At 36.8% G+C, this 71,406-nt stretch overlaps 5 protein-coding genes and 2 long non-coding RNA genes across 16 annotated transcripts in view; all 7 read left to right on the top strand.

Moving 5' to 3' along the window:
* The first annotated feature begins 2,422 nt into the window (after positions 1-2,422).
* LOC143458231 (uncharacterized) lies at positions 2,423-3,578 on the top strand. Its single transcript, XR_013117670.1, has 3 exons — positions 2,423-2,768; positions 2,906-3,048; positions 3,245-3,578. It is a non-coding gene; the product is annotated as an uncharacterized LOC143458231 (long non-coding RNA).
* A 10,970-nt stretch (positions 3,579-14,548) lies between these two features.
* Positions 14,549-19,296, top strand: LOC143444203 (ribosomal protein S6 kinase alpha-3-like). 4 transcript variants are annotated; one of them, XR_013113690.1, is made up of 6 exons: positions 14,549-16,273; positions 16,650-16,789; positions 17,888-18,086; positions 18,242-18,312; positions 19,005-19,088; positions 19,160-19,296. XR_013113690.1 is itself a non-coding variant. In XM_076943359.1 (6 exons), the coding sequence occupies exons 3-6, from the start codon at positions 18,084-18,086 to the stop codon at positions 19,194-19,196; spliced, it is 186 nt and encodes a 61-aa protein (XP_076799474.1). In that variant the 5' UTR covers positions 14,549-16,273; positions 16,545-16,789; positions 17,888-18,083; the 3' UTR covers positions 19,197-19,296. The 4 variants fall into 4 exon arrangements, 2 of the variants coding, with proteins under 2 accessions (XP_076799474.1, XP_076799473.1); XR_013113689.1 differs by having other exon boundaries at positions 16,590-16,789; XM_076943359.1 differs by having other exon boundaries at positions 16,545-16,789; positions 19,169-19,296.
* A 3,133-nt stretch (positions 19,297-22,429) lies between these two features.
* Positions 22,430-24,230, top strand: LOC143444202 (uncharacterized). Its single transcript, XM_076943357.1, has 6 exons — positions 22,430-22,439; positions 22,803-22,897; positions 23,251-23,293; positions 23,561-23,706; positions 23,856-23,961; positions 24,050-24,230. Coding segments are annotated over exons 1-5 (345 nt in total). The 5' UTR covers positions 22,430-22,437; the 3' UTR covers positions 23,915-23,961; positions 24,050-24,230.
* An 8,000-nt stretch (positions 24,231-32,230) lies between these two features.
* On the top strand, positions 32,231-35,745 carry LOC143466095 (uncharacterized). 4 transcript variants are annotated; one of them, XR_013118702.1, is made up of 7 exons: positions 32,231-32,253; positions 33,890-33,948; positions 34,312-34,406; positions 34,760-34,802; positions 35,070-35,215; positions 35,365-35,479; positions 35,559-35,739. XR_013118702.1 is itself a non-coding variant. In XM_076964720.1 (7 exons), coding segments are annotated over exons 2-6 (345 nt in total). In that variant the 5' UTR covers positions 32,231-32,253; positions 33,890-33,946; the 3' UTR covers positions 35,424-35,470; positions 35,613-35,745. The 4 variants fall into 4 exon arrangements, 2 of the variants coding, with proteins under 2 accessions (XP_076820835.1, XP_076820824.1); XR_013118704.1 differs by having other exon boundaries at positions 35,613-35,682; XM_076964720.1 differs by having other exon boundaries at positions 35,365-35,470; positions 35,613-35,745.
* A 7,994-nt stretch (positions 35,746-43,739) lies between these two features.
* On the top strand, positions 43,740-47,254 carry LOC143465881 (uncharacterized). 4 transcript variants are annotated; one of them, XR_013118670.1, is made up of 7 exons: positions 43,740-43,762; positions 45,399-45,457; positions 45,821-45,915; positions 46,269-46,311; positions 46,579-46,724; positions 46,874-46,988; positions 47,068-47,248. XR_013118670.1 is itself a non-coding variant. In XM_076964413.1 (7 exons), coding segments are annotated over exons 2-6 (345 nt in total). In that variant the 5' UTR covers positions 43,740-43,762; positions 45,399-45,455; the 3' UTR covers positions 46,933-46,979; positions 47,122-47,254. The 4 variants fall into 4 exon arrangements, 2 of the variants coding, with proteins under 2 accessions (XP_076820528.1, XP_076820516.1); XR_013118671.1 differs by having other exon boundaries at positions 47,122-47,191; XM_076964413.1 differs by having other exon boundaries at positions 46,874-46,979; positions 47,122-47,254.
* A 7,994-nt stretch (positions 47,255-55,248) lies between these two features.
* On the top strand, positions 55,249-57,839 carry LOC143471141 (uncharacterized). The gene is made up of 4 exons (XR_013119494.1): positions 55,249-55,271; positions 56,920-56,978; positions 57,342-57,436; positions 57,677-57,839. It is a non-coding gene; the product is annotated as an uncharacterized LOC143471141 (long non-coding RNA).
* A 10,955-nt stretch (positions 57,840-68,794) lies between these two features.
* Positions 68,795-71,406, top strand: part of LOC143464622 (ribosomal protein S6 kinase alpha-3-like) — a 3,395-nt gene continuing 783 nt past the window's right edge. Inside the window, exons 1-4 of the mRNA XM_076962511.1 lie at positions 68,795-68,950; positions 70,049-70,247; positions 70,403-70,473; positions 71,166-71,249. Coding sequence (XP_076818626.1) covers positions 70,245-70,247; positions 70,403-70,473; positions 71,166-71,249 — 158 coding nt within the window. The 5' untranslated portion in view covers positions 68,795-68,950; positions 70,049-70,244. The remainder of the gene's footprint in view (positions 68,951-70,048; positions 70,248-70,402; positions 70,474-71,165; positions 71,250-71,406) is intronic.

Below are 71,406 nucleotides of genomic sequence, written 5' to 3'. Positions count from 1 at the left end.
AACGTCTGGTTAAGATACTTACCATCAGAATAGCATTTGTTTTTTTTTCAAATCATGAATGTAATTTTTTTTTGTTCCTTACAATTCTGTGCAACGTCATAAAAGATGGAATTGCTGTAGCTATGTTAGTTTTTGTTTCAACTGAACAAGCAAAACATATCCTAATTTAATTACGAAAGTATTTAGTTTTGAGTTTTTCACTGAATTTAGTCAATTAAAGACTAAATTCAGATGTTTTTGTTTTAAGTTCTTGTCCAGTGCAGTTGTCTGTTGATGGTTTCTCCAATTTTCTTCTATATTTCTTTACAATTTAAATTTGTTAATTGATGTTGATTTGTTGTGTTAGTTGGATAAATGATAAATTCATGTGATTCACAAAAAAAAACTGGAAATCTAAAATTACATTTGAAAAAAAGAGAAAAAAATGATTGAAAAAAAAGTGAAAAAAAGAGAAGAAACAAATTAAAAACTAAAAAAATTTTTTGCCTTATTGCATATGTTATGTTTTTTGTATCTTTGTGTCGAAAACTATTAATTGTCTGTGCTTGCGTGTTTCACCATATATCAGTTTAGATTTTTAATCGGTGATAAACCAATCCAAAGTATATAATAATTAATAGTAGTGATATTATGCCAAGCAATCATGCAATAATAAAAGACGTAACGAAAAATTAAAATTGGTTTCGAAGCAGCGCAAAAGTTAAGTTTCATTCTTAGCCAATTTCAACCTGGTTTATATGAAAGTTTAACAAACTGCAACATTTAAGCAAAAGTTTATTGAACTCAATGTAGGATGAAGTACAATACATTTGTGAACTTCATTTTGTCAAAGTTTTACTCAGATGAAGTAAAACACTTTTAAAATTCAACAATTTAGTTTCGTTACAACTCTGATATATTCCGGCATTAGAACCACTAGGCCGTAAATTTGCATAATACCATTAATGGACCCCCCTATTCTAACCCTTTTTTTCCATTGGCTTCAGAGTCTTGCATGATATTTTTCCTAATCTCTGATCATACTCAGAGTATTCAACCATTAATATAGCTTTAGCAATTCATGATTGAAACTTAATGGTTAAAACATGTAAAGTTTGAAAAAATATAAAATGCAAATGTTTTTGAGCAGGTTTGGTCAATTTTTTTTCTAAACTTCCCGTGAAATTCTCTGAAAATATTTAGAGCAGAGGTAACTAACCTCTTAAAATTGCGAACTGCAGAGTTAAAAGATTAATTAGTAGGAGGTCGTCTCCAACAAAAGTCTTTTAATAAAACGCATCACGAGTAAATGTGTTCAATACAATTTTTTGCCACTTGACAAATGTGAACTAACTGTTACTGATAAGGCACATTACGCATAAATCTATTAAATTAAGACAAAACTTTTGTCTTTGTTACAGAGTCGTGAGAATACATGCTGGTTGTAGATAAACTCATAATTTGGTTAATAATCAATGGATACCATAGAAATTGTTGCGTAACATGTTGCATTGTGATGCAAATGATAGGCCACAGGTTGGGGATTTCTGTTTTGATAAAAATATGTCAAGTTCGTCCAAAATAACTAAAACCCACTATCATCAATCATGACCATCATCGTCAATCCAGTAAAAACTCACTCAGTATTTGAATGTGAACGAGGGGGAGGAATATAATTAATTGGTTATATAATGACTATTCTTTCATAATGTTGCAGAGGGGATTTCTTTCATAATGTTGCAGGGATTTTAAATTATGTGATTAAAGACTTTAACCAAGTTGTTTTCATCATCACTCAAGCTTAATGTGTTAAATTGTGCATATTTTACTATAACTGTGAGCAGCGTAACACCTAATCTCGATTTTATTTCTTCCTATTGTAGCGTTCGTGATAGCCTAATAATTGCAATAATTTATACAAATTGGCATTTGCATGAGTGTTTGTATTTTTCTCCAGTTTAGATAATGTAAAGTTTACAAAAGCTTCGTATTCCGTGCTAAGCTCTTATTCAAACAAGGAATTCTAAAACCGACATATGTGACGCAGATTGAAGTTTTCAAGTACAGTACCTTGTATTCACGGCGTAAAGTTTGAAGTGTACTTGATGAAATGTTTGGATGACGTAGATTCGTAGAATAATAGATATTACGCATATATACGTAGCAATGATAAAAATAACATGGCGTTAGCTGATTGGCTGACGTGTATGATATAAAATGTTAAGCTTGGTTCAAATCGCCCTGGATGCTCTCGCCGGGAGGCTCTGCAAGGGCTTGTCCCTTCAGGACTTGCTAGTACTTCTCTCGGCTCTTGGAAATTCTCTCTTCTCTTAGTTATTTCCCTTGTTATGCTAAATTGAAGTTATTACTGAATTATTATGAAAGTAGGATCATGGTGTAAATATTGCTAATTCGATACAACTTATTCGGACAACATTGGTTTCTTGACCATTGTGTTTTCAGTGGAAAATTTCAAATTTCTGGCAGCTTTTTCTGATGTATAAAATCCTCTGCCTCTCCGCTTTCTCTTTTTAAACTGTGACAATTCCACTGGAGTCTCTTTCTGAGATGAGGAGTTTGAAGGTTTTGAAAGGTGATATTGAGAGTAGTTCAATTTTCTTTTTTGTTTTTTTTCAGACTTGGTGTGTATTATACTGTCTGCATACAGTTTTTCTGTGATGATGATCTCCTTGTGGTACCTTTCAACAAAGTCGTCGAGGCGTCCAACACGGCAGTTTTTCAAGTAAACTCTTTTTAGATCTGAAAAATGCTGCTCAATAATTCCCTGGGTAAGATTGTCGCGACACACAGTTTTCAATTTTTTGTCTTTGAGCTTTTCAAATATTTTTTATAATCACAATACACTTTTGATTCAACGCTACCATGACGGGACAGATCACCTAACATTAATTGTGATGTTGTGCAGATGAGACTGATAATTATGCTAATCAGCTGATCACAAAATTCTTCACCATAGTACGGATTTTTTTCAACCGCTGTTTGACGTACATTGTGTTTGGCGTATGCATCTAAGGAGCGGAAATCTGCAACTCGACCCAAATAACGCAGGTAAAATTTTGAATTAAGTTCCTGTTTGCGATCGTCTGATCTATTGCAAAAGTAGTTAGATTCTTTATGTTCTTCATTGTTATCTACTTCTAGTGGCTGGCAATGTCTAGCTAAAGTTTCATCTTTGTCATGATACTTAAGATGTTCAAAATGCTCTTTAACATTACTTGATGACATTTTGCAATTTGTTATGTAGATTATTCCATCCATGATGCTGTCCAACTGATCCAGCGTAGTACATGAAAATAGCAAGCTTATCCAATACATTGCTACGAAGTTGTGCTTTTTGCCATAGTACTTACGAACTGTAGTTTTAGCAGCTCGCATTGCGTGGCTTAGACAGTTGTGAACGAATGTTTTGCTTAAATCGTTACAACGAGCATCACCTGACACTATTCTCCAACAACGGTCATAGTATTCTAGTCTTGATTCGTTGCAGGTAGATCTTAACACGGCATTCCACATTGCCATGGACCCGTCAATCATAACCAAGACTGGCTTTTTGTGATTTCCACATATTTTTACATTATGTTTGTGGCGATATCTTTACAAGAACAATTTGTAGGCTTGGTTGTAGGTCTTCCACAATAACTGGATTAAAACGAAAAGAAGTTGAGGACCACGAGGTCATGGATTCTGGTTTTTATTCCATTTTGGTAGCTGACCAGAAAGAAAAAACGAGGCATGCTTGTCTCGTACTATCACCAGAGGAGTTTGAAGATGTCAAGAAAACATCTGATCATGTATGGTCATTTTTACAAGCACTACCAACTCTTAATGATCATGTGTTTCCCAGTTTATCTGGCAGCAATTTGAAAGGAAGAATGTCTTCAGCCGCCTTTAATACAATATACAAGAAAATTAGCAGAAAATGCTTTAAAACTCCGGTCAATGTAACTGAAACAAGAAAATTAATAACCAGAGAAATCAGCCACGACAAATAAAGGAAGCAATTGCAAGGGCTGAAGGACACACTCTTGGCGTTGCAGATACATTTTATGATGTTACACACCCTTCCGAAATTGTGCAAACCGCTCGAATATATCCGGAGGAGATCGCAAGTAAGAAAAATACTAACAATATTGTTTAGTGTCATATCTCTTGTATCAGTTTTGTGTTTTATTGATACATTGATAATGAAAATTGTTAATCCGTGATTACATTTTTTGAAGCATAGGTAGAGATCTCACAGAAGATGGTGAAATGAATAATAGGTGTAATATTTCTAAATATTAAATGGTTTAAATACTCACTTTTTAAACAGGTGCAGTCACTGGCAGTCAGTCACAAGAAGCAGCAGGTTTGTCACAAATTTATTAGCATGCGCCTTAAGGTAAAATGTTAATTTTTATTCAATCAGTTTTATAGTAGCCTATATGCCTGTTATAGTTTATCACGTTTAGCAAAGTTTTTCTTTTTGTTTTGCAGAGCCAGTTCCCAGCGTGACTGACAAAAGCGATTGTCAAATAGGTAGAGATCTCACAGAAGATGGTGAAATGAATAATATAGGTGTAATATTTCTAAATATTAAATGGTTTAAATACTCACTTTTTAAACAGGCGCAGTCACTGGCAGTCAGTCACAAGAAGCAGCAGGTTTGTCACAAATTTATTAGCATGCGCCTTAAGGTAAAATGTTAATTTTTATTCAATCAGTTTTATAGTAGCCTAATATGCATGTTATGGTTTATCACCTTAAATTAATTAATTAATTAAACGCGCCTAAAATTTTTTTTGTTATATCTAAATAGCTAACGTCATAAGAGTGAAATTCACCTATGATCGAATTATCCTGGACATCTTCAAGCCTGTTGACATCAGATTTCCTTCGGGAGGTGACGTTCAGTCGCTTGCTGACATAAAAATGGGCGAAAAATGTCTAGCTCGGTGGCCTCCAGACAAACAGTTTAGCTACAAGAGTTGACCTATCCTTCTGTAAGTTAGTATGGATTTGGTTGAAGTTTCACTCTACCATTTTGCTTTTTCTACCTGTTTGTTTGCCAAAAAAATAGCGTCATTTATTACAAACAGACTTAGGAAGTGCGTGTTATTTTTGTAGGCACGCCCAAGAAACAAAGAGAAGGAACTTGTTACTCAGATTCCGACACTTCTCCACAAAAAAAGTACAATTGCCAGTGACAGCCAAAAGAAGAAGAAAGAAAACTACATTTACCAACTTTAAATACACTTGAACTTGTGTAGTTTGAGTTATTTTTTTACTATCTTCTCTTTTTCATTCATTTTCAAATTTCTGTTTCGCGTTCATTATCTGCAGCATTTTTGATATCGTGTTATCTTGATACTTGGCAACTGTACTCTATCTTTATTAAGGTATGGAATAATGTGTCATTAGTGGAATGATTTACAATATTGCATTACTTTGAAAATTTTTTGTGGGTTTACTTTCCCTGTATAATAGTGTATATGCATCAACCTAGCTCCAAAAAAATGTTATTATTCTGCAAAGTTCACATGACACTTTTTACACTTTTTAGTAAGTTTGAACATTCTTTGTTACGTAGAGGCTGACTCCCGCTGAGCGCAATTAAACCTTTGTTCACACTTCTATTGTCTTATAGTATAAGTATAAGGCTCCGGAGCCGCAGGTTACCGACCCCTGAACTAGCCGATAGATTCATTTGAGGATTTTGACAGGGTGGAATGACTGCTGGCAGAAAAATCACAAGCGGGCGTTCTTGTAAGTGAAAAATGTACGTTAATATCCAAGTTACTGATAATAATACGAATATCAAATGTTTTCATCTCTATAATCTAATTGCAATGGGGGGCTACCTTGACCTTTTTTCACTTACAACTTTGATAATGCTTCCATGTAGATTGTAGAAGCACGGTTACCAAACAGTAATTACTTGAATGGTCACAATAAACTATGCCTTTGTAACCAGTAACACAATGCCACCAAACAACTGATTCTTATCAGGATGTATTTTGATTTCCTATCTAGCAAAATAAGTGGCATAACAGTGAAAGTTGTTATCAGCATGCTTCGGAGCAAATTGTTGACATCTGAACTAGCGACCAGTCCTAATTGGATGGAAAAGGGTCACAAGAGAGGAATGCATTCATCACAACTCGCAAAAGCTGTTTTAGGTGAATAAGTCAAAATTACTGTTTGTCCTGTTTGGAATTTTAGGTTGCTTACTGCTTCATTGTTTTAAGATGTATTGTCAGTGTTATTTAGTATTATCTGTGGAAGATGTGTATTCCAATGTTTAGCTTTTATGTCATTATACTTTAGATGCTGCCGAAAATTCTGGTATCAAAGAAGCAGAGAGTATATGCGAGGTCATGAAATGATTAAAAACGATATTGACAGGAAAGGGGAAAGTCGAAAAAGAATGAGAGTAAGTTTGGTAAGCTGTGTGGCATACGTGCTTAATGTTCATATCATGTATTGCAGAGCGTTAAACTTTTGCATATTTAATTTTGTAGATAGTAAAGAAACATATTGCAATAATTTTGATTACAAAAATGTTTTCGATAAAGAACGGAAATTCGAAGACAGACAAGTCTGTTTTATGAATTTCGACTCATCTGTGTCAAGTGATGATAGCGATGCTTTGCAGTAAAATGTTGTGTTTGCTTTTTCAAGATTGAAAAAATAAACTTTTGCTCAAATGCATAAAAACACTGTGAGTTAGTGGTTGTTGGTAGGCCCAACGTCGGCTCGTGGGAGATCGTAGCTAGCGCGCCAACATAAGTCCGAAGAAGATTTTGTAGCCCTCTGTATACAAACGAGTCAATGCATAAAATTGGATACAAGTTATTTTTTTGAACGTCAAACATGAAAAAGTTTAAGATACCTCGTTTGTTTTATTTGCATGTTAAAAGGGAAAAACAATATCCAGTTTAATTAAGCCATACGCAAAACGTGTCAATTCAATTTTTGCCATCAAATGCATCCAATGTTCTATTTTCCTGACGTGTGAGAGAGAGTTCTAAATCTTTTAAAGCTATAAGCACCATTTACTTAAAAAGTCTCTGACGTCATGTAAGCAACTGACAGCATGCACAATTGCACACGCTTTGAATCTTCAAAACGTCAAAACAACGCAAACAGCTACTCCACTTTTTACTAATTGACGTCACGGCAACGACGACCGAAGCATGGGAACGTGTAACAAGGTTTCCGTCAATCGCCAACACTGGTGAAAGTTTGAGCATAGGTTACTTTTTAATCTATGATAGGTAAGTCCCCTGACTAACAAATTTATATTTGTGGGCAAGTCACCTTTAAGAGCGCCGCGTGTGTGCTTTGATGATTTTTTCGCTTTTGTGATTCATTATTACTTTATTGGACTGAAAAAGCATGGTTGTAAAACAATCCAGGTATTGGTCTTTTGGTTTTGTCAGCCTTTCTGGAAGTTTGTCACAAATGCCTAATTTCACATTGTTTATCAACTTTTATCTATTGTTGGCTGCCAGTCGGCAGAACTAGTGTTGCGAATGCCTTTTTGGAAACGTAGATCTTGGTTTGTCTTTTTTGGTTGAGCCTATAGTCGTCTACATGTCTACATGTTTCAAATCCTGCCGTGTACGCACTAAGCAGTTGACCCAGTCGAATCCAATCTGTTATTGGTAAGCAACAGTTAGTTTGCCAAACCTGCCGTGTTGGCATTCATTTGGCAGTTGCTTACGGTTTTGTTTTTGTTTGCTTGCTCGGCGACAGCTGGTTAAAAAAACCTGGTCCAGAACCTTTGAGTTTGTAATTGGTCCTAGAATTCAAAGTCTCGATTGTTGGCAATTGATTCCCATTTTGTTCAATCTGTTGGTTGATAGCCAATACTGTATGAATCATACTATGCAGTATGGTGCATAATAACTAATGGGAAAGATATCCATCAACGCCCATATCTTTAACACAATTGGTCCTTGATTTCAAAGTCTCGATTATTGGCAATTGATTCCCATTTTGTTTGTTAAATTTGTTGGCAAAAATCGCTTTATTGCTGCTGGCAAGTCGTTCCAACTCTCTTGCGTCTTAGCAGATTCTTATCAAAATCATAACTATGGCTGGTTATTTAAATATAATTATAAATGATTATAGGAAAGGAAGATGTTATGGGCGTACATGCTGATTGAGCTCCTTTAGCCTGCGGCGGCATGTAGATGGTATGGTGGAAAGTGAGCAAAAAAGTAATTAACTTGAAGAATTAAGAAATAAACAATTCGACTCCCTACTATTTTCAGAATAATCATAATTTGCCTTTCTAAACGCATCTTTAAATTGAGAAATTTAACACAAGATGTCAGACAAGTGGAATGAACCAAGGTCAGAAACGAATTGGTGCATGTGAGTAGCAGTCCCACCACAATCAATGTTAAAAATTTGAGGTTTTAGAAGCAGGAAGCTACACAGCCAAGATTTCATGGCGGGTCCAGCATAGAGTGTAACTCCTGGGGAGATGTTACCAGCGCATTGCTTGTTTTTTTGAGCTGGAGAATAACAAAAACTTTATTTGGGCAGAAATCACCAAAGTTTTGTTTAATCTGTGGTCTCAGCAAGCAATAAGTAACAAGGTTCATCTTTAGGAAGAGATCCTCTTGGTCAAACTAATGCCTTGTGCTTCATTCCCTTTTTCTAAATTTTGGGTGAGGCCAAGGGTTGCAGATTCCTGGTATATCGACAACATACACATCTAACAAGCGAGGATATTTTTTTTTCTTATATTTGTGCGTATCACAACAATAACCGTTCCCAAGGTAATATATTTATTAAGACTTTTGCAAGGATTAGTGCGCATTTATTGAATAAGTTGCAGTTGTGGCTGTGCAAATCGGACAACCGGAGGCCTGGACATCATATTTTAGCGTACAGTAAAATGTTGTCGCTATAGCATGACAGGCAAGATGCTGTTGTACTTCCTCCTTCCTGATGCTGGACATGTTACATATGGAGCATGAAAAGAATCTTTTGCCCTTGAACTTTCTTTCACATAGTGGGCAGCTATACGTATAAATCACATGAATGTGTGTGAAAAGACTACTTTCAGAAGAAAAATACTTTTTGCATATTTATCATGAAACTAAGTGCTCATTTTCAAGAACATTAAAATATAGCTTTTCCAAAATAATGAAACTTGCTGACAGGTATTTCCTTCTCCAGTGCTTGTAAACTCTTGCTGTGTCGGCGAAAGCATAAAAGACACTTAACCAATACATTGATGGCGACGCTCTCCAGTGTGGGCATTCACTTGGCAGTTGCTTTAGGTTTTTTTCTGGTTTGCTTGCCCGGCGACAGCTGGTTAAAAAAGACTGGTCCAGAACCTTTGCGTTTGTAATAGGTCCTAGAATTTAAAGTCTCGATTGTTGGCAATTGATTTCCTTTTTTTTATTGAACTGTGTTGGCAAAATCGCATTGATTGCTACTGGCAAGTCGTTCCAACTCCCTTGCGTCTTGGGACTCCTTTAGTAAGCGGCGGCATATAGATGGTATGGTGGAAAGTGAACAAAAAAGTGAAGAATTAAGAAATGAACAATTGGACTCCCTACTATTTTCAGCATTGCTACAAGAAAGCGGCCCGCCGGTGTGGGAACTTTGTGCGACTTTTTGTGGGTAATTTGCCCTGCTAAACGCATCTTTAAATTAAGATATTTAACCCATCATACTGGTGTTGAAATAATTTTCTGGAAGGAGCAAGACCGTTTTCTGTATATGTCGATTTTTTGTCTCTGTGTCTGTGTTCAAGTCAAAACTTGGAGCAGAAGACAAAATTGACACTTCTGCACCATCTTCTATTTTTGTAGGGCTTACTTCTTTTACATTACCATCTTCTGCAACCTTTTTACTAATTGACCTACTTTCCGCGATGGTAACATCGGCACCATCGGTAGAATCTTTGGTAAAAGAGTTAGTTGGACCTTAGTTTTGTCTACTGCATTTTCACAATTATCCGTCATCCTCTCAGAAGATAATGTGATGTCATCAACAGCATTGTTGCTAATTTTTGGTTGCGGAGCAAAATTTTTATCTGTTGACAATGCACGTTTTTGGCGGTGCATTTCACTGGGTTCATTTGATATAACTTCAAGTGTTATCTTTTCTGGTGTTTAACTTTGGTTTGTCCACAATGTTGGTCTGAAGTATTTTATGGTTTTATCAAACCTAGTAACCTATTTCTAGACATTGGTTCAATGGTCGTCATTTTTCCCCCGCAGTTTATTGTCAAATGGGAACTGGCATCTATTTTTACCACAACACGCGCGAAAACGATCGCTCGCGTGTTTGGTGGGGAAAATTGGACAAATCTGGAAACGCGCGAAGGGGAAACCTTCGCGGACCCTTGGCCCTCGGACCTTGGACCTTGGCCTTGGCACAAGAAAACACAGCAACTACTTACTCTCTCAAGAGATGGTTGCCTGAAAGAATTGCTTTCTTTAATTATTTGCAAGTATTTTGTGAAACAAATTTTAAATCATACGCTTTGAAAGTGTACTTGTTAATGATGGTTTTCACAAAAGCGTTTCCTACCCAGAAGGATTTGTGGCCAGGTACAACAACTGTTTGTTGTTTCCGTCACTGCCCGCACCATACTTTTTATGAGTCGACCCCAACTTGAGATTATCGGCCATTCAATTGCGCGAATTAGGCTCGTGAAGTTACTCCATAATTTTCAAGTTGCATTGACTGGAAGGATTAAATCACTTAAATCAAAGACTAAAACGTGCACCTATATTCAACGGGTACGATTTCTAGCATTTGAGCAAAAGTCTTGTTTAAATTGACTGAATATGTGTAATGAGCAGCTTTTGGTGCTCCGAAGCTGATCCGGAAACCATAGTCCCCTTAATAATTATTTGTTGCTGGAATTTTTACATAGGCACCCGCTCAAAATTTGCGTTGTGTGGCGCTATGGCAAAACTGGGCAACCCTTAGTAATTCTGAGTGACATTCAACGTTTTTTGACCTTTGAAAACACGTGCACCATTTTTTATGTGCTGGCAGCGCAGTAAATTCTTCATTAAGATTATAATGTAACATAATGTTATGTGTGAATTGAGGACATTGTTATGAAAAAAGTTAAATTGCTTGTTAAATAAAACTGACAACAATATAAATTAAACATTGGTTTAAACTAAATGCGACTTTGCCATCTATAATCCTATATCAGTGTGAGTCTAAATGTATTTTCATGTTATATTTTCGTTGTGAAGGATTTATCACAAACAGTGCAGTAGAAATTTTTTATTTTGTCATTTTTAACAATTGTCGGAGAACATTCCACCTTATTGCTTTCACTATTCACTGTGCTTTTATCAGAAAGTTCCTTAGCGGATTGCAGTTTTGGGGATTTAAAACAAGTATTGTTGCAATATATTTGTAATATCACCTAACAATAACTCGGCTTATTAATAAATACTTATATAAGTAGGCCTAATAAAACGTAAATGGCGAATGTATGTGTAACCAAACTTTTTCTCAGCCAGGAACTTCCCGCTTGACAGCTAGTCAAATAGCTCGGTTTCCTTTAATATCTTTCAATGGCATTTTCTTAAACAAAAACAATCATCTTCTCGCTATAAAACTTGTTTATGAAACTTGGCAATAACCTTACAAAAATGTAAATATTCGGAATACTACAATAGTCTTCGAATCTTATAATATGTAGTAGCATTTGCCCATAATAATTTAACCTTTAATTTCCATAAAACAAAGAAAAATTAGGATAGAGCGGAATAGACACTTTCAAGCAGAATGTGGAAAAGAAGACCAGCAAGAATCGTACAAAGAACGTAATCGCACGGTTGCTCAATTAATAAAAGAAAGTTTCGATTAAAATTTGTAAATTTCTGCGATGTTTTCTTATTGTGCTGAAGTGATGGTTGAAATGTTTCTATTGTTAATTTGTCTTAATTGCTTCCTATTTTGCGATCAATAAATACCGTTTGACTGACAATAAAATTGATCCACTTGTACGACATAGTGCTAGAATAGGTTAATTACTTTTTGTAACGTGTAACGTTTGACACAAATATTTATGTACATTTGTGTTGGTAGTTGATCAGCTGAGTGACATTTCGTTTGAGTGACAGCTCATTTGAGTGACACATTCTTTTAACGTTCATTTGAGTGACAAATAATTCATGCTCAACTGAATGACAGTTCATTTGAGTGACACATTGGTGAGTACTGATCAAACTACTGTAACGGATGAGAACTGAATGGCACATACAATATAAATGCAACGGATAACATGGTTTCCGATGCTCTTCACACAAATACAACATAAACCATTTTATAACAAATCCACACCAACGCACTAGAAAACATGGTTTCCGTTGCTCTTATCAATAAACTATTTTGACTGATAGGCAAAATCTAAATCAGAAACACACAAAGAAAAGCCGCTTCTATTCTGGGTTTTAAGTACAGTTACTGTGCAATTTCACACGTTTTATGGCAGATTTTTTTCAAAGTGACTATTTAATTAGCCTCGATTTACGGAAGTTTTTGAATCACGGGGACCAGCAAAATTTCAGATGTGGGTACTGCTCTCGTTTTAAACAGGAAGAAGAAAGCAGAGTGGTTAAGCATAGGAAAAACGCTGGAGGTTTCGAGTTTGAATCCTGCTATTGCTTAACTATTTCGGGCTAAATTCATTTAATTTTATTAGGCCCATGAAAAGGTTAGAATTTTAGGCACATAGTCCTTATAGTTTTCGATAAATTTTAACTTTAGCAAAACGTTATTGGATGCTGTATAACAGCTTTGACTTTAATTCTTATCGTTAGTTTGGCAATTCAATCATGAGGAGAATTTGGGACAGAGTGATTAGTTTCAGAAAAACTAACACTTGGGAAAAATTGGTAGGCTACGTCACAGAAGCCGTTCACCAAATCAGGGATTTTCCAACTAAAGCGCAGAAGCCAGAAAGTATCACTTTTCGACGAGATCTACGGTGTGCAAGACCAATTACCAAGGTGTGAACTGTGCAGCAAGGACACTTGCAATGCACTCTTAGATTTTTTGCGCAACTTTGTCGAGGAAGGTCAAAAAAGGCTGCCACATTTTGTACCAGAAACAGTTTAAGAAACAAATCGGTTAAACTAATTCTAAACAAGTTCAAAATTGAGCAGTTGAAATTCATTAACCGCAAACTTTGCCTTTAAACTGGACACAAGTACACAACAGCCAAGCAAGTTAATATTAAATAACCACCAGCTTCAGAAGTGAACACGCAAAAGGACGACGATCAGGGTTGCCAGATTTTGCAGAGCAATATATACCAAATATCAAAAAATTATATATAACTTATACCAAATATATACCAAGCGCAAGTCGGCAACCGATATAATCATGGACATTTGACAACAGTCTGGAACAGAACTGTGAGAACTCAGTAGCTCACACTGTGCGTTTATAATTAATCAGTGTTGCCACTACCACAAAAACACATGAAATATAAGTGTAGTTTTAAATCGTCGGTCCTACTTAGCATATGCAAGTGGTTAACAAAGATTTGAAAGAAATTATTACTTTCAGTTTCCAAAGAATATACCAAATGAAAATTTCAGCTACCAGACATGAAAAAAATATACCAAATGGCAACCCTGACGACGATGGGTCGAGGCGTCGAGGCGACGAGGCGACGAGGCGACGAGGCGTCGAACCCAAGCTCGTGATAAGAACAGTGTTGCCAAACAAACAATTTTAAAAAAAGAAAAAAAAGTGGACATATGAAGTCAAAGGCAGTACTGTATATATAGAAATAATACATTGTATGAGTGTTTCAGGCATAGTTGACATTTACATGGAAGTTATATTGGTTTCAGTAGTGTAATTGTTGGGAAAATTTTCAATAATATGTGATGAACTGATGATAATATAAAATTGCTTGCAAATCGAATGCTGCATAGAATACAGAAATTGAAAAAGCAAAGCATTGCGTTACGTGTCGCCTATGTATGACTTCCTGTGTATCGTTATAATTCGTGACGTGAGTTATTTTTTCATTTATAGCTATTCATTGCGTCACAGTCTACTAAGTTAACCCTAGAAAGTGGTCGACTTTATTATGTACCTTTGTTATGTCTTATTTAATGTAGTCCTTTAAACAAGAAACAGTATAATCAGTTTATACACTTATCATAGTGTACAATTAATTCTAAGATTAAGAAAATCGAAACAACGACCTGAGACTGATTTACTTCGAGGACAAAAATTCAAAAGACAAACTTTGTAATAGAAGTGGTTGCCCTTACATGCTAAGGAACGATAAACAATCATTTCATTACATATAAAAAAAAAGCACAAAAGTTGTTTTGAATTATATGAAGTTTGCGGCATTTTTATGATTTAGCCAGTTGTCGTATGTGGGGAATCCCAAAATCCGACAAATTATTAAAATGGTGGCAAGGCATTACATAAGAAAATTACACATACAGTAGGCCTATCATGGTTAGAAATGGTTACATTATTATTAGTTAATAACAATTCAGATGTTTATTAATGATCATCATGTTTATTATGTTTGGAGATATATAATTGTTTTTTTCAAAATATATTACAGTAATCATTGATAATAATGCAGTAGTATCATGCAATATTGACATTTACACATATTATTATGAACAAGAGTATATGCATTTATAAAACTTGTAGGCACAAATCAGTTGTGTATTAATGATAATCATATTTGATATGTCCTTTGGAGACATATAAATTTTTTTGCAGGGTACAGTTTAGTAATCATTAATAATAGTGTACAGTATAGGGGTATAGTACCATGAAATATTGTCATTGCAGCAATATGCAGTCCAAGTTCGGCATTTGCAGTGGATCATATTGTTGAGTTGTGGAGGATTTGGAGATTACATCATCAAATGGTTGTCATCATGATTTATAGTTTTCAGGATATATATTTCAGAAGTCGTTGTATAAAAAGTCAATCCTGCATGTTTGTTATGCTTGACTTGGTTTTGTTATAAATCTCAGGTATCATAAATGGCAGAACTCACTTGTCCCGACCTTATGACCTTGTGTAATTCATAAGCACTGGTCCACGTCTGATAAGTGTGCCTCATACACACCGTCATAAATATGTTACATTTTAAATGACCCACCTTTAATAAGTATATACTGCCTTTCGGCAATTGCTTTTTTCCTATTACATGGCTTTATTGTTGTGAAAGACTGTAACTGTTAAACATACCAATACAGTGACACCTCGTTAATCCGGACCACTTCGTTTCGTCAAGAAATGTCGGTTTAGCGGGATATCCGGATTATTGGAAAGTAAAAAATCAGTCAATCTTGCAAATGCAGTACCGTGTTCAAAACGCAGTATGCACCTTACTCCAATTCTAAGTACCGAGTTTCAGGCTGGACAGCAACTAAAATAAAATTATGATTTTTGTATGATCCGACCCAGTGTCGAACCCCAGAACCACCGTATTAAACACGAATGCTCTAAGCCAGAAGTGACGGTCATGCAGCCGCAAATCGGTTTGACAACCGCTCTTGCATGGCGAAGCATTCCGGCGAGACCAGCAGTCTAGAACTTTCTTAGGCCTGTTTGCAATTTTTGCCAAAGGCGATATCAAAAGCTGATAGCACAATTGAGTCGCAGCAGTATGTCTTCAATAGATTGCCGCACTCAACCTACGTAATGTACGTATTTTTTTGCGACCGCGGAAGCGTTGTTTGTTAATGTTGATAAACAATTTATTTTTTCGTTTCTCAAATACTGTACAGTATTTCATAGTATGACTAAAAAGCTGTGCGGCTTACTCAGCTATAACTGACAAAGTGGCTTGCCACAACGAATAGGACCGTCACCGCTGCTAGCCTACAACGTCATTATGCGTAGATAGTAATCGACTATTGTTTCGTCAACAAACTAACATACTGTATTAGGAAAATTGTGAATCATTTTCGCTTAACTGTTGATAATAATCCGGTTTATCGGATTTTATTAATATTGATTTAGCACATTTGTTCCAAAACGTTTTTGTCGGAGTCGGAAAGCGGGATTTCCGGATTAAAGGGGTAAAATGCATAGGAAGAAATCCTTTCCCGGCAGTTTTGTGTCGGATAGCAGGATTCCGGTTCATTCGGGTCCGGATTAACGAGGTCCCACTGTAAATCACATTTTTACTTTATAGTATTTCCACATTTTCCAAAATTGCTCTTAAATGAAGAGTTTGTCTAAAATTGACTTGGGTTAGCTTGTGGTTAATAGAAGAGTGAATAACTTACACCTAAGGTGAGCAATCTCTTGGCTATGTATATACAATTAAACATACATGTAATTTTGTTGCCTGTTTGTCTTAATATTTTTCAAGAATTGGTTTGGTTTTGTCATTTCTAGTTTTTCGCAAATGTTGTTAATTGTTTAAATGATATATATATCATACATAAAATTTTGTAAACAATCTGCAACTGGTTTGTTTACGATGCACGATTGTATACGCTTGATAGTTGGAAACCATTTAATATGGCACGTGTTGGGTTAATTTAATTCAATTTGTTTGCAGATTTAGGTTTGTAGATTGTCCAGTTGAACTATTTAAAAATTCCAGAATATAGGCTACGAGCTATCACTTCGTTAATCAGCAAACTCCTCTCTCTCTTCAATCCAGCCTGGACTTGATCGGCCTGCAGACCAGGTAAGCATTTCGTTGCTGGACAACCCACTTGCAAACCAACGCCGGAAGCTACAGAAGCCCTATAACTATCCCACTGCACTGCCCAGTGCATTGTTGCGGCATATCACAGCCAGGTGAGCTCGCTCAGGCATCGTACTTTGAAAATGTCGACCTTTTGGCAAAATCTTTGACAGCGTAGCGTTAATAATACTTTCAAACTTATTTGTATTTCTACCAAGACGTATTCTTGACAGAATTTGTTTACTAGAATATTTGACTATTCCCCGCTTACAAGTTAGTTTCGCCTGCTCGTCAAGCACAAGTCGCATCCTGCGGCTGTTCCAAGTTACTAGCTCTTCTTTACCAGAACAGACAAATCACAACAGCTTGCAACCTATGGTCACCTTGTAGGCAGCCCAGCATGGAGTCAGCTGCGCCGAGCAGTTTCGCGGCCATTGCATCCATGTTTTGATATGTAGGCTTTGTATTCAGCGAAAAGTTTGCTTTGACACTCGAATGCAAACTTCTGTCGGGATCGTAACGCTACGGCTATCGTCGTGTCTCTTGGCGGTATTCTTGCAAATTTTATTTCCTATACTGTTGCCAATATCTATACGGATGTTGCTTTCAAATTTTTTATTTTTTTATTTCTCGAACGCTTTCGCAGAACCCCTGTATAACGAGAAAAAATACGTTGTTTGCTGCGCCCACCAGCGGCAAACGATTTTTTTGCGTTTTGATTGGAAATTCTGCTCATAAGGATATCGATGACGGCAGTCGCACGCATAATTATGCCTATTGTACGTCAGTATAAATCCGACTTCAGTTTGTTTAAGTTTAATAAGCGGCTCAATTACTTTTATTCACTGCATGCACTGACTGACAGGAAGCGCACCAGGTCGACATTTTTGTTTAGATTATATTCTTTTTATTCTGTTTATCTCGATACACGGCTGACAACAGCTGGTGATGTCATTTTCCTGAAACTCGTTACATTTATTTTTACCGATTGATGATTCTTAAAATCTGGTTCATTTATGCTTGAAGTAGAAATTAGATTATTAAGATACTTTCCCTCTTACTCACCATCCCAGTAAACACTGCACAATACCTATTCCACTAAAGTTATTCACTATTCTCATGTATTTGAATAGCAAATTACCAGTGGGCTAACCTGGTGCTTGGAATGTGACAATCCAGTTCAGTTGTTGTTCATGTGATTGTCCGTTTAGGCTGTTTGTCATCTCCAGCATTCTGCTCGATGTTGACGGCCATATCGCTCTCACTGACTTTGGTTTGAGCAAAGAGTCATTGGATGGATCAGAGAAAACTTTCTCGTTCTGCGGCACAGTGGAGTACATGGCCCCTGAGGTGGTGAACCGCCATGGCCACGATTGCTCCGCAGACTGATGGTCCTTTGGCGTGCTCATGGTATTATGCTCTGCTCTCAACTGGCATGCTAAGTTTGTTGATTAAACTATGGCATAAGCTTCTGTAATTTCATGCCCAGCTGTGTGGAAATATCCGAGCTCGTCTCATTCGCACGTGGTTGTATTTTTAATAAAATGGTGATGTCATTATTTCAGTACGAGATGCTCACCGGCCAGCTTCCATTCCAAGGAAGGGACAGAAAAGACACGATGACCCAGATATTAAAGTATGTATATACAGATGATGCACATAGAATGAAATGTACATAGGCCATTGTTAGCATAATAATTGTGGACGATGATCTCATAGTAAGTCAGTGTAAATTTTAAACCTCTGTAACCTGCTGGTTCTCCATTATTTCTACCTTGTTTATGTTTAATTCACATTTAGTTCAACCACAATGTTACATGAAACTTTTCACTTCCTATATTACGTTTTGACTTAACTTTTGACTGGGCTCGTTATATTTTGACTTGGCTCATTATATTTTGACTTGGTATATATATGTGGCATTAGTAACGTAACTTGTCCCAAAAGAAAGTTGGAGCTGGGCAATTTTAACAGTTTATTTGCCAAATACCTCCTCACTGTGAAGTGTGATGTGATAATCATGGTTTCAAGTATAATTGTTACATCACAAGCTCCCTTTTTCCTTTTTGAACTTTAATTGTTTCTCTTTGAAGCTTCAATCTCACGCTTAATTGTTGGTTCCTCTCCCCACCCAGAGGGAATTACTGTAATAGCTGGTGCCACATTATAAGTAGCTTAGCATGATATAAGGGCTTCTGGGCTAAGATGCTCACATTATTCGACTTGCTACGATATGTTATGCTGATAATGAACAAGGCCATGTGTGGTTGTTTCTCAATATATCACATCTCAGGATATGAACACTTAACAAAACATATTGTTGCTTAGAGCTAAGCTGGGTATGCCACAGTTCTTGAGTCCTGAGGCGCAGGTTCTCCTGAGGATGCTATTCAAAAGGAACCCTGCGAATAGGTGAGTTGAAGATGTTGATTTTTATTAGCGAGTTGTCGTGGTAACTCTGTTAAAACTGAAGGTGTTGTCAGCATTTATAGGAACTTTGCCACATATCAGCGTATCTAGCGTACCATCGCTCTCAAGGTGAGTCCGGTGGGGTCTTCACTCTTCACTCATGTAGTCATCATCTACACCAGGGCTTCTCAAACTATGGGTCGCGACCCCAAATGGGGTAACAAGAAGAATTTATAGAAATGTGTCACTTTTAGAAATATCTAATTTACACTAAATTCACTTTCTTTAGTTTTACAATTATGATGTATACAGGATTACAGGAAGCCAGATGATGTTTCTACTAACCTGTAATAATCTCATCAGTCTACGACGCATAGGTTTCTAGTAATTAACGATTGCAAATGTGTGTGCGGGGTTGGCCACACCTAGTTTTTTTAGTAAACTCGCGAGCCTTGTTAGGATAGGGTTAAAAGAACGACAATTAATAAAAAAAACTGACGACATGCACTGTTAAAACTTAAAAGCACGACAACTGACGAAGTGCACATTTCAATCGCATTCATTTAATTACAAGTTGTGTGCAATTGCTCGAAGATAACTTTTCATGTCCATATTCGTTGAGTCATAATTTTCGACCATGCTCTTCAGCCGTTGGTTGACAGCGTCGTAGCGCTTCTTCCGAGTAATAATCCTTCGTACTTAGTAATTCTCGTGCGTATTCTTGTGATATCTTATTAATATGTGGGCGGGCCGGCCGCCATGCGAAATCGTACACTTTATGATACAAATATAAAATATAGATACAAAATATAAATCGTCAACTTTATGATATATACATCACAATTCATTAATGCACACCATTACAAAGACCGCACATCACAATGGCTCATTGTTTCAATGTTTGAGTAACACGCAAAAATCTTGCTTGAACTGCCGGTTCGATTAAGTGTCGTTCGATCAACTGTCGTTTTGATCAACTGCCAGTTCGATAAAGTGTCGTTCGATCAGCTGTCATTTCGAGCAGGTGTCTTTCGATCGATCGATGGACGATCGATCGATTTAGTCAGGCAAATAAGCCTACTTTCGTTATGCTAACCTACTTGCTCAACTATCAGCTGAAAGAAAATATCAGCCAAGTTCATGTTCATTATTATGTTGTTTCAGAAAATGTGATAACCATTAAAACTCCTCAATTTTCTAGATCTGCCTCCAGTTCATCGAGTGAATGCGTAAACGGCCCTTCTACGGTTGTACCCACCTCTCTTCCTGCCCCTCCGAGGCCCAACCTCACCATCGTAGGTTATACTGGAGAAGACATATCACTCGTGTGAGGATATTTGTTGGTTATTACAGTATAATACAGTAGTTTCAAATTTCAATTAAATTTATGACAAATCATATCATTATTTATTAGAATTAGGCCTGCATATACTGCATGCAGTAGGTTGCAATACAGCACTCATACACTACTTTTATATAGGAGGTATAAATGTAGACGACTGGCACTGGTTGTTAAAATGCACTTATTGTCACAGTTTTTATTTGCTTGTGTTTTATCAGTTGTGATAAACATCAAAATTCAAAAAATTTTTTTTAAATGTTTGCACTGACCACATACAATGCATCCTGTGCAAATACACATTATTGTATTTCATTTATAGGTTTAGGTTTTTTTGTTATAGGCTTTTTCGGTAGAGAGAATTCGCAGTCTTCATTTAAAATCATCTATGTCTTGTTATTGTTCTAGAGCCAGTGATAAGGTTGGAGAAGCCGTGCATCACCACCGCGGCCTCAAGCAAATGCCGTACGTAACATTATATCTTTATTGCATATCAGCATTACTGGGATAACCTTCATTATTTTCATCTAAATGTGTGTATTTCATTGAGAAAAGAATGTTAGGCTTACCTAGCTAGTCGCTAAAAATACACTTTTGTTTTCTTAGTAATTCTTCTTAATTTCTTGCTTTGCCATGTTTCTCTTTTTCTGTCCTTCACATATCTTTCGCAAGACCCTGACAATAAATCTTAGTAATTCGCCTAAGTTTATAACTTTACTAATTTTGGCCTGAATCATCAACCAACCCAACCACTTGTACCTGTTGCTGGTATAAGTTCATATTATTCACAATATCTGCACTATAATAATTCATATAAGACGGGATGCAAGATGAAGCTCAATGTATCGATCACTTCATATCACCCATTACCAACCTGTTGTTCGACGTGATTTTAATGTAAATAATTCTCAATGAAGTTCATATGTTCTGATGAAAAATACTTCATAGAAGTGAAATGTCTCACAGTCTTGTGCTATGGTGACAAGTCATTGATGTTATTCATGCTTTTACTCACAAATCCTTTCTTAGTTTCTGATCGCTGAAAATTTAAGACTAATTGCATTTAATTTGCATTAAGTTGGTGATAATTCTATTCTTTTAACTGTTGTGTAATCTATAAACAGTAGAAACAAACACTTCTGCAATATTAATTTACAACTTATGCACTTATAATACAGAATGTTAGGGTGATTGAGGTTGTTGCTCATTCAGAGCGAAGGAGACCCACCATGAGAACGAAAGAGAATAGTTAGTCAAGTTATTGGTGCGTAAATGAGTAATATGCTTTAATGCGGAGAGAGGGCAAAATTATATAAATATCACAATATCTCAACAATTACAAAATCCAAATTTATCAAACAAACATGGACAGATAGCTGAACATTTTTTATGAAAAGTCACCAAATTTTAATCTTCTACAGCAAACAATGCAACTGTACGCCACGTTTTGCTATGACTGTGTGCGGGAGAAGCAACAGTCAATTCGATCAACTGTCGGCTCGATAAAGTGTCGTTCGATAAACTGTCGTTTCGATCAGCTGTCGTTCGATTAAGTGTCGTTCGATAAAGTGTCTTTCGATCAGGTGTCGCGTCACGGTATGTGACATATTTCATACTGCTGATGGGTTGCACTTGTAAACTTATGCTCAATCACAACATTTTTCATCAATACAACCACTATATAACCAAATATAATTTCACAGTTTTCTAAAGTAAAACTAAACTAAGAATATTTGCTTTTAAGTGGAAATGTGCACAACTCGTTGAATGCACTAAGCTAAACACAAGCAATTTACAATAGGAATAAATTTCATTTATATGATTTGTTGTGCTCGTTATGGAGCTGTATTATATGAACCAGTTAGTCCACGTTTAATATTTTGTGACAGAATTGTGTTTATTATTTGTGTCATAATTATGTCTCAGCATTGGCTGATAGACAGTCTTCTTACGCAGATTTGAACTCTTCAAGAGATCTCAGAAGTGGAGGGTGACCATCCCAGCCTAACCCTCATGTGAGTTCATTGTAGTTTTTATTGTTAATCTTTAGTTTGTAGCTTAAGCAGTCTTAGTATCTTTATTGGAAATGCTATTTTGAAGAAACTTTATGAAATTTTCTTCTTGGTTTTCTCAATGAAATACCATTTTGGTCATAAAATGGAGAGACTTGCAGTTTTCATTCTTGAAATACTGCTGTAATATTGTACCACACCACCGAGTGGTGCTAACTGTTAACAGAGGTACCCTGACATGGTTGATCACTAGCGCATGGGAGGTCTATGTCATTTAAATAATCAATGAAAGTAATGAAAGTAAATGATATTTAAGATATAAATTGCGTTCAAATCTTAACCCAATCTGTTTGTTTTATGTCACAGGTCCACTCAATGGATGAAAGCTCGAATGTTAAAGCAAACAAACTTGACACAAGTTACTTTCTCGTTGAACGTAAAACATCTGAATCTGCTTCAAGGTTTGTTTGTTGTGATGTCAATTGTTTATTTCAATCGCAAAAGCAACTGTATAATTCTTCCGGCCAATAGGTTGTGTCATAGAGGGCGTGAATATTTTCGTTGCTATGAGTTTTGTAGAGAAAGGAAAAGTGGTTTTATGATGTTGCAAGGCCAGCTTAGGATATATATAATCAATTTGGAAATATACATTTTTACCTTGTGATATGATTTTGCAAGTAATCTATTTGTTTCTATTGTAGTAATAAAATTAATAAGAGCCGCATCAGAATGATGAAAGAGCCACATGCGGCTCCGGAGCCGCAGGTTGCCGACCCCTGAACTAGCCGATAGATTCATTTGTGGATTTTGACAGGGTGGAATGACTGCTGGCAGAAAAATCACAAGCGGGCGTTCTTGTAAGTGAAAAATGTACGTTGATATCCAAGTTACTGATAATAATACGAATATCAAATATTTTCATCTCTATAATCTAATTGCAATGGGGGACTACCTTGACCTTTTTTCACTTACAACTTTGATAATGCTTCCATGTAGATTGTAGAAGCACGGTTACCAAACAGTAATTACTTGAATGGTCACAATAAACTATGCCTTTGTAACCAGTAACGCAATGCCACCAAACAACTGATTCTTATCAGGATGTATTTTGATTTCCTATCTAGCAAAATAAGTGGCATAACAGTGGAAGTTGTTATCAGCATGCTTCGGAGCAAATTGTTGACATCTGAACTAGCGACCAGTCCTAATTGGATGGAAAAGGGTCACAAGAGAGGAATGCATTCATCACAACTCGCAAAAGCTGTTTTAGGTGAATAAGTCAAAATTACTGTTTGTCCTGTTTGGATTTTTTAGGTTGCTTACTGCTTCATTGTTTTAAGATGTATTGTCAGTGTTATTTAGTATTATCTGTGGAAGATGTGTATTCCAATGTTTAGTTTTTATGTCATTATACTTTAGATGCTGCCGAAAATTCTGGTATCAAAGAAGCAGAGAGTATATGCGAGGTCATGAAATGATTAAAAACGCTATTGACAGGAAAGGGGAAAGTCGAAAAAGAATGAGAGTAAGTTTGGTAAGCTGTGTGGAATACGTGCTTAATGTTCATATCATGTATTGCAGAGCGTTAAATTGTTGCATATTTAATTTTGTAGATAGTAAAGAAACATATTGCAATAATTTTGATTACAAAAATGTTTTCGATAAAGAACGGAAATATGAAGACAGACAAGTCTATTTTATGAATTTCGACTCATCTGTGTCAAGTGATGATAGCGATGCTTTGCAGTAAAATGTTGTGTTTGCTGTTGCAAGATTGAAAAAATAAACTTTTGCTCAAATGCATAAAAACACTGTGAGTTAGTGGTTGTTGGTAGGCCCAACGTCGGCTCGTGGGAGATCGTAGCTAGCGCGCCAACCTAAGTCCGAAGAAGATTTTGTAGCCCTCTGTATACAAACGAGTCAATGCATAAAATTGGATACAAGTTATTTTTTTGAATGTCAAACATGAAAAAGTTTAAGATACCTCGTTTGTTTTATTTGCATGTTAAAAGGAAAAAACAATATCCAGTTTAATTAAGCCATACGCAAAACGTGTCAATTCAATTTTTGCCATCAAATGCATCCAATGTTCTATTTTCCTGACGTGTGAGAGAGAGTTCTAAATCTTTTAAAGCTATAAGCACCATTTACTTAAAAAGTCTCTGACGTCATGTAAGCAACTGACAGGATGCACAATTGCACACGCTTTGAATCTTCAAAACGTCAAAACAACGCAAACAGCTACTCCACTTTTTACTAATTGACGTCACGGCAACGACGACCGAACCATGGGAACGTGTAACAAGGTTTCCGTCAATCGCCAACACTGGTGAAAGTTTGAGCATAGGTTACTTTTTAATCTATGATAGGTAAGTCCCCTGACTAACAAATTTATATTTGTGGGCAAATCACCTTTAAGAGCGCCGCGTGTGTGCTTTGATGATTTTTTCGCTTTTGTGATTCATTATTACTTTATTGGACTGAAAAAGCATGGTTGTAAAACAATCCAGTTATTGGTCTTTTGGTTTTGTCAGCATTTCTGGAAGTTTGTCACAAATGCCTAATTTCACATTGTTTATCAACTTTTATCTATTGTTGGCTGCCAGTCGGCAGAACTAGTGTTGCGAATGCCTTTTTGGAAACGTAGATCTTGGTTTGTCTTTTTTGGTTGAGCCTATAGTCGTCTACATGTCTACATGTTTCAAATCCTGCCGTGTACGCACTAAGCAGTTGACCCAGTCGAATCCAGTCTGTTATTGGTAAGCAACAGTTAGTTTGCCAAACCTGCCGTGTTGGCATTCATTTGGCAGTTGCTTAGCAAAGAACTCAGTGCATAGCAAAGGTCAAGCAACACGATTACTGAAATTCTATGAAACGTGTTCAGGCATTTGACAAAATGTACCGTCCACAATCACAGCTGTGACCTTATCCATCAACGCCCATATCTTTAACACAATTGGTCCTTGATTTCAAAGTCTCGATTATTGGCAATTGATTCCCATTTTGTTTGTTAAATTTGTTTGCAAAGATCGCTTTATTGCTGCTGGCAAGTCGTTCCAACTCTCTTGCGTCTTAGCAGATTCTTATCAAAATCATAACTATGGCTGGTTATTTAAATATAATTATAAATGATTATAGGAAAGGAAGATGTTATGGGCGTACATGCTGATTGAGCTCCTTTAGCCTGCGGCGGCATGTAGGTGGTATGGTGGAAAGTGAGCAAAAAATAATTAACTTGAAGAATTAAGAAATGAACAATTGGACTCCCTACTATTTTCAGCATTGATACAAAAAAGCGGCCCGCCTTTGTGGGAACTCTGTGCGACTTTTTGAAGGTAATTTGCCTTTCTAAACGCATCTTTAAATTGAGAAATTTAACACAAGATGTCAGACAAGTGGAATGAACCAAGGTCAGAAACGAATTGGTGGAAGGAGCAAGACCGTTTTCTGTATATGTCGCTTTTTTGTCTTCGTGTCTGTGTTCAAGTCAAAACTTGGAGCAGAAGACAAAATTGACACTTCTGCACCATCTTCTATTTTTGTAGGGCTTACTTCTTTTACATTACCATCTTCTGCAACCTTTTTACTAATTGACCTACTTTCCGCGATGGTAACATCGGCACCATCGGTAGAATCTTTGGTAAAAGAGTTAGTTGGACCTCTGTTTTGTCTACTGCATTTTCACAATTATCCGTCATCCTCTCAAAAGATAATGTGATGTCATCAACAGCATTGTTGCTAATTTTTGGTTGCGGAGCAAAAGTTCTATCTGTTGACAATGCACGTTTTTGGCGGTGCATTTCACTGGGTTCACTTGATATAACTTCAAGTGTTATCTTTTCTGGTGTTTGGTCTAATTTCAATAACGTTGTACAGGAGATCCACCAGCCGAAAAATTACACCAAATTCCTTACATAACAATATATGTTACGTGGTTATTTTCTGAAGAGTTGTTAAACAAAGTAATCGGCAAAACAGCTTATCCAGAACTTCTCTGATAATACAATAAATTTACTGACACCCAATTATAAAGGAAAATCTAACTGTAAACACCTTATATTACGGTTTTTACATTTTTGGTACGAGTAATACAAAATAATTTCATCAGCTTGGTACAGTAGGCCTAAATACCTGCTGGACTGTAAATGGCTGTTTTACTCCCAGTAAAATATTTACCATAAAGCACTTGCAGCCATGCAATGTTGGAAAGTGTTAATATAAATATATATTTATGAAGCAATCCAACTTCACTATCAGTTAATTAAACAGATTTTTCCAAATTAGCAAAAGATTGAAATGTTATGTAATTTAATAATATTAAAGGTCGTAACTATTTGTTAATACTGTATGGTCAAACAATCTAAGTAGGTACAATGTTTTTGGGACTAAGGTTTACGTCTCAAAAGACAGTGGGATAGGCTTGCACGACGACGTAACGCAGTATTTGTCCAAAGACCGGATACTTCCGGTGTAGAGAATGTTTCTCTAAGCGTTGATGCACATGTCGCTGTCTTCTGATTGGTAGCTTGGCGATGACGAAACAATAAGCATTTGTGCGTAAACAATAAAGCTTTGTACTTTAACTGTTCCAAAGCCAACCTTCAACCTTTTTTGCCTTGCTAAACGCATCTTTAAATTGAAAAATTTAACACAAGATGTCAGACAAGTGGAATGAACCAGGGTCAGAAACGAATTGGTGCATGTAAGTAGCAGTCCCACCACAATAAATATTTAAAATTTTGAAGTTTTAGAAGCAGGAAGCTACACAGCCAAAATTTCATGGCGGGTCCAGCATAGAGTATAAATCCTGGAGAGATGTTACCAGCGCATTGCCTGGTTTTGTGCGCTGGAGAATAACAAAAAAATCATTTCGGCCGAAATACACATCCAACAAAGCGAGGATATTTTGAGACTTTTGCAAGCATTAGAGCGCAGTTATTGAATACCTTCCAGTTGTGGCGGTTCAAATCGGACAACCGGAGGCCTGGACATCATATTTGTGCGCACATGGGTGGGATGACCCAGATCTACTCCGGAAACTGAAATCGGGACTGTATACATACGAGGCATCGTTAACTCCATTTGCAAGCGGGAACGCTAAGCAACACATTGTCATCATATGAACGTTTTTGGTAGCAAAAAACTGCTTTAAGGGCTCAATTCCCAATATAAAGACAATTTTGAGCCGGCAACACATTGATTATTACGTGTTCGTACTCAATGCGTCATATTAAAAAAAGCAAGAAATTTTCCGGTCCAATGCGCATGTGACGTCGCTGTGAACACGTTTTGTTGTTATTTTGGCGGTAGCTGGTCGCAGGTCTAGGCTAAGTTGTACATTTTTTGTGGGTTTGAGTTTTTGCTTTTTTGGAGAATTTGTGCTGAATTTTTAAGTTTAAAACTTGCTGTAAAGTTTAGGTAGCTGTTATAGAAAACTGAGTACATGGATTTTGTCCAAATTAAGACTGCAGACAGTCATAACCTAGATGTCGTTGCAAGCAAAAATTCAGTGTAGGTTTATGATGTGAATTTGCGACAGTAGCGTCTTGATTTAATGTACTTTGCATTGAAAAGCCTATCTCTTTGAAATGGGTCTTGACCCCTAAAGCATTGAGCTTTTGCCTTGGTAAACTAGTTCAAGGTAAATGTTGTGAAAACCTTAGCTTACCCTTATCTATTGTGGTAGTTTAGTAGTAACTTTACTCAAGGGAAGTGTTTGATGTTTAAAGATTTACACTTTACAGCAATGCGTGGATTAGAAATTTTGCAAAATCTTCTGTCAGACTGCTTTGATGACGAGGATTCTGACATTAAAATCGACGCAACAGTAAATGCTGCAATAGCCAGTGTTCAGCAGGCAAGTGAATCTGAATCGTCAGATTCGAGCGAAGACAAGTCTGATGTACTAAAATGAGTTTTTACATGAAGTTATTTAGAGCAAGTTTCCAAATATCAAACGGCATTTAAAATGTTATCCATAACCTACCTACCTATCCCGACCTTACCAATGCCAAGTTCGTCTCATGCATAACATGCGTTTGTGGCATATTAGCCTGTGACTGTGTTGACTGAACGTTTTACCAAATGCCTTTTGTAAAATTGGGTGAAAAGTTAAACAAAGCTTTCGAGTTGTGTCAGTTGTGTAAGGCTTTGCATCATACCCTTTCTAGGGAACCTTTCTTAGTTTCTTTAGTTCTAAACTCACCATGGTATGATTGATAACGTTTTTGATCGTTAGGTCTATAACCCACGGTGAATTAACTTTACGCCCTATTTTTATCATTTCTTTTGTAAAATTTATGGTTTTATCAAACCTAGTAACCTATTTCTAGACATTGGTTCATTGGTCGTCATTTTTCCCCCGCAGTTTATTGTCAAATGGGAACTGGCATCTATTTTTACCACAAGACGCGCGAAAACGATCGCTCGCGTGTTTGGTGGGAAAAATCGACAGCAATCTGGAAACGCGCGAAGGGGAAACCTTCGCGGACCCTTGGATGCGCGAAATTACGTAAGAGGTCAAATACAGTGCGATGCGCGATATTACCTAAGAGTCAAATACGAGTTTCTCCGTTTTGAAAGTGCAACTGTTCCACGTAATGCGACCGTGGCCAATCAAGCATTCCCCGGTCAATATAACTGCAAAATTCGGGTTTTCCTTGTGACTTCATTGTGGTCTGTCATGCGTGATGACGCACAATGGAGTTGGCAAGGTGTGACGACCTCACGACCTCAGCGCAGTTTGAAAGTAACAAGTCAAAACTCAATAGTTACTTTTAGACTCAGCGATTTTAACTTCGACCAAGGTTCTAATCCAGCTTCCAAAGCAGTTAAGGACAATTTTTCAAACTCTTCTTTGACAACTTGAACAAGGTTGCTTTGAGTTTCAACAAATATTTTGTCAACCGTAATATGTTCTAAATAAGGACATAGGAGCCCAAAGTATTTTAAAAAGCCAAAAGGGAGAGTCCAACTTAAGTCTAAAGTTGTTAATTGTAGTCTTTTATTCTGAATAATGTAAACAATGGTCGCCTTTTTTTCATTTCCAGAAATTATATTTCAGTGTTCCATTTTTGGCACGCACTGAAGCAAAGCATCATGTTGCTCTTCAAACCAGGAAACGCATAATCTGTTGCTCTCGGGGCAGTCTTTACCTCCCTTTAAGTAAAGAGGTTTTGGTCCTTTGTTCAGCTTACAAAGATGAGCAAGTGCTTCGAATAGCAAATGATGAGTAAATCTTGAAAGTTGCGGACACCAATAATAAAAGATGTGAGCGAAGAAGCGAAATGGTTGTTTGGAAGCACAGTTGACGTTACTCATGAGTAAAACTTCCAAATTTCGCGCGAGTCCTGTTCGTTCCCCATAGATCAGAAACATTTTGGCAAGTTTATAAAATGAAAACTTTTGTGAACGTTCGAAGTCTCGAGAAATGTCCAAGTAAGATAATTTGTCGCATTTTCCGATTGCCTCAAAGATATTTCCGCTCAAAGTGACGCCTTGAAGCTCCAGCCTTATTAGAGTGTCTTTATATGCGGTTATGAGTTGTCTGACCACTTCGCAAGAAATTTTCGTGCAACAATTTAAACACAAAACTTCAATCCTGGGACAATTCACAAGAATAAAAGTTTTAATGCTGCGTTCAATTAAAATTGTATCTTCTTGGTTTCGAATAAAATTGAAATTTAATACAGTCATCGACGAACCAAAAAAACTGATTGCCGGCCAACGAAGATAGTAATGTTTTACCAAAGCGAAGTTGATGCTGTTTGTAAGGCATTTTGCAGAAAGATGTCTGGGCATTGCAACGATTTTCAACTTACAGATAAAATCAGTTGAACTAATATGTGAATACTGAATGTAACTTCTATGTTTCTGTAAAACCTAAAAACGAAAACAAATATATACCGACCCGGTCAAATTTTTGATTGTACTAAGTTTGTGTAACAAAAATAAAAAGTTTAATTATAACAAAATATGTAAGAAATGAAAATGCTCCAAAGCAACTGACCTATATTTCTCAGCTGGATGCACGCAACATCGATTCAGTTTTACGTCGAAGAAACGTTTTCTATAATTTTATCCAGGTCCAGATCCTGCTCAGATACGGACAACATTCCAACATCATCGCTCTCAAGGTGAGTCCGGTGGGGTTTTCACTCTTCACTCATGTAGTCATCATCTACACCAGGGCTTCTCAAACTATGGGTCGCGACCCCAAATGGGGTAACAAGAAGAATTTATAGAAATGTGTCACTTTTAGAAATATCTAATTTACACTAAATTCACTTTCTTTAGTTTTACAATTATGATGTATACAGGAAGCCAGATGATGTTTCTACTAACCTGTAATAATCTCATCAGTCTACGACGCATAGGTTTCTAGTAATTAACGATTGCAAATGTGTGTGCGGGGTTGGCCACACCAAGTTTTTTTTAGTAAACTCGCGAGCCTTGTTAGGATAGGGTTAAAAGAACGACAAGTTATTAAAAGAACTGACGACATGCACTGTTAAAACTTAAAAGCACGACAACTGACGAAGTGCACATTTCAATCGCATTCATTTAATTACAAGTTGTGTGCAATTGCTCGAAGATAACTTTTCATGTCCATATTCGTTGAGTCATAATTTTCGACTATGCTCTTCAGCCGTTGGTTGACAGCGTCGTAGCGCTTCTTCCGAGTAATAATCCTTCGTACTTAGTAATTCTCGTGCGTATTCTTGTGATATCTTATTAATATGTGGGCGGGCCGGCCGCCATGCGAAATCGTACACTTTATGATACAAATATAAAATATAGATATAAAATATAAATCGTCAACTTTATGATATATACATCACAATTCATTAATGCACACCATCACAAAGACCGCACATCACAATGGCTCATTGTTTCAATGTTTGAGTAACACGCAAAAATCTTGCTTGAACTGCCGGTTCGATAAAGTGTCGTTCGATCAACTGTCGTTTTGATCAACTGCCAGTTCGATAAAGTGTCGTTCGATCAGCTGTCATTTCGAGCAGGTGTCTTTCGATCGATCGATGGACGATCGATCGATTTAGTCAGGCATATAAGCCTACTTTCGTTATGCTAACCTACTTGCTCAACTATCAGCTGAAAGAAAATATCAGCCAAGTTCATGTTCATTATTATGTTGTTTCAGAAAATGTGATAACCATTAAAACTCCTCAATTTTCTAGATCTGCCTCCAGTTCATCGAGTGAATGCGTAAACGGCCCTTCTACGGTTGTACCCACCTCTCTTCCTGCCCCTCCGAGGCCCAACCTCACCATCGTAGGTTATACTGGAGAAGACATATCACTCGTGTGAGGATATTTGTTGGTTATTACAGTATAATACGGTAGTTTCAAATTTCAATTAAATTTATGACAAATCATATCATTATTTATTAGAATTAGGCCTGCATATACTGCATGCAGTAGGTTGCAATACAGCACTCATACACTACTTTTATATAGGAGGTATAAATGTAGACGACTGACACTGGTTCGTGCAAACTGGTTGTTAAAATGCACTTATTGTCACAGTTTTTATTTGCTTGTGTTTTATCAGTTGTGATAAACATCAAAATTCAAAAAATTTTTTTTAAATGTTTGCACTGACCACATACAATGCATCCTGTGCAAATACACATTATTGTATTTCATTTATAGGTTTAGGTTTTTTTTATTATAGGCTTTTTCGGTAGAGAGAATTCGCAGTCTTCATTTAAAATCATCTATGTCTTGTTATTGTTCTAGAGCCAGTGATAAGGTTGGAGAAGCCGATGCCACCACCGCGGCCTCAAGCAAATGCCGTACGTAACATTATATCTTTATTGCATATCAGCATTACTGGGATAACCTTCATTATTTTCATCTAAATGTGTGTATTTCATTGAGAAAAGAATGTTAGAAATAATCGGGCTTACCAAGCTAGTCGCTAAAAATACACTTTTGTTTTCTTAGTAATTCTTCTTAATTTCTTGCTTTGCCATGTTTCTCTTTTTCTGTCCTTCACATATTTTCGCAAGACCCTGACAATAAATCTTAGTAATTCGCCTAAGTTTATAACTTTACTGATTTTGGCCTGAATCATCAACCAACCCAACCACTTGTACCTGTTGCTGGTATAAGTTCATATTATTCACAATATCTGCACTATAATAATTCATATAAGACGGGATGCAAGATGAAGCTCAATGTATCGATCACTTCATATCACCCATTACCAACCTGTTGTTCGACGTGATTTTAATGTAAATAATTCTCAATGAAGTTCATATGTTCTGATGAAAAATACTTCATAGAAGTGAAATATCTCACAGTCTTGTGTTATGGTGACAAGTCATTGATGTTATTCATGCTTTTACTCACAAATCCTTTCTTTATAGTTTCTGATCGCTGAAAATTTAAGACTAATTGCATTTAATTTGCATTAAGTTGGTGATAATTCTATTCTTTTAACTGTTGTGTAATCTATAAACAGTAGAAGCAAACACTTCTGCAATAATAATTTACAACTTATGCACTTATAATACAGAATGTTAGGGTGATTGAGGTTGTTGCTCATTCAGAGTGAAGGAGACCCACCATGAGAACGAAAGAGAATAGTTCGTCAAGTTATTGGTGCGTAAATGAGTAATATGCTTTAATGCGGAGAGAGGGCAAAATTATATAAATATCACAATATCTCAAAAATTACAAAATCCAAATTTATCAAACAAACATGGACAGATAGCTGAACATTTTTTATGAAAAGTCACCAAATTTTAATTTTCTACAGCAAACAATGCAACTGTACGCCACGTTTTGCTATGACTGTGTGCGGGAGAAGCAACAGTCAATTCGATCAACTGTCGGCTCGATAAACTGTCGTTTCGATCAGCTGTCGTTCGATTAAGTGTCGTTCGATAAAGTGTCTTTCGATCAGGTGTCGCGTCACGGATAGAAGCAACAGTCGATTCGATCAAATGTCGCTTTGATCAACTGTCGGCTCGATAAAGTGTCGTTCGATAAACTGTCGTTTCGATCAGCTGTCGTTCGATTAAGTGTCGTTCGATAAAGTGTCTTTCGATCAGGTGTCGCGTCACGGTATGTGACATATTTCATACTGCTGATGGGTTGCACTTGTAAACTTATGCTCAATCACAACATTTTTCATCAATACAACCACTATATAACCAAATATAATTTCACAGTTTTCTAAAGTAAAACTAAACTAAGAATATTTGCCTTTAAGTGGAAATGTGCACAATTCGTTGAATGCACTAAGCTAAACACCAGCAATTTACAATAGGAATAAATTTCATTTATATGATTTGTTGTGCTCGTTATGGAGTTGTATTATATGAACCAGTTAGTCCACGTTTAATATTTTGTGACAGAATTGTGTTTATTATTTGTGTCATAATTATGTCTCAGCATTGGCTGATAGACGGTCTTCTTACGCAGATTTGAACTCTTCAAGAGATCTCAGAAGTGGAGGGTGACCATCCCAGCCTAACCCTCATGTGAGTTCATTGTAGTTTTTATTGTTAATCTTTAGTTTGTAGCTTAAGCAGTCTTAGTATCTTTATTGGAAATGCTATTTTGAAGAAACTTTATGAAATTTTCTTCTTGGTTTTCTCAATGAAATACCATTTTGGTCATAAAATGGAGAGACTTGCAGTTTTCATTCTTGAAATACTGCTGTAATATTGTACCACACCACCGAGTGGTGCTAACTGTTAACAGAGGTACCCTGACATGGTTGATCACTAGCGCATGGGAGGTCTATGTCATTTAAATAATCAATGAAAGTAATGAAAGTAAATGATATTTAAGATATAAATTGCGTTCAAATCTTAACCCAATCTGTTTGTTTTATGTCACAGGTCCACTCAATGGATGAAAGCTCGAATGTTAAAGCAAACAAACTTGACACAAGTTACTTTCTCGTTGAACGTAAAACATCTGAATCTGCTTCAAGGTTTGTTTGTTGTGATGTCAATTGTTTATTTCAATCGCAAAAGCAACTGTATAATTCTTCCGGCCAATAGGTTGTGTCATAGAGGGCGTGAATATTTTCGTTGCCATGAGTGTTGTAGAGAAAGGAAAAGTGGTTTTATGATGTTGCAAGGCCAGCTTAGGATATATATAATCAATTTGGAAATATACATTTTTACCTTGTGATATGATTTTGCAAGTAATCTATTTGTTTCTATTGTAGTAATAAAATTAATAAGAGCCGCATCAGAATGATGAAAGAGCCACATGCGGCTCCGGAGCCGCAGGTTGCCGACCCCTGAACTAGCCGATAGATTCATTTGTGGATTTTGACAGGGTGGAATGACTGCTGGCAGAAAAATCACAAGCGGGCGTTCTTGTAAGTGAAAAATGTACGTTGATATCCAAGTTACTGATAATAATACGAATATCAAATATTTTCATCTCTATAATCTAATTGCAATGGGGGACTACCTTGACCTTTTTTCACTTACAACTTTGATAATGCTTCCATGTAGATTGTAGAAGCACGGTTACCAAACAGTAATTACTTGAATGGTCACAATAAACTATGCCTTTGTAACCAGTAACGCAATGCCACCAAACAACTGATTCTTATCAGGATGTATTTTGATTTCCTATCTAGCAAAATAAGTGGCATAACAGTGGAAGTTGTTATCAGCATGCTTCGGAGCAAATTGTTGACATCTGAACTAGCGACCAGTCCTAATTGGATGGAAAAGGGTCACAAGAGAGGAATGCATTCATCACAACTCGCAAAAGCTGTTTTAGGTGAATAAGTCAAAATTACTGTTTGTCCTGTTTGGATTTTTTAGGTTGCTTACTGCTTCATTGTTTTAAGATGTATTGTCAGTGTTATTTAGTATTATCTGTGGAAGATGTGTATTCCAATGTTTAGTTTTTATGTCATTATACTTTAGATGCTGCCGAAAATTCTGGTATCAAAGAAGCAGAGAGTATATGCGAGGTCATGAAATGATTAAAAACGCTATTGACAGGAAAGGGGAAAGTCGAAAAAGAATGAGAGTAAGTTTGGTAAGCTGTGTGGAATACGTGCTTAATGTTCATATCATGTATTGCAGAGCGTTAAATTGTTGCATATTTAATTTTGTAGATAGTAAAGAAACATATTGCAATAATTTTGATTACAAAAATGTTTTCGATAAAGAACGGAAATATGAAGACAGACAAGTCTATTTTATGAATTTCGACTCATCTGTGTCAAGTGATGATAGCGATGCTTTGCAGTAAAATGTTGTGTTTGCTGTTGCAAGATTGAAAAAATAAACTTTTGCTCAAATGCATAAAAACACTGTGCGTTAGTGGTTGTTGGTAGGCCCAACGTCGGCTCGTGGGAGATCGTAGCTAGCGCGCCAACCTAAGTCCGAAGAAGATTTTGTAGCCCTCTGTATACAAACGAGTCAATGCATAAAATTGGATACAAGTTATTTTTTTGAATGTCAAACATGAAAAAGTTTAAGATACCTCGTTTGTTTTATTTGCATGTTAAAAGGAAAAAACAATATCCAGTTTAATTAAGCCATACGCAAAACGTGTCAATTCAATTTTTGCCATCAAATGCATCCAATGTTCTATTTTCCTGACGTGTGAGAGAGAGTTCTAAATCTTTTAAAGCTATAAGCACCATTTACTTAAAAAGTCTCTGACGTCATGTAAGCAACTGACAGGATGCACAATTGCACACGCTTTGAATCTTCAAAACGTCAAAACAACGCAAACAGCTACTCCACTTTTTACTAATTGACGTCACGGCAACGACGACCGAACCATGGGAACGTGTAACAAGGTTTCCGTCAATCGCCAACACTGGTGAAAGTTTGAGCATAGGTTACTTTTTAATCTATGATAGGTAAGTCCCCTGACTAACAAATTTATATTTGTGGGCAAATCACCTTTAAGAGCGCCGCGTGTGTGCTTTGATGATTTTTTCGCTTTTGTGATTCATTATTACTTTATTGGACTGAAAAAGCATGGTTGTAAAACAATCCAGTTATTGGTCTTTTGGTTTTGTCAGCATTTCTGGAAGTTTGTCACAAATGCCTAATTTCACATTGTTTATCAACTTTTATCTATTGTTGGCTGCCAGTCGGCAGAACTAGTGTTGCGAATGCCTTTTTGGAAACGTAGATCTTGGTTTGTCTTTTTTGGTTGAGCCTATAGTCGTCTACATGTCTACATGTTTCAAATCCTGCCGTGTACGCACTAAGCAGTTGACCAAGTCGAATCCAGTCTGTTATTGGTAAGCAGCAGTTAGTTTGCCAAACCTGCCGTGTTGGCATTCATTTGGCAGTTGCTTAGCAAAGAACTCAGTGCATAGCAAAGGTCAAGCAACACGATTAATGAAATTCTATGAAACGTGTTCAGGCATTTGACAAAATGTACCGTCCACAATCACAGCTGTGACCTTATCCATCAACGCCCATATCTTTAACACAATTGGTCCTTGATTTCAAAGTCTCGATTATTGGCAATTGATTCCCATTTTGTTTGTTAAATTTGTTTGCAAAGATCGCTTTATTGCTGCTGGCAAGTCGTTCCAACTCTCTTGCGTCTTAGCAGATTCTTATCAAAATCATAACTATGGCTGGTTATTTAAATATAATTATAAATGATTATAGGAAAGGAAGATGTTATGGGCGTACATGCTGATTGAGCTCCTTTAGCCTGCGGCGGCATGTAGGTGGTATGGTGGAAAGTGAGCAAAAAATAATTAACTTGAAGAATTAAGAAATGAACAATTGGACTCCCTACTATTTTCAGCATTGATACAAAAAAGCGGCCCGCCTTTGTGGGAACTCTGTGCGACTTTTTGAAGGTAATTTGCCTTTCTAAACGCATCTTTAAATTGAGAAATTTAACACAAGATGTCAGACAAGTGGAATGAACCAAGGTCAGAAACGAATTGGTGGAAGGAGCAAGACCGTTTTCTGTATATGTCGCTTTTTTGTCTTCGTGTCTGTGTTCAAGTCAAAACTTGGAGCAGAAGACAAAATTGACACTTCTGCACCATCTTCTATTTTTGTAGGGCTTACTTCTTTTACATTACCATCTTCTGCAACCTTTTTACTAATTGACCTACTTTCCGCGATGGTAACATCGGCACCATCGGTAGAATCTTTGGTAAAAGAGTTAGTTGGACCTCTGTTTTGTCTACTGCATTTTCACAATTATCCGTCATCCTCTCAAAAGATAATGTGATGTCATCAACAGCATTGTTGCTAATTTTTGGTTGCGGAGCAAAAGTTCTATCTGTTGACAATGCACGTTTTTGGCGGTGCATTTCACTGGGTTCACTTGATATAACTTCAAGTGTTATCTTTTCTGGTGTTTGGTCTAATTTCAATAACGTTGTACAGGAGATCCACCAGCCGAAAAATTACACCAAATTCCTTACATAACAATATATGTTACGTGGTTATTTTCTGAAGAGTTGTTAAACAAAGTAATCGGCAAAACAGCTTATCCAGAACTTCTCTGATAATACAATAAATTTACTGACACCCAATTATAAAGGAAAATCTAACTGTAAACACCTTATATTACGGTTTTTACATTTTTGGTACGAGTAATACAAAATAATTTCATCAGCTTGGTACAGTAGGCCTAAATACCTGCTGGACTGTAAATGGCTGTTTTACTCCCAGTAAAATATTTACCATAAAGCACTTGCAGCCATGCAATGTTGGAAATTGTTAATATAAATATATATTTATGAAGCAATCCAACTTCACTATCAGTTAATTAAACAGATTTTTCCAAATTAGCAAAAGATTGAAATGTTATGTAATTTAATAATATTAAAGGTCGTAACTATTTGTTAATACTGTATGGTCAAACAATCTAAGTAGGTACAATGTTTTTGGGACTAAGGTTTACGTCTCAAAAGACAGTGGGATAGGCTTGCACGACGACGTAACGCAGTATTTGTCCAAAGACCGGATACTTCCGGTGTAGAGAATGTTTCTCTAAGCGTTGATGCACATGTCGCTGTCTTCTGATTGGTAGCTTGGCGATGACGAAACAATAAGCATTTGTGCGTAAACAATAAAGCTTTGTACTTTAACTGTTCCAAAGCCAACCTTCAACCTTTTTTGCCTTGCTAAACGCATCTTTAAATTGAGAAATTTAACACAAGATGTCAGACAAGTGGAATGAACCAGGGTCAGAAACGAATTGGTGCATGTAAGTAGCAGTCCCACCACAATAAATATTTAAAATTTTGAAGTTTTAGAAGCAGGAAGCTACACAGCCAAAATTTCATGGCGGGTCCAGCATAGAGTATAAATCCTGGAGAGATGTTACCAGCGCATTGCCTGGTTTTGTGCGCTGGAGAATAACAAAAAAATCATTTCGGCCGAAATACACATCCAACAAAGCGAGGATATTTTGAGACTTTTGCAAGCATTAGAGCGCAGTTATTGAATACCTTCCAGTTGTGGCGGTTCAAATCGGACAACCGGAGGCCTGGACATCATATTTGTGCGCACATGGGTGGGATGACCCAGATCTACTCCGGAAACTGAAATCGGGACTGTATACATACGAGGCATCGTTAACTCCATTTGCAAGCGGGAACGCTAAGCAACACATTGTCATCATATGAACGTTTTTGGTAGCAACAAACTGCTTTAAGGGCTCAATTCCCAATATAAAGACAATTTTGAGCCGGCAACACATTGATTATTACGTGTTCGTACTCAATGCGTCATATTAAAAAAAGCAAGAAATTTTCCGGTCCAATGCGCATGTGACGTCGCTGTGAACACGTTTTGTTGTTATTTTGGCGGTAGCTGGTCGCAGGTCTAGGCTAAGTTGTACATTTTTTGTGGGTTTGAGTTTTTGCTTTTTTGGAGAATTTGTGCTGAATTTTTAAGTTTAAAACTTGCTGTAAAGTTTAGGTAGCTGTTATAGAAAACTGAGTACATGGATTTTGTCCAAATTAAGACTGCAGACAGTCATAACCTAGATGTCGTTGCAAGCAAAAATTCAGTGTAGGTTTATGATGTGAATTTGCGACAGTAGCGTCTTGATTTAATGTACTTTGCATTGAAAAGCCTATCTCTTTGAAATGGGTCTTGACCCCTAAAGCATTGAGCTTTTGCCTTGGTAAACTAGTTCAAGGTAAATGTTGTGAAAACCTTAGCTTACCCTTATCTATTGTGGTAGTTTAGTAGTAACTTTACTCAAGGGAAGTGTTTGATGTTTAAAGATTTACACTTTACAGCAATGCGTGGATTAGAAATTTTGCAAAATCTTCTGTCAGACTGCTTTGATGACGAGGATTCTGACATTAAAATCGACGCAACAGTAAATGCTGCAATAGCCAGTGTTCAGCAGGCAAGTGAATCTGAATCGTCAGATTCGAGCGAAGACAAGTCTGATGTACTAAAATGAGTTTTTACATGAAGTTATTTAGAGCAAGTTTCCAAATATCAAACGGCATTTAAAATGTTATCCATAACCTACCTACCTATCCCGACCTTACCAATGCCAAGTTCGTCTCATGCATAACATGCGTTTGTGGCATATTAGCCTGTGACTGTGTTGACTGAACGTTTTACCAAATGCCTTTTGTAAAATTGGGTGAAAAGTTAAACAAAGCTTTCGAGTTGTGTCAGTTGTGTAAGGCTTTGCATCATACCCTTTCTGGGGAACCTTTCTTAGTTTCTTTAGTTCTAAACTCACCATGGTATGATTGATAACGTTTTTGATCGTTAGGTCTATAACCCACGGTGAATTAACTTTACGCCCTATTTTTATCATTTCTTTTGTAAAATTTATGGTTTTATCAAACCTAGTAACCTATTTCTAGACATTGGTTCATTGGTCGTCATTTTTCCCCCGCAGTTTATTGTCAAATGGGAACTGGCATCTATTTTTACCACAAGACGCGCGAAAACGATCGCTCGCGTGTTTGGTGGGAAAAATCGACAGCAATCTGGAAACGCGCGAAGGGGAAACCTTCGCGGACCCTTGGATGCGCGATATTACGTAAGAGGTCAAATACAGTGCGATGCGCGATATTACCTAAGAGTCAAATACGAGTTTCTCCGTTTTGAAAGTGCAACTGTTCCACGTAATGCGACCGTGGCCAATCAAGCATTCCCCGGTCAATATAACTGCAAAATTCGGGTTTTCCTTGTGACTTCATTGTGGTCTGTCATGCGTGATGACGCACAATGGAGTTGGCAAGGTGTGACGACCTCACGACCTCAGCGCAGTTTGAAAGTAACAAGTCAAAACTCAATAGTTACTTTTAGACTCAGCGATTTTAACTTCGACCAAGATTCTAATCCAGCTTCCAAAGCAGTTAAGGACAATTTTTCAAACTCTTCTTTGACAACTTGAACAAGGTTGCTTTGAGTTTCAACAAATATTTTGTCAACCGTAATATGTTCTAAATAAGGACATAGGAGCCCAAAGTATTTTAAAAAGCCAAAAGGGAGAGTCCAACTTAAGTCTAAAGTTGTTAATTGTAGTCTTTTATTCTGAATAATGTAAACAATGGTCGCCTTTTTTTCATTTCCAGAAATTATATTTCAGTGTTCCATTTTTGGCACGCACTGAAGCAAAGCATCATGTTGCTCTTCAAACCAGGAAACGCATAATCTGTTGCTCTCGGGGCAGTCTTTACCTCCCTTTAAGTAAAGAGGTTTTGGTCCTTTGTTCAGCTTACAAAGATGAGCAAGTGCTTCGAATAGCAAATGATGAGTAAATCTTGAAAGTTGCGGACACCAATAATAAAAGATGTGAGCGAAGAAGCGAAATGGTTGTTTGGAAGCACAGTTGACGTTACTCATGAGTAAAACTTCCAAATTTCGCGCGAGTCCTGTTCGTTCCCCATAGATCAGAAACATTTTGGCAAGTTTATAAAATGAAAACTTTTGTGAACGTTCGAAGTCTCGAGAAATGTCCAAGTAAGATAATTTGTCGCATTTTCCGATTGCCTCAAAGATATTTCCGCTCAAAGTGACGCCTTGAAGCTCCAGCCTTATTAGAGTGTCTTTATATGCGGTTATGAGTTGTCTGACCACTTCGCAAGAAATTTTCGTGCAACAATTTAAACACAAAACTTCAATCCTGGGACAATTCACAAGAATAAAAGTTTTAATGCTGCGTTCAATTAAAATTGTATCTTCTTGGTTTCGAATAAAATTGAAATTTAATACAGTCATCGACGAACCAAAAAAACTGATTGCCGGCCAACGAAGATAGTAATGTTTTACCAAAGCGAAGTTGATGCTGTTTGTAAGGCATTTTGCAGAAAGATGTCTGGGCATTGCAACGATTTTCAACTTACAGATAAAATCAGTTGAACTAATATGTGAATACTGAATGTAACTTCTATGTTTCTGTAAAACCTAAAAACGAAAACAAATATATACCGACCCGGTCAAATTTTTGATTGTACTAAGTTTGTGTAACAAAAATAAAAAGTTTAATTATAACAAAACATGTAAGAAATGAAAATGCTCCAAAGCAACTGACCTATATTTCTCAGCTGGATGCACGCAACATCGATTCAGTTTTACGTCGAAGAAACGTTTTCTATAATTTTATCCAGGTCCAGATCCTGCTCAGATACGGACAACATTCCAACATCATCGCTCTCAAGGTGAGTCCGGTGGGGTTTTCACTCTTCACTCATGTAGTCATCATCTACACCAGGGCTTCTCAAACTATGGGTCGCGACCCCAAATGGGGTAACAAGAAGAATTTATAGAAATGTGTCACTTTTAGAAATATCTAATTTACACTAAATTCACTTTCTTTAGTTTTACAATTATGATGTATACAGGAAGCCAGATGATGTTTCTACTAACCTGTAATAATCTCATCAGTCTACGACGCATAGGTTTCTAGTAATTAACGATTGCAAATGTGTGTGCGGGGTTGGCCACACCAAGTTTTTTTTAGTAAACTCGCGAGCCTTGTTAGGATAGGGTTAAAAGAACGACAAGTTATTAAAAGAACTGACGACATGCACTGTTAAAACTTAAAAGCACGACAACTGACGAAGTGCACATTTCAATCGCATTCATTTAATTACAAGTTGTGTGCAATTGCTCGAAGATAACTTTTCATGTCCATATTCGTTGAGTCATAATTTTCGACTATGCTCTTCAGCCGTTGGTTGACAGCGTCGTAGCGCTTCTTCCGAGTAATAATCCTTCGTACTTAGTAATTCTCGTGCGTATTCTTGTGATATCTTATTAATATGTGGGCGGGCCGGCCGCCATGCGAAATCGTACACTTTATGATACAAATATAAAATATAGATATAAAATATAAATCGTCAACTTTATGATATATACATCACAATTCATTAATGCACACCATCACAAAGACCGCACATCACAATGGCTCATTGTTTCAATGTTTGAGTAACACGCAAAAATCTTGCTTGAACTGCCGGTTCGATAAAGTGTCGTTCGATCAACTGTCGTTTTGATCAACTGCCAGTTCGATAAAGTGTCGTTCGATCAGCTGTCATTTCGAGCAGGTGTCTTTCGATCGATCGATGGACGATCGATCGATTTAGTCAGGCATATAAGCCTACTTTCGTTATGCTAACCTACTTGCTCAACTATCAGCTGAAAGAAAATATCAGCCAAGTTCATGTTCATTATTATGTTGTTTCAGAAAATGTGATAACCATTAAAACTCCTCAATTTTCTAGATCTGCCTCCAGTTCATCGAGTGAATGCGTAAACGGCCCTTCTACGGTTGTACCCACCTCTCTTCCTGCCCCTCCGAGGCCCAACCTCACCATCGTAGGTTATACTGGAGAAGACATATCACTCGTGTGAGGATATTTGTTGGTTATTACAGTATAATACAGTAGTTTCAAATTTCAATTAAATTTATGACAAATCATATCATTATTTATTAGAATTAGGCCTGCATATACTGCATGCAGTAGGTTGCAATACAGCACTCATACACTACTTTTATATAGGAGGTATAAATGTAGACGACTGACACTGGTTCGTGCAAACTGGTTGTTAAAATGCACTTAATGTCACAGTTTTTATTTGCTTGTGTTTTATCAGTTGTGATAAACATCAAAATTCAAAAAATTTTTTTTAAATGTTTGCACTGACCACATACAATGCATCCTGTGCAAATACACATTATTGTATTTCATTTATAGGTTTAGGTTTTTTTTATTATAGGCTTTTTCGGTAGAGAGAATTCGCAGTCTTCATTTAAAATCATCTATGTCTTGTTATTGTTCTAGAGCCAGTGATAAGGTTGGAGAAGCCGATGCCACCACCGCGGCCTCAAGCAAATGCCGTACGTAACATTATATCTTTATTGCATATCAGCATTACTGGGATAACCTTCATTATTTTCATCTAAATGTGTGTATTTCATTGAGAAAAGAATGTTAGAAATAATCGGGCTTACCAAGCTAGTCGCTAAAAATACACTTTTGTTTTCTTAGTAATTCTTCTTAATTTCTTGCTTTGCCATGTTTCTCTTTTTCTGTCCTTCACATATTTTCGCAAGACCCTGACAATAAATCTTAGTAATTCGCCTAAGTTTATAACTTTACTGATTTTGGCCTGAATCATCAACCAACCCAACCACTTGTACCTGTTGCTGGTATAAGTTCATATTATTCACAATATCTGCACTATAATAATTCATATAAGACGGGATGCAAGATGAAGCTCAATGTATCGATCACTTCATATCACCCATTACCAACCTGTTGTTCGACGTGATTTTAATGTAAATAATTCTCAATGAAGTTCATATGTTCTGATGAAAAATACTTCATAGAAGTGAAATATCTCACAGTCTTGTGTTATGGTGACAAGTCATTGATGTTATTCATGCTTTTACTCACAAATCCTTTCTTTATAGTTTCTGATCGCTGAAAATTTAAGACTAATTGCATTTAATTTGCATTAAGTTGGTGATAATTCTATTCTTTTAACTGTTGTGTAATCTATAAACAGTAGAAGCAAACACTTCTGCAATAATAATTTACAACTTATGCACTTATAATACAGAATGTTAGGGTGATTGAGGTTGTTGCTCATTCAGAGTGAAGGAGACCCACCATGAGAACGAAAGAGAATAGTTCGTCAAGTTATTGGTGCGTAAATGAGTAATATGCTTTAATGCGGAGAGAGGGCAAAATTATATAAATATCACAATATCTCAAAAATTACAAAATCCAAATTTATCAAACAAACATGGACAGATAGCTGAACATTTTTTATGAAAAGTCACCAAATTTTAATTTTCTACAGCAAACAATGCAACTGTACGCCACGTTTTGCTATGACTGTGTGCGGGAGAAGCAACAGTCAATTCGATCAACTGTCGGCTCGATAAACTGTCGTTTCGATCAGCTGTCGTTCGATTAAGTGTCGTTCGATAAAGTGTCTTTCGATCAGGTGTCGCGTCACGGATAGAAGCAACAGTCGATTCGATCAAATGTCGCTTTGATCAACTGTCGGCTCGATAAAGTGTCGTTCGATAAACTGTCGTTTCGATCAGCTGTCGTTCGATTAAGTGTCGTTCGATAAAGTGTCTTTCGATCAGGTGTCGCGTCACGGTATGTGACATATTTCATACTGCTGATGGGTTGCACTTGTAAACTTATGCTCAATCACAACATTTTTCATCAATACAACCACTATATAACCAAATATAATTTCACAGTTTTCTAAAGTAAAACTAAACTAAGAATATTTGCCTTTAAGTGGAAATGTGCACAATTCGTTGAATGCACTAAGCTAAACACCAGCAATTTACAATAGGAATAAATTTCATTTATATGATTTGTTGTGCTCGTTATGGAGTTGTATTATATGAACCAGTTAGTCCACGTTTAATATTTTGTGACAGAATTGTGTTTATTATTTGTGTCATAATTATGTCTCAGCATTGGCTGATAGACGGTCTTCTTACGCAGATTTGAACTCTTCAAGAGATCTCAGAAGTGGAGGGTGACCATCCCAGCCTAACCCTCATGTGAGTTCATTGTAGTTTTTATTGTTAATCTTTAGTTTGTAGCTTAAGCAGTCTTAGTATCTTTATTGGAAATGCTATTTTGAAGAAACTTTATGAAATTTTCTTCTTGGTTTTCTCAATGAAATACCATTTTGGTCATAAAATGGAGAGACTTGCAGTTTTCATTCTTGAAATACTGCTGTAATATTGTACCACACCACCGAGTGGTGCTAACTGTTAACAGAGGTACCCTGACATGGTTGATCACTAGCGCATGGGAGGTCTATGTCATTTAAATAATCAATGAAAGTAATGAAAGTAAATGATATTTAAGATATAAATTGCGTTCAAATCTTAACCCAATCTGTTTGTTTTATGTCACAGGTCCACTCAATGGATGAAAGCTCGAATGTTAAAGCAAACAAACTTGACACAAGTTACTTTCTCGTTGAACGTAAAACATCTGAATCTGCTTCAAGGTTTGTTTGTTGTGATGTCAATTGTTTATTTCAATCGCAAAAGCAACTGTATAATTCTTCCGGCCAATAGGTTGTGTCATAGAGGGCGTGAATATTTTCGTTGCCATGAGTGTTGTAGAGAAAGGAAAAGTGGTTTTATGATGTTGCAAGGCCAGCTTAGGATATATATAATCAATTTGGAAATATACATTTTTACCTTGTGATATGATTTTGCAAGTAATCTATTTGTTTCTATTGTAGTAATAAAATTAATAAGAGCCGCATCAGAATGATGAAAGAGCCACATGCGGCTCCGGAGCCGCAGGTTGCCGACCCCTGAACTAGCCGATAGATTCATTTGTGGATTTTGACAGGGTGGAATGACTGCTGGCAGAAAAATCACAAGCGGGCGTTCTTGTAAGTGAAAAATGTACGTTGATATCCAAGTTACTGATAATAATACGAATATCAAATATTTTCATCTCTATAATCTAATTGCAATGGGGGACTACCTTGACCTTTTTTCACTTACAACTTTGATAATGCTTCCATGTAGATTGTAGAAGCACGGTTACCAAACAGTAATTACTTGAATGGTCACAATAAACTATGCCTTTGTAACCAGTAACGCAATGCCACCAAACAACTGATTCTTATCAGGATGTATTTTGATTTCCTATCTAGCAAAATAAGTGGCATAACAGTGGAAGTTGTTATCAGCATGCTTCGGAGCAAATTGTTGACATCTGAACTAGCGACCAGTCCTAATTGGATGGAAAAGGGTCACAAGAGAGGAATGCATTCATCACAACTCGCAAAAGCTGTTTTAGGTGAATAAGTCAAAATTACTGTTTGTCCTGTTTGGATTTTTTAGGTTGCTTACTGCTTCATTGTTTTAAGATGTATTGTCAGTGTTATTTAGTATTATCTGTGGAAGATGTGTATTCCAATGTTTAGTTTTTATGTCATTATACTTTAGATGCTGCCGAAAATTCTGGTATCAAAGAAGCAGAGAGTATATGCGAGGTCATGAAATGATTAAAAACGCTATTGACAGGAAAGGGGAAAGTCGAAAAAGAATGAGAGTAAGTTTGGTAAGCTGTGTGGAATACGTGCTTAATGTTCATATCATGTATTGCAGAGCGTTAAATTGTTGCATATTTAATTTTGTAGATAGTAAAGAAACATATTGCAATAATTTTGATTACAAAAATGTTTTCGATAAAGAACGGAAATATGAAGACAGACAAGTCTATTTTATGAATTTCGACTCATCTGTGTCAAGTGATGATAGCGATGCTTTGCAGTAAAATGTTGTGTTTGCTGTTGCAAGATTGAAAAAATAAACTTTTGCTCAAATGCATAAAAACACTGTGCGTTAGTGGTTGTTGGTAGGCCCAACGTCGGCTCGTGGGAGATCGTAGCTAGCGCGCCAACCTAAGTCCGAAGAAGATTTTGTAGCCCTCTGTATACAAACGAGTCAATGCATAAAATTGGATACAAGTTATTTTTTTGAATGTCAAACATGAAAAAGTTTAAGATACCTCGTTTGTTTTATTTGCATGTTAAAAGGAAAAAACAATATCCAGTTTAATTAAGCCATACGCAAAACGTGTCAATTCAATTTTTGCCATCAAATGCATCCAATGTTCTATTTTCCTGACGTGTGAGAGAGAGTTCTAAATCTTTTAAAGCTATAAGCACCATTTACTTAAAAAGTCTCTGACGTCATGTAAGCAACTGACAGGATGCACAATTGCACACGCTTTGAATCTTCAAAACGTCAAAACAACGCAAACAGCTACTCCACTTTTTACTAATTGACGTCACGGCAACGACGACCGAACCATGGGAACGTGTAACAAGGTTTCCGTCAATCGCCAACACTGGTGAAAGTTTGAGCATAGGTTACTTTTTAATCTATGATAGGTAAGTCCCCTGACTAACAAATTTATATTTGTGGGCAAATCACCTTTAAGAGCGCCGCGTGTGTGCTTTGATGATTTTTTCGCTTTTGTGATTCATTATTACTTTATTGGACTGAAAAAGCATGGTTGTAAAACAATCCAGTTATTGGTCTTTTGGTTTTGTCAGCATTTCTGGAAGTTTGTCACAAATGCCTAATTTCACATTGTTTATCAACTTTTATCTATTGTTGGCTGCCAGTCGGCAGAACTAGTGTTGCGAATGCCTTTTTGGAAACGTAGATCTTGGTTTGTCTTTTTTGGTTGAGCCTATAGTCGTCTACATGTCTACATGTTTCAAATCCTGCCGTGTACGCACTAAGCAGTTGACCAAGTCGAATCCAGTCTGTTATTGGTAAGCAGCAGTTAGTTTGCCAAACCTGCCGTGTTGGCATTCATTTGGCAGTTGCTTAGCAAAGAACTCAGTGCATAGCAAAGGTCAAGCAACACGATTAATGAAATTCTATGAAACGTGTTCAGGCATTTGACAAAATGTACCGTCCACAATCACAGCTGTGACCTTATCCATCAACGCCCATATCTTTAACACAATTGGTCCTTGATTTCAAAGTCTCGATTATTGGCAATTGATTCCCATTTTGTTTGTTAAATTTGTTTGCAAAGATCGCTTTATTGCTGCTGGCAAGTCGTTCCAACTCTCTTGCGTCTTAGCAGATTCTTATCAAAATCATAACTATGGCTGGTTATTTAAATATAATTATAAATGATTATAGGAAAGGAAGATGTTATGGGCGTACATGCTGATTGAGCTCCTTTAGCCTGCGGCGGCATGTAGGTGGTATGGTGGAAAGTGAGCAAAAAATAATTAACTTGAAGAATTAAGAAATGAACAATTGGACTCCCTACTATTTTCAGCATTGATACAAAAAAGCGGCCCGCCTTTGTGGGAACTCTGTGCGACTTTTTGAAGGTAATTTGCCTTTCTAAACGCATCTTTAAATTGAGAAATTTAACACAAGATGTCAGACAAGTGGAATGAACCAAGGTCAGAAACGAATTGGTGGAAGGAGCAAGACCGTTTTCTGTATATGTCGCTTTTTTGTCTTCGTGTCTGTGTTCAAGTCAAAACTTGGAGCAGAAGACAAAATTGACACTTCTGCACCATCTTCTATTTTTGTAGGGCTTACTTCTTTTACATTACCATCTTCTGCAACCTTTTTACTAATTGACCTACTTTCCGCGATGGTAACATCGGCACCATCGGTAGAATCTTTGGTAAAAGAGTTAGTTGGACCTCTGTTTTGTCTACTGCATTTTCACAATTATCCGTCATCCTCTCAAAAGATAATGTGATGTCATCAACAGCATTGTTGCTAATTTTTGGTTGCGGAGCAAAAGTTCTATCTGTTGACAATGCACGTTTTTGGCGGTGCATTTCACTGGGTTCACTTGATATAACTTCAAGTGTTATCTTTTCTGGTGTTTGGTCTAATTTCAATAACGTTGTACAGGAGATCCACCAGCCGAAAAATTACACCAAATTCCTTACATAACAATATATGTTACGTGGTTATTTTCTGAAGAGTTGTTAAACAAAGTAATCGGCAAAACAGCTTATCCAGAACTTCTCTGATAATACAATAAATTTACTGACACCCAATTATAAAGGAAAATCTAACTGTAAACACCTTATATTACGGTTTTTACATTTTTGGTACGAGTAATACAAAATAATTTCATCAGCTTGGTACAGTAGGCCTAAATACCTGCTGGACTGTAAATGGCTGTTTTACTCCCAGTAAAATATTTACCATAAAGCACTTGCAGCCATGCAATGTTGGAAATTGTTAATATAAATATATATTTATGAAGCAATCCAACTTCACTATCAGTTAATTAAACAGATTTTTCCAAATTAGCAAAAGATTGAAATGTTATGTAATTTAATAATATTAAAGGTCGTAACTATTTGTTAATACTGTATGGTCAAACAATCTAAGTAGGTACAATGTTTTTGGGACTAAGGTTTACGTCTCAAAAGACAGTGGGATAGGCTTGCACGACGACGTAACGCAGTATTTGTCCAAAGACCGGATACTTCCGGTGTAGAGAATGTTTCTCTAAGCGTTGATGCACATGTCGCTGTCTTCTGATTGGTAGCTTGGCGATGACGAAACAATAAGCATTTGTGCGTAAACAATAAAGCTTTGTACTTTAACTGTTCCAAAGCCAACCTTCAACCTTTTTTGCCTTGCTAAACGCATCTTTAAATTGAGAAATTTAACACAAGATGTCAGACAAGTGGAATGAACCAGGGTCAGAAACGAATTGGTGCATGTAAGTAGCAGTCCCACCACAATAAATATTTAAAATTTTGAAGTTTTAGAAGCAGGAAGCTACACAGCCAAAATTTCATGGCGGGTCCAGCATAGAGTATAAATCCTGGAGAGATGTTACCAGCGCATTGCCTGGTTTTGTGCGCTGGAGAATAACAAAAAAATCATTTCGGCCGAAATACACATCCAACAAAGCGAGGATATTTTGAGACTTTTGCAAGCATTAGAGCGCAGTTATTGAATACCTTCCAGTTGTGGCGGTTCAAATCGGACAACCGGAGGCCTGGACATCATATTTGTGCGCACATGGGTGGGATGACCCAGATCTACTCCGGAAACTGAAATCGGGACTGTATACATACGAGGCATCGTTAACTCCATTTGCAAGCGGGAACGCTAAGCAACACATTGTCATCATATGAACGTTTTTGGTAGCAACAAACTGCTTTAAGGGCTCAATTCCCAATATAAAGACAATTTTGAGCCGGCAACACATTGATTATTACGTGTTCGTACTCAATGCGTCATATTAAAAAAAGCAAGAAATTTTCCGGTCCAATGCGCATGTGACGTCGCTGTGAACACGTTTTGTTGTTATTTTGGCGGTAGCTGGTCGCAGGTCTAGGCTAAGTTGTACATTTTTTGTGGGTTTGAGTTTTTGCTTTTTTGGAGAATTTGTGCTGAATTTTTAAGTTTAAAACTTGCTGTAAAGTTTAGGTAGCTGTTATAGAAAACTGAGTACATGGATTTTGTCCAAATTAAGACTGCAGACAGTCATAACCTAGATGTCGTTGCAAGCAAAAATTCAGTGTAGGTTTATGATGTGAATTTGCGACAGTAGCGTCTTGATTTAATGTACTTTGCATTGAAAAGCCTATCTCTTTGAAATGGGTCTTGACCCCTAAAGCATTGAGCTTTTGCCTTGGTAAACTAGTTCAAGGTAAATGTTGTGAAAACCTTAGCTTACCCTTATCTATTGTGGTAGTTTAGTAGTAACTTTACTCAAGGGAAGTGTTTGATGTTTAAAGATTTACACTTTACAGCAATGCGTGGATTAGAAATTTTGCAAAATCTTCTGTCAGACTGCTTTGATGACGAGGATTCTGACATTAAAATCGACGCAACAGTAAATGCTGCAATAGCCAGTGTTCAGCAGGCAAGTGAATCTGAATCGTCAGATTCGAGCGAAGACAAGTCTGATGTACTAAAATGAGTTTTTACATGAAGTTATTTAGAGCAAGTTTCCAAATATCAAACGGCATTTAAAATGTTATCCATAACCTACCTACCTATCCCGACCTTACCAATGCCAAGTTCGTCTCATGCATAACATGCGTTTGTGGCATATTAGCCTGTGACTGTGTTGACTGAACGTTTTACCAAATGCCTTTTGTAAAATTGGGTGAAAAGTTAAACAAAGCTTTCGAGTTGTGTCAGTTGTGTAAGGCTTTGCATCATACCCTTTCTGGGGAACCTTTCTTAGTTTCTTTAGTTCTAAACTCACCATGGTATGATTGATAACGTTTTTGATCGTTAGGTCTATAACCCACGGTGAATTAACTTTACGCCCTATTTTTATCATTTCTTTTGTAAAATTTATGGTTTTATCAAACCTAGTAACCTATTTCTAGACATTGGTTCATTGGTCGTCATTTTTCCCCCGCAGTTTATTGTCAAATGGGAACTGGCATCTATTTTTACCACAAGACGCGCGAAAACGATCGCTCGCGTGTTTGGTGGGAAAAATCGACAGCAATCTGGAAACGCGCGAAGGGGAAACCTTCGCGGACCCTTGGATGCGCGATATTACGTAAGAGGTCAAATACAGTGCGATGCGCGATATTACCTAAGAGTCAAATACGAGTTTCTCCGTTTTGAAAGTGCAACTGTTCCACGTAATGCGACCGTGGCCAATCAAGCATTCCCCGGTCAATATAACTGCAAAATTCGGGTTTTCCTTGTGACTTCATTGTGGTCTGTCATGCGTGATGACGCACAATGGAGTTGGCAAGGTGTGACGACCTCACGACCTCAGCGCAGTTTGAAAGTAACAAGTCAAAACTCAATAGTTACTTTTAGACTCAGCGATTTTAACTTCGACCAAGATTCTAATCCAGCTTCCAAAGCAGTTAAGGACAATTTTTCAAACTCTTCTTTGACAACTTGAACAAGGTTGCTTTGAGTTTCAACAAATATTTTGTCAACCGTAATATGTTCTAAATAAGGACATAGGAGCCCAAAGTATTTTAAAAAGCCAAAAGGGAGAGTCCAACTTAAGTCTAAAGTTGTTAATTGTAGTCTTTTATTCTGAATAATGTAAACAATGGTCGCCTTTTTTTCATTTCCAGAAATTATATTTCAGTGTTCCATTTTTGGCACGCACTGAAGCAAAGCATCATGTTGCTCTTCAAACCAGGAAACGCATAATCTGTTGCTCTCGGGGCAGTCTTTACCTCCCTTTAAGTAAAGAGGTTTTGGTCCTTTGTTCAGCTTACAAAGATGAGCAAGTGCTTCGAATAGCAAATGATGAGTAAATCTTGAAAGTTGCGGACACCAATAATAAAAGATGTGAGCGAAGAAGCGAAATGGTTGTTTGGAAGCACAGTTGACGTTACTCATGAGTAAAACTTCCAAATTTCGCGCGAGTCCTGTTCGTTCCCCATAGATCAGAAACATTTTGGCAAGTTTATAAAATGAAAACTTTTGTGAACGTTCGAAGTCTCGAGAAATGTCCAAGTAAGATAATTTGTCGCATTTTCCGATTGCCTCAAAGATATTTCCGCTCAAAGTGACGCCTTGAAGCTCCAGCCTTATTAGAGTGTCTTTATATGCGGTTATGAGTTGTCTGACCACTTCGCAAGAAATTTTCGTGCAACAATTTAAACACAAAACTTCAATCCTGGGACAATTCACAAGAATAAAAGTTTTAATGCTGCGTTCAATTAAAATTGTATCTTCTTGGTTTCGAATAAAATTGAAATTTAATACAGTCATCGACGAACCAAAAAAACTGATTGCCGGCCAACGAAGATAGTAATGTTTTACCAAAGCGAAGTTGATGCTGTTTGTAAGGCATTTTGCAGAAAGATGTCTGGGCATTGCAACGATTTTCAACTTACAGATAAAATCAGTTGAACTAATATGTGAATACTGAATGTAACTTCTATGTTTCTGTAAAACCTAAAAACGAAAACAAATATATACCGACCCGGTCAAATTTTTGATTGTACTAAGTTTGTGTAACAAAAATAAAAAGTTTAATTATAACAAAACATGTAAGAAATGAAAATGCTCCAAAGCAACTGACCTATATTTCTCAGCTGGATGCACGCAACATCGATTCAGTTTTACGTCGAAGAAACGTTTTCTATAATTTTATCCAGGTCCAGATCCTGCTCAGATACGGACAACATTCCAACATCATCGCTCTCAAGGTGAGTCCGGTGGGGTTTTCACTCTTCACTCATGTAGTCATCATCTACACCAGGGCTTCTCAAACTATGGGTCGCGACCCCAAATGGGGTAACAAGAAGAATTTATAGAAATGTGTCACTTTTAGAAATATCTAATTTACACTAAATTCACTTTCTTTAGTTTTACAATTATGATGTATACAGGAAGCCAGATGATGTTTCTACTAACCTGTAATAATCTCATCAGTCTACGACGCATAGGTTTCTAGTAATTAACGATTGCAAATGTGTGTGCGGGGTTGGCCACACCAAGTTTTTTTTAGTAAACTCGCGAGCCTTGTTAGGATAGGGTTAAAAGAACGACAAGTTATTAAAAGAACTGACGACATGCACTGTTAAAACTTAAAAGCACGACAACTGACGAAGTGCACATTTCAATCGCATTCATTTAATTACAAGTTGTGTGCAATTGCTCGAAGATAACTTTTCATGTCCATATTCGTTGAGTCATAATTTTCGACTATGCTCTTCAGCCGTTGGTTGACAGCGTCGTAGCGCTTCTTCCGAGTAATAATCCTTCGTACTTAGTAATTCTCGTGCGTATTCTTGTGATATCTTATTAATATGTGGGCGGGCCGGCCGCCATGCGAAATCGTACACTTTATGATACAAATATAAAATATAGATATAAAATATAAATCGTCAACTTTATGATATATACATCACAATTCATTAATGCACACCATCACAAAGACCGCACATCACAATGGCTCATTGTTTCAATGTTTGAGTAACACGCAAAAATCTTGCTTGAACTGCCGGTTCGATAAAGTGTCGTTCGATCAACTGTCGTTTTGATCAACTGCCAGTTCGATAAAGTGTCGTTCGATCAGCTGTCATTTCGAGCAGGTGTCTTTCGATCGATCGATGGACGATCGATCGATTTAGTCAGGCATATAAGCCTACTTTCGTTATGCTAACCTACTTGCTCAACTATCAGCTGAAAGAAAATATCAGCCAAGTTCATGTTCATTATTATGTTGTTTCAGAAAATGTGATAACCATTAAAACTCCTCAATTTTCTAGATCTGCCTCCAGTTCATCGAGTGAATGCGTAAACGGCCCTTCTACGGTTGTACCCACCTCTCTTCCTGCCCCTCCGAGGCCCAACCTCACCATCGTAGGTTATACTGGAGAAGACATATCACTCGTGTGAGGATATTTGTTGGTTATTACAGTATAATACAGTAGTTTCAAATTTCAATTAAATTTATGACAAATCATATCATTATTTATTAGAATTAGGCCTGCATATACTGCATGCAGTAGGTTGCAATACAGCACTCATACACTACTTTTATATAGGAGGTATAAATGTAGACGACTGACACTGGTTCGTGCAAACTGGTTGTTAAAATGCACTTAATGTCACAGTTTTTATTTGCTTGTGTTTTATCAGTTGTGATAAACATCAAAATTCAAAAAATTTTTTTTAAATGTTTGCACTGACCACATACAATGCATCCTGTGCAAATACACATTATTGTATTTCATTTATAGGTTTAGGTTTTTTTTATTATAGGCTTTTTCGGTAGAGAGAATTCGCAGTCTTCATTTAAAATCATCTATGTCTTGTTATTGTTCTAGAGCCAGTGATAAGGTTGGAGAAGCCGATGCCACCACCGCGGCCTCAAGCAAATGCCGTACGTAACATTATATCTTTATTGCATATCAGCATTACTGGGATAACCTTCATTATTTTCATCTAAATGTGTGTATTTCATTGAGAAAAGAATGTTAGAAATAATCGGGCTTACCAAGCTAGTCGCTAAAAATACACTTTTGTTTTCTTAGTAATTCTTCTTAATTTCTTGCTTTGCCATGTTTCTCTTTTTCTGTCCTTCACATATTTTCGCAAGACCCTGACAATAAATCTTAGTAATTCGCCTAAGTTTATAACTTTACTGATTTTGGCCTGAATCATCAACCAACCCAACCACTTGTACCTGTTGCTGGTATAAGTTCATATTATTCACAATATCTGCACTATAATAATTCATATAAGACGGGATGCAAGATGAAGCTCAATGTATCGATCACTTCATATCACCCATTACCAACCTGTTGTTCGACGTGATTTTAATGTAAATAATTCTCAATGAAGTTCATATGTTCTGATGAAAAATACTTCATAGAAGTGAAATATCTCACAGTCTTGTGTTATGGTGACAAGTCATTGATGTTATTCATGCTTTTACTCACAAATCCTTTCTTAGTTTCTGATCGCTGAAAATTTAAGACTAATTGCATTTAATTTGCATTAAGTTGGTGATAATTCTATTCTTTTAACTGTTGTGTAATCTATAAACAGTAGAAGCAAACACTTCTGCAATAATAATTTACAACTTATGCACTTATAATACAGAATGTTAGGGTGATTGAGGTTGTTGCTCATTCAGAGCGAAGGAGACCCACCATGAGAACGAAAGAGAATAGTTCGTCAAGTTATTGGTGCGTAAATGAGTAATATGCTTTAATGCGGAGAGAGGGCAAAATTATATAAATATCACAATATCTCAAAAATTACAAAATCCAAATTTATCAAACAAACATGGACAGATAGCTGAACATTTTTTATGAAAAGTCACCAAATTTTAATTTTCTACAGCAAACAATGCAACTGTACGCCACGTTTTGCTATGACTGTGTGCGGGAGAAGCAACAGTCAATTCGATCAACTGTCGGCTCGATAAAGTGTCGTTCGATAAACTGTCGTTTCGATCAGCTGTCGTTCGATTAAGTGTCGTTCGATAAAGTGTCTTTCGATCAGGTGTCGCGTCACGGATAGAAGCAACAGTCGATTCGATCAACTGTCGCTTTGATCAACTGTCGGCTCGATAAAGTGTCGTTCGATAAACTGTCGTTTCGATCAGCTGTCGTTCGATTAAGTGTCGTTCGATAAAGTGTCTTTCGATCAGGTTTCGCGTCACGGTATGTGACATATTTCATACTGCTGATGGGTTGCACTTGTAAACTTATGCTCAATCACAACATTTTTCATCAATACAACCACTATATAACCAAATATAATTTCACAGTTTTCTAAAGTAAAACTAAACTAAGAATATTTGCCTTTAAGTGGAAATGTGCACAACTCGTTGAATGCACTAAGCTAAACACCAGCAATTTACAATAGGAATAAATTTCATTTATATGATTTGTTGTGCTCGTTATGGAGTTGTATTATATGAACCAGTTAGTCCACGTTTAATATTTTGTGACAGAATTGTGTTTATTATTTGTGTCATAATTATGTCTCAGCATTGGCTGATAGACGGTCTTCTTACGCAGATTTGAACTCTTCAAGAGATCTCAGAAGTGGAGGGTGACCATCCCAGCCTAACCCTCATGTGAGTTCATTGTAGTTTTTATTGTTAATCTTTAGTTTGTAGCTTAGGCAGTCTTAGTATCTTTATTGGAAATGCTATTTTGAAGAAACTTTATGAAATTTTCTTCTTGGTTTTCTCAATGAAATACCATTTTGGTCATAAAATGGAGAGACTTGCAGTTTTCATTCTTGAAATACTGCTGTAATATTGTACCACACCACCGAGTGGTGCTAACTGTTAACAGAGGTACCCTGACATGGTTGATCACTAGCGCATGGGAGGTCTATGTCATTTAAATAATCAATGAAAGTAATGAAAGTAAATGATATTTAAGATATAAATTGCGTTCAAATCTTAACCCAATCTGTTTGTTTTATGTCACAGGTCCACTCAATGGATGAAAGCTCGAATGTTAAAGCAAACAAACTTGACACAAGTTACTTTCTCGTTGAACGTAAAACATCTGAATCTGCTTCAAGGTTTGTTTGTTGTGATGTCAATTGTTTATTTCAATCGCAAAAGCAACTGTATAATTCTTCCGGCCAATAGGTTGTGTCATAGAGGGCGTGAATATTTTCGTTGCTATGAGTTTTGTAGAGAAAGGAAAAGTGGTTTTATGATGTTGCAAGGCCAGCTTAGGATATATATAATCAATTTGGAAATATACATTTTTACCTTGTGATATGATTTTGCAAGTAATCTATTTGTTTCTATTGTAGTAATAAAATTAATAAGAGCCGCATCAGAATGATGAAAGAGCCACATGCGGCTCCGGAGCCGCAGGTTGCCGACCCCTGAACTAGCCGATAGATTCATTTGTGGATTTTGACAGGGTGGAATGACTGCTGGCAGAAAAATCACAAGCGGGCGTTCTTGTAAGTGAAAAATGTACGTTGATATCCAAGTTACTGATAATAATACGAATATCAGATATTTTCATCTCTATAATCTAATTGCAATGGGGGACTACCTTGACCTTTTTTCACTTACAACTTTGATAATGCTTCCATGTAGATTGTAGAAGCACGGTTACCAAACAGTAATTACTTGAATGGTCACAATAAACTATGCCTTTGTAACCAGTAACGCAATGCCACCAAACAACTGATTCTTATCAGGATGTATTTTGATTTCCTATCTAGCAAAATAAGTGGCATAACAGTGAAAGTTGTTATCAGCATGCTTCGGAGGAAATTGTTGACATCTGAACTAGCGACCAGTCCTAATTGGATGGAAAAGGGTCACAAGAGAGGAATGCATTCATCACAACTCGCAAAAGCTGTTTTAGGTGAATAAGTCAAAATTACTGTTTGTCCTGTTTGGATTTTTTAGGTTGCTTACTGCTTCATTGTTTTAAGATGTATTGTCAGTGTTATTTAGTATTATCTGTAGAAGATGTGTATTCCAATGTTTAGTTTTTATGTCATTATACTTTAGATGCTGCCGAAAATTCTGGTATCAAAGAAGCAGAGAGTATATGCGAGGTCATGAAATGATTAAAAACGCTATTGACAGGAAAGGGGAAAGTCGAAAAAGAATGAGAGTAAGTTTGGTAAGCTGTGTGGCATACGTGCTTAATGTTCATATCATGTATTGAAGAGCGTTAAATTTTTGCATATTTAATTTTGTAGATAGTAAAGAAACATATTGCAATAATTTTGATTACAAAAATGTTTTAGATAAAGAACGGAAATACGAAGACAGACAAGTCTATTTTATGAATTTCGACTCATCTGTGTCAAGTGATGATAGCGATGCTTTGCAGTAAAATGTTGTGTTTGCTGTTTCAAGATTGAAAAAATAAACTTTTGCTCAAATGCATAAAAACACTGTGCGTTAGTGGTTGTTGGTAGGCCCAACGTCGGCTCGTGGGAGATCGTAGCTAGCGCGCCAACCTAAGTCCGAAGTAGATTTTGTAGCCCTCTGTATACAAACGAGTCAATGCATAAAATTGGATACAAGTTATTTTTTTGAATGTCAAACATGAAAAAGTTTAAGATACCTCGTTTGTTTTATTTGCATGTTAAAAGGAAAAAACAATATCCAGTTTAATTAAGCCATACGCAAAACGTGTCAATTCAATTTTTGCCATCAAATGCATCCAATGTTCTATTTTCCTGACGTGTGATAGAGAGTTCTAAATCTTTTAAAGCTATAAGCACCATTTACTTAAAAATCCTCTGACGTCATGTAAGCAACTGACAGGATGCACAATTGCACACGCTTTGAATCTTCAAAACGTCAAAACAACGCAAACAGCTACTCCACTTTTTACTAATTGACGTCACGGCAACGACGACCGAACCATGGGAACGTGTAACAAGGTTTCCGTCAATCGCCAACACTGGTGAAAGTTTGAGCATAGGTTACTTTTTAATCTATGATAGGTAAGTCCCCTGACTAACAAATTTATATTTGTGGGCAAATCACCTTTAAGAGCGCCGCGTGTGTGCTTTGATGATTTTTTCGCTTTTGTGATTCATTATTACTTTATTGGACTGAAAAAGCATGGTTGTAAAACAATCCAGTTATTGGTCTTTTGGTTTTGTCAGCATTTCTGGAAGTTTGTCACAAATGCCTAATTTCACATTGTTTATCAACTTTTATCTATTGTTGGCTGCCAGTCGGCAGAACTAGTGTTGCGAATGCCTTTTTGGAAACGTAGATCTTGGTTTGTCTTTTTTGGTTGAGCCTATAGTCGTCTACATGTCTACATGTTTCAAATCCTGCCGTGTACGCACTAAGCAGTTGACCCAGTCGAATCCAATCTGTTATTGGTAAGCAACAGTTAGTTTGCCAAACCTGCCGTGTTGGCATTCATTTGGCAGTTGCTTACGGTTTTGTTTTTGTTTGCTTGCTCGGCGACAGCTGGTTAAAAAAACCTGGTCCAGAACCTTTGAGTTTGTAATTGGTCCTAGAATTCAAAGTCTCGATTGTTGGCAATTGTTTCCCATTTTGTTCAATCTGTTGGTTGATAGCCAATACTGTATGAATCATACTATGCAGTACGGTGCATAATAACTAATGGGAAAGATTGGTGTTTTTAGCACAAAATAACATGATTTGCGTTTAAATGCAGCAAAGAACTCAGTGCATAGCAAAGGTCAAGCAACACGATTAATGAAATTCTATGAAACGTGTTCAGGCATTTGACAAAATGTACCGTCCACAATCACAGCTGTGACCTTATCCATCAACGCCCATATCTTTAACACAATTGGTCCTTGATTTCAAAGTCTCGATTATTGGCAATTGATTCCCATTTTGTTTGTTAAATTTGTTGGCAAAAATCGCTTTATTGCTGCTGGCAAGTCGTTCCAACTCTCTTGCGTCTTAGCAGATTCTTATCAAAATCATAACTATGGCTGGTTATTTAAATATAATTATAAATGATTATAGGAAAGGAAGATGTTATGGGCGTACATGCTGATTGAGCTCCTTTAGCCTGCGGCGGCATGTAGATGGTATGGTGGAAAGTGAGCAAAAAAGTAATTAACTTGAAGAATTAAGAAATAAACAATTCGACTCCCTACTATTTTCAGAATAATCATAATTTGCCTTTCTAAACGCATCTTTCAATTGAGAAATTTAACACAAGATGTCAGACAAGTGGAATGAACCAAGGTCAGAAACGAATTGGTGCATGTGAGTAGCAGTCCCACCACAATAAATGTTAAAAATTTGAGGTTTTAGAAGCAGGAAGCTACACAGCCAAGATTTCATGGCGGGTCCAGCATAGAGTATAACTCCTGGGGAGATGTTACCAGCGCATTGCTTGTTTTTTTGAGCTGGAGAATAACAAAAACTTTATTTGGGCAGAAATCACCAAAGTTTTGTTTAATCTGTGGTCTCAGCAAGCAATAAGTAACAAGGTTCATCTTTAGGAAGAGATCCTCTTGGTCAAACTAATGCCTTGTGCTTCATTCCCCTTTTCTAATTTTTGGGTTAGGCCAAGGGTTGCAGATTCCTGGTATATCGACAACATACACATCTAACAAGCGAGGATATTTTTTTTTCTTACTTTTGTGCGTTTCACAACAATAACCGTTCCCAAGGTAATATATTTATTAAGACTTTTGCAAGGATTAGTGCGCAATTATTGAAAAAGTTGCAGTTGTGGCTGTGCAAATCGGACAACCGGAGGCTTGGACATCATATTTTAGCGTACAGTAAAATGTTGTCGCTATAGCATGACAGGCAAGATGCTGTTGTACTTCCTCCTTCCTGATGCTGGACATGTTACATATGGAGCATGAAAAGAATCTTTTGCCCTTGAACTTTCTTTCACATAGTGGGCAGCTATACGTATAAATCACATGAATGTGTGTGAAAAGACTACTTTCAGAAGAAAAATACTTTTTGCATATTTATCATGAAACTAAGTGCTCATTTTCAAGAACATTAAAATATAGCTTTTCCAAAATAATGAAACTTGCTGATAGGTATTTCCTTCTCCAGTGCTTGTAAACTCTTGCTGTGTCGGCGAAAGCATAAAAGACACTTAACCAATACATTGATGGCGACGCTCTCCAGTGTGGGCATTCACTTGGCAGTTGCTTTAGGTTTTTTTCTGGTTTGCTTGCTTGTTTTCTGGTTCCCGGCGACAGCTGGTTAAAAAAGCCTGGTCCAGAACCTTTGCGTTTGAAATTGGTCCTAGAATTTAAAGTCTCGATTGTTGGCAATTGATTTCCTTTTTTAAGTAAGCGGCGGCATATAGATGGTATGGTGGAAAGTGAACAAAAAAGTGAAGAATTAAGAAATGAACAATTGGACTCCCTACTATTTTCAGCATTGCTACAAGAAAGCGGCCCGCCGGTGTGGGAACTTTGTGCGACTTTTTGTGGGTAATTTGCCCTGCTAAACGCATCTTTAAATTGAGATATTTAACCCATCATACTGGTGTTGAAATAATTTTCTGGAAGGAGCAAGACCGTTTTCTGTATATGTCGATTTTTTGTCTCTGTGTCTGTGTTCAAGTCAAAACTTGGAGCAGAAGACAAAATTGACACTTCTGCACCATCTTCTATTTTTGTAGGGCTTACTTCTTTTACATTACCATCTTCTGCAACCTTTTTACTAATTGACCTACTTTCTGCCATGGTAACATCGGCACCATCGGTAGAATCTTTGGTAAAAGAGTTAGTTGGACCTTAGTTTTGTCTACTGCATTTTCACAATTATCCGTCATCCTCTCAGAAGATAATGTGATGTCATCAACAGCATTGTTGCTAATTTTTGGTTGCGGAGCAAAATTTTTATCTGTTGACAATGCACGTTTTTGGCGGTGCATTTCACTGGGTTCATTTGATATAACTTCAAGTGTTATCTTTTCTGGTGTTTAACTTTGGTTTGTCCACAATGTTGGTCTGAAGTATTTTATGGTTTTATCAAACCTAGTAACCTATTTCTAGACATTGGTTCAATGGTCGTCATTTTTCCCCCGCAGTTTATTGTCAAATGGGAACTGGCATCTATTTTTACCACAACACGCGCGAAAACGATCGCTCGCGTGTTTGGTGGGGAAAATTGGACAAATCTGGAAACGCGCGAAGGGGAAATCTTCGCGGACCCTTGGCCCTCGGCCTTGGCACAAGAAAACACAGCAACTACTTACTCTCTCAAGAGATGGTTGCCTGAAAGAATTGCTTTTAATTATCTGCAAGTATTTTGTGAAACAAATTTTAAATCATACGCTTTGAAAGTGTACTTGTTAATGATGGTTTTCACAAAAGCGTTTCCTACCCAGAAGGATTTGTGGCCAGGTACAACAACTGTTTGTTGTTTCCGTCACTGCCCGCACCATACTTTTTATGAGTCGACCCCAACTTGAGATTATCGGCCATTCAATTGCGCGAATTAGGCTCGTGAAGTTACTCCATAATTTTCAAGTTGCATTGACTGGAAGGATTAAATCAAAGACTAAAACGTGCACCTATATTCAACGGGTACGATTTCTAGCATTTGAGCAAAAGTCTTGTTTAAATTGACTGAATATGTGTAATGAGCAGCTTTTGGTGCTCCGAAGCTGATCCGGAAACCATAGTCCCCTTAATAATTATTTGTTGCTGGAATTTTTACATAGGCACCCGCTCAAAATTTGCGTTGTGTGGCGCTATGGCAAAACTGGGCAACCCTTAGTAATTCTGAGTGACATTCAACGTTTTTTGACCTTTGAAAACACGTGCACCATTTTTTATGTGCTGGCAGCGCAGTAAATTCTTCATTAAGATCATGATGTAACATAATTTTATGTGTGAATTGAGGACATTGTTATGAAAAAAGTTAAATTGCTTGTTAAATAAAACTGACAACAATATAAATTAAACATTGGTTTAAACTAAATGCGACTTTGCCATCTATAATCCTATATCAGTGTGAGTCTAAATGTATTTTCATGTTATATTTTCTTGTGAAGGATTTATCACAAACAGTGCAGTAGAAATTTTTTATTTTGTCATTTTTAACAATTGTCGGAGAACATTCCACCTTATTGCTTTCACTATTCACTGTGCTTTTATCAGAAAGTTCCTTAGCGGATTGCAGTTTTGGGGATTTAAAACAAGTATTGTTGCAATATATTTGTAATATCACCTAACAATAACTCGGCTTATTAATAAATACTTATATAAGTAGGCCTAATAAAACGTAAATGGCGAATGTATGTGTAACCAAACTTTTTCTCAGCCAGGAACTTCCCGCTTGACAGCTAGTCAAATAGCTCGGTTTCCTTTAATATCTTTCAATGGCATTTTCTTAAATAAAAACAATCATCTTCTCGCTATAAAACTTGTTTATGAAACTTGGCAATAACCTTACAAAAATGTAAATATTCGGAATTCTACAATAGTCTTCGAATCTTATAATATGTAGTAGCATTTGCCCATAATAATTTAACCTTTAATTTCCATAAAACAAAGAAAAATTAGGATAGAGCGGAATAGACACTTTCAAGCAGAATGTGGAAAAGAAGACCAGCAAGAATCGTACAAAGAACGTAATCGCACGGTTGCTCAATTAATAAAAGAAAGTTTCGATTAAAATTTGTAAATTTCTGCGATGTTTTCTTATTGTGCTGAAGTGATGGTTGAAATGTTTCTATTGTTAATTTGTCTTAATTGCTTCCTATTTTGCGATCAATAAATACCGTTTGACTGACAATAAAATTGATCCACTTGTACGACATAGTGCTAGAATAGGTTAATTACTTTTTGTAACGTGTAACGTTTGACACAAATATTTATGTACATTTGTGTTGGTAGTTGATCAGCTGAGTGACATTTCGTTTGAGTGACAGCTCATTTGAGTGACACATTCTTTTAACGTTCATTTGAGTGACAAATAATTCATGCTCAACTGAATGACAGTTCATTTGAGTGACACATTGGTGAGTACTGATCAAACTACTGTAACGGATGAGAACTGAATGGCACATACAATATAAATGCAACGGATAACATGGTTTCCGATGCTCTTCACACAAATACAACATAAACCATTTTATAACAAATTCACACCAACGCACTAGAAAACATGGTTTCCGTTGCTCTTATCAATAAACTATTTTGACTGATAGGCAAAATCTAAATCAGAAACACACAAAGAAAAGCCGCTTCTATTCTGGGTTTTAAGTACAGTTACTGTGCAATTTCACACGTTTTATGGCAGATTTTTTTCAAAGTGACTATTTAATTAGCCTCGATTTACGGAAGTTTTTGAATCACGGGGACCAGCAGAATTTCAGATGTGGGTACTGCTCTCGTTTTAAACAGGAAGAAGAAAGCAGAGTGGTTAAGCATAGGAAAAACGCTGGAGGTTTCGAGTTTGAATCCTGCTATTGCTTAACTATTTCGGGCTAAATTCATTTAATTTAATTAGGCCCATGAAAAGGTTAGAGTTTTAGGCACATAGTCCTTATAGTTTTCGATAAATTTTAACTTTAGCAAAACGTTATTGGATGCTGTATAACAGCTTTGACTTTAATTCTTATCGTTAGTTTGGCAATTCAATCATGAGGAGAATTTGGGACAGAGTGATTAGTTTCAGAAAAACTAACACTTGGGAAAAATTGGTAGGCTACGTCACAGAAGCCGTTCACCAAATCAGGGGTTTTCCAACTAAAGCGCAGAAAGTATCACTTTTCGACGAGATCTACGGTGTGCAAGACCAATTACCAAGGTGTGAACTGTGCAGCAAGGACACTTGCAATGCACTCTTAGATTTTTTGCGCAACTTTGTCGAGGAAGGTCAAAAAAGGCTGCCACATTTTGTACCAGAAACAGTTTAAGAAACAAATCGGTTAAACTAATTCTAAACAAGTTCAAAATTGAGCAGTTGAAATTCATTAACCGCAAACTTTGCCTTTAAACTGGACACAAGTACACAACAGCCAAGCAAGTTAATATTAAATAACCACCAGCTTCAGAAGTGAACACGCAAAAGGACGACGATCAGGGTTGCCAGATTTTGCAGAGCAATATATACCAAATATCAAAAAATTATATATAACTTATACCAAATATATACCAAGCGCAAGTCGGCAACCGATATAATCATGGACATTTGACAACAGTCTGGAACAGAACTGTGAGAACTCAGTAGCTCACACTGTGCGTTTATAATTAATCAGTGTTGCCACTACCACAAAAACACATGAAATATAAGTGTAGTTTTAAATCGTCGGTCCTACTTAGCATATGCAAGTGGTTAACAAAGATTTGAAAGAAATTATTACTTTCAGTTTCCAAAGAATATACCAAATAAAAATTTCAGCTACCAGACATGAAAAAAATATACCAAATGGCAAACCTGACGACGATGGGTCGAGGCGTCGAGGCGACGAGGCGTCGAGGCGACGAGGCGTCGAACCCAAGCTCGTGATAAGAACAGTGTTGCCAAACAAACAATTTTAAAAAAAGAAAAAAAAGTGGACATATGAAGTCAAAGGCAGTACTGTATATATAGAAATAATACATTGTATGAGTGTTTCAGGCATAGTTGACATTTACATGGAAGTTATATTGGTTTCAGTAGTGTAATTGTTGGGAAAATTTTCAATAATATGTGATGAACTGATGATAATATAAAATTGCTTGCAAATCGAATGCTGCATAGAATACAGAAATTGAAAAAGCAAAGCATTGCGTTACGTGTCGCCTATGTATGACTTCCTGTGTATCGTTATAATTCGTGACGTGAGTTATTTTTTCATTTATAGCTATTCATTGCGTCACAGTCTACTAAGTTAACCCTAGAAAGTGGTCGACTTTATTATGTACCTTTGTTATGTCTTATTTAATGTAGTCCTTTAAACAAGAAACAGTATAATCAGTTTATACACTTATCATAGTGTACAATTAATTCTAAGATTAAGAAAATCGAAACAACGACCTGAGACTGATTTACTTCGAGGACAAAAATTCAAAAGACAAACTTTGTAATAGAAGTGGTTGCCCTTACATGCTAAGGAACGATAAACAATCATTTCATTACATATAAAAAAAAGCACAAAAGTTGTTTTGAATTATATGAAGTTTGCGGCATTTTTATGATTTAGCCAGTTGTCGTATGTGGGGAATCCCAAAATCCGACAAATTATTAAAATGGTGGCAAGGCATTACATAAGAAAATTACACATACAGTAGGCCTATCATGGTTAGAAATGGTTACATTATTATTAGTTAATAACAATTCAGATGTTTATTAATGATCATCATGTTTATTATGTTTGGAGATATATAATTGTTTTTTTCAAAATATATTTCAGTAATCATTGATAATAATGCAGTAGGCCTAGTGTCATGCAATATTGACATTTACACATATTATTATGAACAAGAGTATATGCATTTATAAAACTTGTAGGCACAAATCAGTTGTGTATTAATGATAATCATATTTAATATGTCCTTTGGAGACATATAAATTTTTTTGCAGGGTACAGTTTAGTAATCATTAATAATAGTGTACAGTATAGGGGTATAGTACCATGAAATATTGTCATTGCAGCAATATGCAGTCCAAGTTCGGCATTTGCAGTGGATCATATTGTTGAGTTGTGGAGGATTTGGAGATTACATCATCAAATGGTTGTCATCATGATTTATAGTTTTCAGGATATATATTTCAGAAGTCGTTGTATAAAAAGTCAATCCTGCATGTTTGTTATGCTTGACTTGGTTTTGTTATAAATCTCAGGTATCATAAATGGCAGAACTCACTTGTCCCGACCTTATGACCTTGTGTAATTCATAAGCACTGGTCCACGTCTGATAAGTGTGCCTCATACACACCGTCATAAATATGTTACATTTTAAATGACCCACCTTTAATAAGTATATACTGCCTTTCGGCAATTGCTTTTTTCCTATTACATAGCTTTATTGTTGTGAAAGACTGTAACTGTTAAACATACCAATACAGTGACACCTCGTTAATCCGGACCACTTCGTTTCGTCAAGAAATGTCGGTTTAGCGGGATATCCGGATTATTGGAAAGTAAAAAATCAGTCAATCTTGCAAATGCAGTACCGTGTTCAAAACGCAGTATGCACCTTACTCCAATTCTAAGTACCGAGTTTCAGGCTGGACAGCAACTAAAATAAAATTATGATTTTTGTATGATCCGACCCAGTGTCGAACCCCAGAACCACCGTATTAAACACGAATGCTCTAAGCCAGAAGTGACGGTCATGCAGCCGCAAATCGGTTTGACAACCGCTCTTGCATGGCGAAGCATTCCGGCGAGACCAGGAGTCTAGAACTTTCTTAGGCCTGTTTGCAATTTTTGCCAAAGGCGATATCAAAAGCTGATAGCACGATTGAGTCGCAGAAGTATGTCTTCAATAGATTGCCGCACTCAACCTACGTAATGTACGTATTTTTTTGCGACCGCGGAAGCGTTGTTTGTTAGTGTTGATAAACAATTTATTTTTTCGTTTCTCAAATACTGTACAGTATTTCATAGTATGACTAAAAAGCTGTGCGGCTTACTCAGCTGTAACTGACAAAGTGGCTTTCCACAACGAATAGGACCGTCACCGCTGCTACAACGTCATTATGCAACGCAACGCAATTATGCGTAGATAGTAATCGACTATTGTTTCGTCAACAAACTAACATACTGTATTAGGAAAATTATGAATCATTTTCGCTTAACTGTTGATAATAATCCGGTTTATCGGATTTTATTAATATTGATTTAGCACATTTGTTCCAAAACGTTTTTGTCTGAGTCGGAAAGCGGGATTTCCGGATTAAAGGGGTAAAATGCATAGGAAGAAATCCTTTCCCGGCAGTTTTGTGTCGGATAGCAGGATTCCGGTTCATTCGGGTCCGGATTAACGAGGTCCCACTGTAAATCACATTTTTACTTTACAGTATTTCCACATCTTCCAAAATTGCTCTTAAATGAAGAGTTTGTCTAAAATTGACTTGGGTTAGCTTGTGGTTAATAGAAGAGTGAATAACTTACACATAAGGTGAGCAATCTCTTGGCTATGTATATACAATTAAACATACATGTAATTTTGTTGCCTGTTTGTCTTAATATTTTTCAAGAATTGGTTTGGTTTTGTCATTTCTAGTTTTTCGCAAATGTTGTTAATTGTTTAAATGATATATATATCATACATAAAATTTTGTAAACAATCTGCAACTGGTTTGTTTACGATGCACGATTGTATACGCTTGATAGTTGGAAACCATTTAATATGGCACGTGTTGGGTTAATTTAATTCAATTTGTTTGCAGATTTAGGTTTGTAGATTGTCCAGTTGAACTATTTAAAAATTCCAGAATATAGGCAACGAGCTATCACTTCGTTAATCAGCAAACTCCTCTCTCTCTTCAATCCAGCCTGGACTTGATCGGCCTGCAGACCAGGTAAGCATTTCGTTGCTGGACAACCCACTTGCAAACCAACGCCGGAAGCTACAGAAGCCCTATAACTATCCCACTGCACTGCCCAGTGCATTGTTGCGGCATATCACAGCCAGGTGAGCTCGCACAGGCATCGTACTTTGAAAATGTCGACCTTTTGGCAAAATCTTTGACAGCGTAGCGTTAATAATACTTTCAAACTTATTTGTATTTCTACCAAGACGTATTCTTGACAGAATTTGTTTACTAGAATATTTGACTATTCCCCGCTTACAAGTTAGTTTCGCCTGCTCGTCAAGCACAAGTCGCATCCTGCGGCTGTTCCAAGTTACTAGCTCTTCTTTACCAGAACAGACAAATCACAACAGCTTGCAACCTATGGTCACCTTGTAGGCAGCCCAGCATGGAGTCAGCTGCGCCGAGCAGTTTCGCGGCCATTGCATCCATGTTTTGATATGTAGGCTTTGTATTCAGCGAAAAGTTTGCTTTGACACTCGAATGCAAACTTCTGTCGGGATCGTAACGCTACGGTTATCGTCGTGTCTCTTGGCGGTATTCTTGCAAATTTTATTTCCTATACTGTTGCCAATATCTATACGGATGTTGCTTTCAAATTTTTTATTTTTTTATTTCTCGAACGCTTTCGCAGAGCCCCTGTATAACGAGAAAAAATACGTTGTTTGCTGCGCCCACCAGCGGCAAACGATTTTTTTGCGTTTAGATTGGAAATTCTGCTCATAAGGATATCGAAGACGGCAGTCACACGCATAATTATGCCTATTGTACGTCAGTATAAATCCGACTTCAGTTTGTTTAAGTTTAATAAGCGGCTCAATTACTTTTATTCACTGCATGCACTGACTGACAGGAAGCGCACCAGGTCGACATTTTTGTTTAGATTATATTCTTTTTATTCTGTTTATCTCGATACACGGCTGACAACAGCTGGTGATGTCATTTTCCTGAAACTCGTTGCATTTCTTTTTACCGATTGATGATTCTTAAAATCTGGTTCATTTATGCTTGAAGTAGAAATTAGATTATTAAGATACTTTCCCTCATACTCACCATCCCAGTAAACACTGCACAATACCTATTCCACTAAAGTTATTCACTATTCTCATGTATTTGAATAGCAAATTACCAGTGGGCTAACCTGGTGCTTGGAATGTGACAATCCAGTTCAGTTGTTGTTCATGTGATTGTCCGTTTAGGCTGTTTGTCATCTCCAGCATTCTGCTCGATGTTGACGGCCACATCGCTCTCACTGACTTTGGTTTGAGCAAAGAGTCATTGGATGGATCAGAGAAAACTTTCTCGTTCTGCGGCACAGTGGAGTACATGGCCCCTGAGGTGGTGAACCGCCATGGCCACGATTGCTCCGCAGACTGATGGTCCTTTGGCGTGCTCATGGTATTATGCTCTGCTCTCAACTGGCATGCTAAGTTTGTTGATTAAACTATGGCATAAGCTTCTGTAATTTCATGCCCAGCTGTGTGGAAATATCCGAGCTCGTCTCATTCGCACGTGGTTGTATTTTTAATGAAATGGTGATGTCATTATTTCAGTACGAGATGCTCACCGGCCAGCTTCCATTCCAAGGAAGGGACAGAAAAGACACGATGACCCAGATATTAAAGTATGTATATACAGATGATGCACATAGAATGAAATGTACATAGGCCATTGTTAGCATAATAATTGTGGACGATGATCTCATAGTAAGTCAGTGTAAATTTTAAACCTCTGTAACCTGCTGGTTCTCCATTATTTCTACCTTGTTTATGTTTAATTCACATTTAGTTCAACCACAATGTTACATGAAACTTTTCACTTCCTATATTACGTTTTGACTTAACTTTTGACTGGGCTCGTTATATTTTGACTTGGCTCATTATATTTTGACTTGGTATATATATGTGGCATTAGTAACGTAACTTGTCCCAAAAGAAAGTTGGAGCTGGGCAATTTTAACAGTTTATTTGCCAAATACCTCCTCACTGTGAAGTGTGATGTGATAATCATGGTTTCAAGTATAATTGTTACATCACAAGCTCCCTTTTTCCTTTTTGAACTTTAATTGTTTCTCTTTGAAGCTTCAATCTCAAGCTTAATTGTTGGTTCCTCTCCCCACCCAGAGGGAATTACTGTAATAGCTGGTGCCACATTATAAGTAGCTTAGCATGATATAAGGGCTTCTGGGCTAAGATGCTCACATTATTCGACTTGCTACGATTTGTTATGCTGATAATGAACAAGGCCATGTGTGGTTGTTTCTCAATATATCACATCTCAGGATATGAACACTTAACAAAACATATTGTTGCTTAGAGCTAAGCTGGGTATGCCACAGTTCTTGAGTCCTGAGGCGCAGGTTCTCCTGAGGATGCTATTCAAAAGGAACCCTGCGAATAGGTGAGTTGAAGATGTTGATGTTTATTAGCGAGTTGTCGTGGTAACTCTGTTAAAACTGAAGGTGTTGTCAGCATTTATAGGAACTTTGCCACATATCAGCGTATCTAGCTGTTGTCTATGATAGATTCTTTAACAGTTTTGTTAATATTTATTAAGC

Source organism: Clavelina lepadiformis, chromosome 1 (genome assembly GCF_947623445.1).
Source record: "Clavelina lepadiformis chromosome 1, kaClaLepa1.1, whole genome shotgun sequence".
NCBI lineage: Eukaryota > Metazoa > Chordata > Ascidiacea > Aplousobranchia > Clavelinidae > Clavelina > Clavelina lepadiformis.
Note: the sequence above shows the minus strand (reverse complement) of the source record. Positions and strands in the feature narration are given on the sequence as shown.

What these genes read in the sequence shown, in the direction of transcription:
- LOC143444203 (XM_076943358.1), top strand. An exon ending in ACGATGACCCAGATATTAAA is followed by an intron (nt 18,313 to 19,004) that starts GTATGTATATAC and finishes ATTGTTGCTTAG; the next exon opens with AGCTAAGCTGGGTATGCCAC. An exon ending in AAAAGGAACCCTGCGAATAG is followed by an intron (nt 19,089 to 19,159) that starts GTGAGTTGAAGA and finishes AGGTGTTGTCAG; the next exon opens with CATTTATAGGAACTTTGCCA.
- LOC143444202 (XM_076943357.1), top strand. An exon ending in ACATCTGAATCTGCTTCAAG is followed by an intron (nt 22,898 to 23,250) that starts GTTTGTTTGTTG and finishes GGATTTTGACAG; the next exon opens with GGTGGAATGACTGCTGGCAG. An exon ending in ACTCGCAAAAGCTGTTTTAG is followed by an intron (nt 23,707 to 23,855) that starts GTGAATAAGTCA and finishes ATTATACTTTAG; the next exon opens with ATGCTGCCGAAAATTCTGGT.
- LOC143466095 (XM_076964720.1), top strand. An exon ending in ACATCTGAATCTGCTTCAAG is followed by an intron (nt 34,407 to 34,759) that starts GTTTGTTTGTTG and finishes GGATTTTGACAG; the next exon opens with GGTGGAATGACTGCTGGCAG. An exon ending in ACTCGCAAAAGCTGTTTTAG is followed by an intron (nt 35,216 to 35,364) that starts GTGAATAAGTCA and finishes ATTATACTTTAG; the next exon opens with ATGCTGCCGAAAATTCTGGT.
- LOC143465881 (XM_076964413.1), top strand. An exon ending in ACATCTGAATCTGCTTCAAG is followed by an intron (nt 45,916 to 46,268) that starts GTTTGTTTGTTG and finishes GGATTTTGACAG; the next exon opens with GGTGGAATGACTGCTGGCAG. An exon ending in AATCACAAGCGGGCGTTCTT is followed by an intron (nt 46,312 to 46,578) that starts GTAAGTGAAAAA and finishes TTTCCTATCTAG; the next exon opens with CAAAATAAGTGGCATAACAG.